Raw genomic sequence first — 66037 nt, 5'->3', positions numbered from 1 at the left:
TATAATTTTTAAAGATAAGATAAAATTAAAAAAAATTTTTAAAATTAAGATATAATCATTAAAGTTAAGATATTGCTAAAAAAATATTTTTTAAAGTTAAAAAAATATTTTTTAAAGTTAATAAAAAGTAAAAAAAATTGTTTTGTTTATCCAAAAAAAATTTAAGGTTACAATAAGAGACAAGATATATATTGTTCTTAGTTATCCTTAAACCATATCATCAGCTTTGTCCTAGTGGTTAACCCTTGTTTTACTCACCCAGCAAATACGAGATCAATTCCCATGGCCCCTCTATTTCTTCGCTCTCAATTTTAGTTCCACTTGAGGGTGAGACGTGTCACCCTCTAATTGGTGGAATATATCTATTATATTATATTTAATCCTCCAATTAGATAATAACACGTGACATCATATGATTTGAGACCTAAATTATTTTAATTTATTAAAACTATGACCAAATTAATAGAGTATATAACTATGAGTGACTAAATGTGTAATTTTATCAATTTTATTAACTGCCACATCATCACTTCCATCAAATGTTAACGACATGTTTCTTAATTGAATGCATTTAAATAGTTGAGTGACTCGATTGACAAAAATTAAAAAATAATATGAAGGGACTATAGTTAGGTAGTCACTGATATAATTTTCTATCATTTTCGTTATTGATTGGTTAATCATAGATTCATTTCCACGAATTTAATTAAATAATAATAATTTCTAAAGAAAAAATATTCTAAAGAATTAAAGCAATTTTCTTGGTGAGTCATATGTAAATTATTTAAAATTTAAAGGATTATAATAAATTTCATTATATCACATTAGATTAGAATTTTATAATTTTAAAATAATTAAATTGAAATGTCATTTTCTGTAGGGACTAAAATATAATTTTACCCAAAAATTTTATTTTTTAAGGACCAAATTTATAATTTTACCATTTTAAGGCTTAATATCAACAAAAACTTGTTTAATTTAGTATTACACCGTGGATTTGGTTGACTAGTAAGTACATTGGAATTGAGCTAGTGTTAGTAATTGTCTGCAGATATCGGACTAAAATTCGTTCCATAATTACACAGCTAGAAATTTCTAGGGTGGGCGGGGAACATTGAAGCCCCCTTTTACTTTAATAATTATTATCCTAAAAATCTCGAAATATTTAGTACTTCTTTAATATTGGCATCCAAATTAATACTATATGTTCTAATACTAAATCGTAAAATAAATAAATATTGTCACTCTCTCTTTACTAAGCCACCAATGACCGACCCATATTGAAATTCTCATGACCAAATTAATCAATAATACAATAAATAAATAATAATATTTGTATTTCAAAAATTATAAATTCGAATGTGTTTGAGGTTGTATTAATCTATAATCTAAAGGGAAAAAATAATGGTCCATACCATCCTCTCAATTTCCGTTCCCATACCGAGTTATAATAAACTCATATATATATATATATATATATATATGTCGTAACCGTCTTTCGGGTGGGTATGGAATTTGGCTTCAACTTAAATAAAATATGCTAGAGCCGTCACCGATCATTTATTATATATTTTTTTAAAAATCTAGGTTGACCGGACACCTTAATTTGCCACCTTACCTGATCTGCGTTTTATCAAAAATATGTCGGATTCGGGAGTCGATTACAGTCAAGGAATGATTAACACCCTTGCACTACCCTTTCGGTACCAATTTAATTTTCTGGTTGTCTTAATTGCGAACAATAAAAGTTTAATTAAAATTTAAAAGTGTGACCCGAACTACTTACCGTTGAAGGATTTGAAATTGACCTAAAAATATAAATCAAATCAATTTTAATTATTAAAGTAAAACAAAATTAAATTAAGAAAATATAAAGTAAAAGAAAACTTTAAATTAAAAGGGTTTAAATGCAACAAATTTAAAATTAAGGACCAGATTGAAAACATTTCGATGCTGCAAGAAGAAATAAAAAGTCAAGAGGGGTCAATTTGAGAAATATAAGAAAATTGTACAAGGATTAAATTGAATAAATTTAAAAATCATGGGAAAATTTACAATAGGTAACCAAAATGAATTACACATCAAAAGTTCAGGGAGTGCGAAAATAATTAAACTATTTGCTAATTACCATTCGGTCCTCTATAAATACCCCATAAATCCTAAAAAAATTAATTTCAACCTCATTTCTTAAATATCACTTTTCCCTTATCTACTAAACTCTTCAACCCAAGCTAACCGGCCGAATGGCCGGCCATCGTTCCTAGCCACGTACCGCTGCCGATCGTTGCTCGGCCACCATCGTCTGTGGCCGGAATCCTAAGGGCTACCCGAAAATACTCCTGTAAACATCCCGAAGCTGAACCCGAGTCCCAAATACCCTAAAAACCCCCTCAAATGACATAGATCTACGTTTAAAGTTTCGACTTTACCTTTACCGATGGTGACTTTTTGACTCTCCGGTGACTCTTCTTCTTCCGACGAGGCAACTGTGCGTTCTCGACGTTCTTTGACGAGACAAAGCCTCTAACTTTTTTTTTACTTTTGATTTCGAATGTTTTTTGCCTTTGGGTTTCTATATTTGGTACACTGTTTTTTTTTGTGTTCTTCACTTCGATGATGTTCGTGATTTTTTGGTATTTTTGTGATTTCATTCGTATGTTGCTTGGTTGTTATTGGTTGTTTGATCGGTTTTTTGCCTCGTCTTGTTGTTGTCTTCGTTGCATGGTCGGAGGCTTTTATAGCCCCGTAACCGGCCGTTGTGGTCTCAATATCTCGGGTGTTGCCGATTCTTTCGAGATGGTTCAGTCCCGTTCGGCAACGTTGGTTGTTGGTGCGGCCAGACAGCTCGGGATGGGTTAGTCCTGGGTTGTTCAGCCGGAAATCCAGTTGGTTGTTGGTGCGTGGCCTCCACGCGCGTTGATTGCTTCCACTCGTGAGGCGCCCTTGATTAACATGGAACCCTAACTCTTTGTTGGGCTTACCGGATCGGTTGGCTGGGTCAGGCCTGCCTACCCGGTTTGCTAGGCCCCTTAGACTGCTAGACCTGGACCTTGACCGAAAAAATAAAAATAAAAAATGAAATAAATAAATAAAATAAAATAATAATATGTAATAATAACAACTATATTATATTATATGTTTTCGAATTTTTTAAAACATACGTTTTGAAAATCCTTTAAAAAACCATATATTATACGTTTTCAAAACCATTTCGAAAAATATATTATATATTTTCAAAATTTTTTAAAAAATTATACTATATGTTTTCAAAATCGTTTTTAAATATATATATTATACGCTTTCAAAATTATTTTTAAAACTATATACTATATGTTTTCAAAACCGTTTTAAAAACTATATATTATACATTTTCAAAACTATTTTTTAAAAACTATACATTATATGTTTTCAAAATTATTTTAAAAACTATATACTATATGTTTTCAAAACCGTTTTAAAAACTATATATTATACGTTTTTAAAAATAAGTTTCCAAAACCTATATATTATATATTTTCAAAAACTATATTTGAAATTAATATGTATACTATGATGTATAAAAAAAATCCCGGACAAAAATAAGTATCTACAACTACCCCTCTTTGTTCATTTATCATGTAACGAAAATAGGACAAAGATAGAAAGACACATATTTTTATTCGGTAAGAAGAGGGTCCAAAAGCGAATTTGCTCTTGTGAGTCTGATATCTTTCTCTGTGATTGAAATCCAACTCAATGTCTGTTGACTCTCTTATCGAATATCTTCCATTGCGGAGTTGACTCCATGCTTGTTGAGCTGAATTACAGGTGACTCATTCGTCATGAAGTTGAGTCGATCTTGGATGTTTTGAGCATGATATCCTCCGTTGTGAAGTTGAAACCTGAACTGGAAAATGGCTTCTTGTTGCTAAATCATAGTCAACCTTGGTCTTCTTCTTGGCCCTCAGTTTGAAAATTTGACCAGAAAGTAGTTTATCGCTGCTATCATGCGTTGATACGCCCTCGAGCTGAATGGAATCGAACTCGAAAGTTTTCGTTGACAGATAGACTTTCTTGCCTTGATCTATGTTGTAAATTAGGCTAGGAGATAGTTCCTTGTTGTTGCAGATGACTCATTTGTTGTGAAGTTAAGTCGATCTATTGGGCACAATATCATTCTTCGTGAAGTTGAAATCGTGGGTGACTCATTCGTCGTGAAATTGAGTCCAGATTGAAAATATTTGCCTTGGGCCAGATGTATTTCATTGTGAAGTTGAAATCTTACTTGAATAGGCTGCATTGTTTTTAATTTTAAACTTCATTTGAATTCAGTATTCTTGAAATTAACTCTGAAAAAATCTGTAAAATTACACATATATGCGATGCTATGGATGCAATGTTCTTATGTATGCCTAAAATGCATATGCAACATATGTTATTTTAAGGTTTAGATAAAAATCTCAATCTCTTACTGTCATTTTGGATGACTATTGATTCTAGAATCTTGAATTTCTGATCCTTGATCTTCAACAGCTTTGATCTGATACACATTTTGGGAGCTTGCAAAAAGTAGGTTTACTTCTAGTCTTGATTTAAGCAATGTTTTTCAATGAACTAGAGCCCATTATCTCTAGTATGGTGCAAAAAAACCTTTATCGGCTTCCGAACACTTGTACCTTTCAGAAAACCTTTATACAATAATACGTGATTATCTTTTCAAAAGTGAATAAATCATTCCTATTTAAATTCAATCTAATATGCTTGCAAGGAATTGATATTTTTAGAGAAATGACCATATTTATTTATGAGGAAAAGGAACAAATAGTACATGTCAAATAATCTTGAAAGTCAATAAAAAAATACAAGTAGATGCCCTAGATCTCGACAATGCGGATGCCTTTGAACTGACACACCGTTACATGACTTTTGAGTACAACTTTTGTAAGGGGACTTTGAAGATGTGACAACGTTCGGGAGAGTACAAAGTTCCTCCGAATTGTTAAGTCTACGGAAGACTTGGATGTCGTGATGCTTTACTGCCTTGATCTGGGACCTTTCCATGCGAGAATCCTAGATCATTATCCAAGCTGCCCTTTCGGGTTTTCAACTTGGATCCATAATTGGTTTCAAGACACCTTTTGCGGTTTTCATCTTAGACCCACCTTATTTTTTGTTCTTGCTTTTATTTTTTTTTATTTTTAAATTTAGAGCGCCCTTTAGGGTTTTTACTCTAAATATTTTTTTTTGCTTTTTTCTTCAACTTAGGGCGTCCTTTCGAGGTTTTACCCTAAGAGGTATATTTTTTGACTGTATCAGAATTAAAGGGATTAGATAGTTCATGCCTGTCCATTTCAGTCAAGATCAACGCTCCCATAGAGAAAGCCTTTTTTACTATATAAGGCTCTTCCCAATTTGGCATCCATTTTCCTCTGAAGTCTTTTTGAATTGGCCAAATCCTCTTTAGTACAAGATCTCCTTCACATAATACTCTTTTGCGCACTTTCTTATTATGTGCTTGAAACATTCGTTTTTTGTAGAGTTGACCATAGTGAATGGTTTTCAACCTCTTTTCTTCTATTAGGTTCAGTTGATCATATCAAGTTTGCACCTATTCTGCATCATCCAGCTTAACTTTCAACAAAACCCAGAGCGATGGGATCTCCACCTCAATGGACAATACTACCTCCATCCCATATGCTAAGAAAATGGGGTTACCCCAATAGAAGTTCGTACCGAAGTTTGGTAAGCAAACAAAGCAAAAGGTAATTTTTTCGTGTCAATCCTTGTATGTCTCAGTCGTTTTCTCCACTATTTGCTTGATATATTTGTTTGCTGCTTCTATCGCTGCATTCATCTTTGGTATATAAGCAGTAGAGTTGTGATGTTTTATGTTAAATTAATCACAATAAGCATCCGTCATCTTGTTGTTCAAATTTGTTGCATTATTGGTAATGATTTTTTCGGGCAAACCATACCGATATATGATCTCATTTTTCAAGAACTTACAAATAGTAGACTGAGTGACACTAGAATATGACGTAGCTTTCACTCATTTGGTAAAATAGTCAATTGCTATAAGAATGAACCGATGATCATTTGAAGCTTTTGGGTGGATTTTTCCAATGACATCCATGCCCCAATAAAAAAGGGTCATGGTGCCGTCATCACATGAAGAGGGTGAGGCGGAAAATTTATTTTATCCCCATAAATTTGGCATTTATGGCATCTTCTAGCATAGTTGATACAGTCTCCCTTCAACGTGGACCAGAAGTATCTGCATCTCATAATTTTTCTCGACATCATATGTCCATTTGCATGAGTTCCACAAACTCTGTCATGTACCTCTTCCAAGATCATCTTTGCTTCTTCTGCATCTATACATCTTAACAAGACTTGATCATGACTTTTATTGTGTAAGACTTCCCCATCAAGAACATATGACCTCAATCTTTCTGATTGTTCTTTTATCAGTTTCGGTGGCTTCTTCTGGATAGCTTTGGTTTTTAATGTATTACAGAATGTTGTGGTACCAAGGCTTGGTGTTTTTTATCTCTTCAATTTGGTAACAATGAGTCATGTACTCATACGATTGCATGTCAATTGGCATCATGTCAGACTCCCCGCCAGCCTGGAATGTTGTTTCCAAGGTAGCTAAGGCATCGACCATTTGATTTTTTTCTATAGGCACGTAATGAAAAGTGTATTCATCAAACTCTTCTAGTAGATCCAATATGAGCTTTCTGTATTCTACCAGCTTTACATATTTTGTCTCCCATTCTCCTCAGAGCTGATAGATTACTAAGTCAAAATCTCCATATACCCGTAAGGTCTTTATATTTTGTCCAATAGCAGCTCAGATCCCTAAAACACAAGCTTCATACTCTGCCATGTTGTTAGTGCAATCAAAGTTCAATCTACTAGTGAACAAATAATGATTTCCTTTAGGTGAGACCATGATATCTTCAATGCCATGCCCTAATGCATTTGATACACCATCGAAATGTATTTTCCAGGTGTCACATCTGGAAGTGCTTATTTCTTCTAAAGGTATGACCATCAAAACTTCATTTGGAAACTCGAAGTCTAGTGGTTTATAGTTTTTAAAGGTTCTTCTTACCAAGAAGTCAGATATATCACTTCCCTTTATAGCCTTTTGGCTCACATATTCAATGTCAAATTCATATAATAACATCTGCCATCGGGCTAACCTTCCAGAGAAAGCAACACACCCATCATGTACTTTAGAGGATTTATCTTAGAAATCAACCAAGTGGTGTGGTACAATTTGTATTATCTGAGCTTTCGTGTAGCCCAGACTAAAACGCAACAAACTTTTTCAATGGGTGAATATTTAACCTCACAATCAGTGAACTCTTGTTCAGGTAGTAAATGGCTCTTTTTTTTCCCGGACTCATCATGTTGGCCTAGGACACATCCCATTGAATTCTCAAAGATGGACAAATACAAGAATAAAAGTTTGCCTGTGATTGGAGACATTAAGACAGGAGTGTGAGATAAATACTCTTTTATTTTCTCGAATGCAGTCTGGTAGTCCTCATCCCATGTTTCAGAGTTATTCTTTCGAATGAGGTGGAAAATTGAGTCACACTTGTCGGTCAGCTGAGATATGAACTACGCAATATAATTCAATCTACCCAGAAAACCTCAAACTTCTTTTTATGTTTGTGGAGGAGGTAAATTCTGGATGACTTTGACTTTATCTGGATCAATCTCGATTTATTTCCTACTAACCACGAAGCCTAACAACTTTCCAGATATTACTCCAAAGGTACACTTGTAGGGATTCAGTCTCAACTTGGACTTTCTCAACCTTTGGAAAAGTTTTCTCAGATTCTCGACATGTTCATTTTCAGTTTGTGCCTTGACAATCATGTCATCAACATAAACTTCAAACTTTTTATACATCATGTCATGAAATAAGGTCATCATAGCTATTTGGTATGTTTCACCAACATTCTTTAATCCGAAGGGCATCACATTGTAGTAGAAAGTTCCCCACATTGTGACGAATATGGGTTTTTCCATGTCATCTGGATGCATTTTAATCTGGTTGTATCCTAAGAATCCATCCATGAATGAAAAGAAAGCATTTCCTGTCGTGTTGTCCACCAGAGTATCTATGTGCGGCAAGGGGAAGTTATCTTTAGGACTTGCTTTGTTAAGGTCTCGGTAGTCGACGCACATGCACACTTTTCCATTCTTCTTTGGTACTGGCGCTATGTTAGCCATCCACTCCGGATACTTGGACACTTGAAGAAAGCTAACATCAAACTGTTTCTTAACTTCTTTTATTTTAAGGAGCATTTCAGGTCTCATCCTCCTGAGCTTTTGTTGTGCATGTTTGTATTCTGGCCTGATGGGTAGTTTGTGGACTACCATATCCATATCTAGCCCAGACATGTCTTGATAGGACCATGCAAATAATCCTTGTACTCTTGAAGTAAGTCTATCAAGTTTTCCCTTGCTTCAGATGAAAGTGTTGTGCCAACTTCAACTTTTTTCTTTTCATCTTCTGAGCCCAAATTCAAAACTACGATTTTCTCTTCATGTGGCAATATTTGTTTGTATTCTCTTTCCAATATACTTAATAATTTAGAAGGTAAGTTGCACTCTTCTTCATTTTCACATTCATCAATTTCCCAAAGACAAATGAGTTGTTCAAGATCCACCTCCGGGTTAGTGAATAAATGTTTGCAAGAAAAGAAACTGCATCTTTTATTGAATGTGAATAAAAACAATTTAGTAACCCTTACAAAAGATCACCTATTGCCCCTAGTATAGGCAAATAGGGAAAGTTTGAGTATTACTCGGAAAGAAATTTGAAAACCGTAGGTAGTTCTTCAGTTGTCCAGTTGTTAAGCACGAACCCCAGCGGTAACGGACAATTCCAGATCTATCAATGTCTTTAGTGTTGTTCATTATTATGGCATTGATGCTCAACTCTTTCAAAGCAACCTCCAAGTCTGGGAAGGTCGTTTCAAACACATAGCCACTAGATCTAAATGTATCTTGAAGATGAGGGAATATCATTGGTTCCCACTGAATTTCTTCCCCGGTCAATCTTGCCAATCTTCTTTCTTGGCACTTCCAAATTTCCTTCATTTTCTATTGTGATTGGGCTGAAAACCAAGCCTAAATTGATCTAACTTTGTGACAGGAAAAATAAAGACAATTATTCTCTATAAAAGACTTCCAAATCCTTTTCCTATCTCAACACCTTTTTCCCAGGGTTTACTTTAGCTCCATCTTGGTGCATTCTGAGAACCTATGCCTGGAAATCTTTCCACCTTAATCCACGAATATGACATTTACGAATTCCAAAGAATGGAATGAACATTCTAAAGTGTCTTCATCCACCTTAATGTATGAGGTATCAGTGGTCACACTTGCCACTATATCTCCCTCAGCGTTGATGATGATAAGGATTCCATCAATGACAAACTTCACTTTCTGGTAAAGTGTTGATGGCTCCGCCCCAACTTGGTGTATCCATGGCCTCCCTAAAAGGCAGTTATAGGAAGGCATAATGTCCATCACCATGAATTCGATGTTGTAAATGGCAGGTCTAATGGTTAATGGTATTTCATTCTTGCCGATTACCTCCCTCTTTATCCCATCAAATGCTCGAACCACACTCTGGCATGATCACATATGAGAGGTATCCATTGGTAGTCTTTTCAAGGTGACCAGAGGCATCACATTCAGAGCATATCCATTGTCGATTAATACACTTGATAAGGTTTGTCCCTTGCTGTGAGTTGTAATATGCAATACTTTAGCCCGGTCTCTTCCTCCGAATGGGATCTCATCATCAGAAAATGAGATAAGATTGTCAGCCTGAATGTTGTTGACCAGTCTGTCCAGCTTGTTGATTGATATGTCTTGTGGTAAAAAGGTATGATTCAAGACTTTCAGCAGTGCATCTCTCTGTGCCTCTGAATTCAGTAGTAGTGCCAACATTGAAATGTGTTCTGACAAACTGTGTACTTACTCCACAACACTATATTCACTATGCTTTAGGAATTTTTAAAACTCCACTACTTCCTCCTTTTTAATAGGTTTATTTACCACTGGTTTGTCTCCCTTGAATGGCTCAAGTGGTCTCTGGGGTGGATGAACTTTTTGGGAATAACATTTTCCACTTTCAGCAGCATGCCCCACTTCATGAGCACATTCTTTCATAGTGCTCACTTGGAAATCGCATTTCCAAGGCACATTCTGATCATCTTTATAGGGAAAAGGTATGGGTGCTACAATCATTACCTTTGTTGGTTCATTTTCTATCGGCTTCACCTTAGGGGTGATTATCAAAGGGTGTCTTACGCAGTATCCTTGATCATATACTTCTCCAGTTGCACATATGTCTGCTTCTGGAGTGTGCTTATTCTCTTCATAACATTCCAACTCTTTTCTGTCCATCATCAACTGGATCAAGGCTCTAAATTATGGACATTTGTGCACGTCATGCCCTCTTTGTTATGATAGCATCAATAACTGCTACATGTACTGGGATGTGATGCAAGAACTCCTACCTTCACCATTTGTCTCCACACCCAAGCTAAATGAGACTTTACTTCAGAAACACTGTTTTAACTTTTCTGTCTTTCTCTTCAGCGACTACATTAATCCCAGCCTCTTGATGATTAGGCAAAGGATTTTGTACAACATTTGGTGCTCATGAGTTGTTGAAGTGGATCTAATTCCTGTTCAAATTCTCTGCACGATCTTCTTGAATGCAAGATAGTTCTCAATAGTGTGCCCTAGAACACCGCTATGATATTTGCAATGTGTTCTCATCATACCACCTGGGGTATAGGGGCTTTATAGGTTCCACCGGATATGGTGACACTATATAAGTGTCAAAGAGTTGTTGATAAAGTTCTTTGTAAGTCATGGGAATATGATCGAAATGTGCATTTTCTCTTTCTTTCCTGGGTTCCCTTGAATCTTGTCTAGAAGTACCTGATGGTACAACTGCAGTTGATTTTTGTTTAGAGATTGTAACACCTTTGTTAGCATTATAGGTGTTGATGTTGTTGATCTCTCCATCCCTCTTCTTCATAGGAGGTTTATTTCTTGACTCCCCTCCTTCGATCTTGCCTTGTTTTATGACCATTTCTATCATCTCCCCAACCATATCCAAGTCAGAAAAATTTCCAGATGTGATTGCAACCAGGTGCCCGAAGTAAGGAGCCTTCAGTGTTTGCACAAAGAGTTTTCTGGTTTCCTTTTCATCCAAAGGTGGATAAACTTGCACAGCTAAATCCCTCAATCTCTGTGCATATTGTCTGAAACTTTCGTTATGCTTATTCTCCATACTTTGTAGCATAACTAGATCTGGTCTCATATCGTTTACATGTGTAATACCCCAAACATCAGGTCAGTGACCATAGTGAAATGATTTAAAATTTGGTGGGTTAATTTGAATAAATTGAATAGTACAAGGATTTAATTAAGAAATCTTGTTTCAGACTAATTAGTAAAAAATGGAAGAATGAAATGACAATTTAGTCTTTTAGAATGAATGAAATTAATATTATTTTAAAATGGGATATTTAATAAGTTGGTAAGGAGAAAATGGGAAAAAAAGGGGCAAAGTTCTCTTCTTCTCCTTCTTCTTCCCCGTGACCGTGCTCTCTCCATAACTAAAGGTAAGGCCTCATCTAGCTAGTTTTTCCTTTATTTTTTGGTATGGTCTTGAAACCTTGAGTGATGTGGAAGCTTAAGGAAGGGTTAAAGAGGATTAAAACTAGGAGATGAATGATTTATTTGAGATTCAAGAAAATGGGGTTTTGAATGATATATTGATATATTAGTTTTTATTGAGGTTTACAAGTATATTTGACTTGTCAAATAAGTAAATAAGAGATTAGAAGCATTGGATGTGATTAAAAACATGTATGAAAAGGTAGTATGATTCTTCGTTTGGGATGTTCTTTGGAGAACTTAGATGTTATAAGAAGCTAAATGGAGGAAAGTTAGTTGGGTTAAGTGATGATAAGTTTAAGAGTATTGTTTGAGGTAAAAGTAATAGATTTAAACGAAAATTAGGTAAAAATCGAGCTGAAAATAGAAAATTTGGGTAAGAGTATCGGTACTAGAAGAATAGTATCGATACTATAGGTTTAAATTTGAAAATTTACGATGAACAGTGTCGATACTGATGCAATTAGTGCCGATAGTGTTGTGGGTATCGATACTGTGAGGAAGGTATCGATACTATGGATTCCAAAATGCAAAAATGGTATCGATACTGAAAGGGAGTATCAGTACCATAGTATAGAAGTATCGAAACCATAATAGGGGTATCGATACTATTGAACTTGGAATTGTAAGATAGGATGAATTTTAATAGAATTTGAGAATAATAGTATTTTTAAGTATTATTAAAAGAATAAATGTTAGAATGTATACTAACATTTGGATAATATGTTTAATAATGAATGATTGTGTAGATCATAATCAAGCTCCAGAGTCAAGCAAGAAAAATGACAAAGATAAAGTTGTCGAATAGCTGAGCATATCAGGTGAGTGCATTTATTGCAGTTATATGGGATGAAGAAGACTTGTAAAAAGTCAATCTTCAATGTTTTAATTTAGTTTATGTTTTATATAATTGATATATTTTTATAATGTGTATGGAAATAATATTATGAATAAGTTTAGAGTAAGAAGTGCTCTATAATGAAAAATGGTGCATTTTTGGCAGAAAGGTATCACTAATGTAAGCTAAATGCCTAACGATGCATTTTTGGTAGAAAAGTGTCATTAATGCAAGTTAGATGAAAAATAGTGCATTTTTTGCAGAAAGGTGTCACTAATGCAAGTTAAATGCCTAATGATGCATTTTTTGCAGAAAAGTGCCCTAATGCAAGTTAGATGAAAAATTGTGTATTTTTTGGCAGAAAGGTACCACTAATGCAAGTTAAATACCTAACGGTGCATTGTTAGCAGAAAGGTGCCACTAATGCAAGTTAGATGAAAAATGATGCATTATCAGCATGAAACGATGCCACAAATGAAAAATACATAACAGTGCATTAACAACTTTTTTCCACAAATGAAAATAATAATGATCATTTCGACACTTTGGTGCAAAACATGTACCTTAAATTCTCATTTAACATACATTGAGCAAAATAAAAGGATAATTTGGGAAAAATACTAATTGATAAGTATGATGGGCATTACTGAATATCGTTTCGCAAGTTATGTGAAAGAAACTTAGTTTACCAAGCCAATATTAAGCATTAGTATGATTTATATGATTTAAATTTGTATTTTAATATTTTTATGACATGTTATATTATGGTTACACCTCATTCTTATTATTATGCCTCACTAAGTATATACTTAGCGTGTGACGATTTTCACATGTAGGAAAAAGAACATGAATTGAAGTAAAGAGTACAGAGCAACTCCAAGCATAAAAAATATACTACAATATCAGTAAGACATTCTATGATAAAAATTTTGACTCAGTGTAGTGACATGTATTTATGAAAGTCCTATTAACTCTATTTAATTATTTTGGAAACTGAATTTGTAATAGATTAAATGAATCGTTTAATGTTAAATTTTAAATATGGATAATATGAACTAGTATTACAAATTTGAGTAGACTTGTTTATTAGATATATAATTGAATAATATCTTATAAACTATATTATTAAATTGTCTTATATAAAGAAACAAAATTTTATGGGTTTTCAAATGCGAAAATGTTTTAAGAGTTTTGTGACATTATGTGACTTGTGTACGGAAAAGTATATGGGAAATGGGTGTTACAACATGTTTGTATTATTCTAAGAATGACTTAGTCAATTCCTTCCAAGTCCTGATATGAGATTAGTTCAGCTGGTTGTACCACCGGATGACTGAACCTGACAGACTCTCCTAGAAGCAGTGAATCAGGAGTTGATAATTTCCTACGTATCTTGTCATCTTTCGACAAAACGTGGTGATGTGAGCTGAAAGAAAACTGCTCCCATCAAACTTTCTCAAAATCTGAGACTTTAAATTTTGGAGGAAGAATCAAGTCTGGAACTAGGCTTAACTCCAAGGCATCAACTTCATAATAGTCGTTGTCCCCTTTAACCATCTCATCTGATATTCCAACTGCTTGATTTTTTCCTCCATTTTCTTTGCCTTGTCATTTCATAAAAATATGGTATATGGTAGTCATCCGGATTATTCTCAGGATTGGATACAACAGTCTGTACTTTTACAGTAGACAAGGCTTGTGCTTTTGCAGCGGATGAGTCCCCTTGAAGTCCCAATAGGATTCCCAGTGAGATAACCACCTGTGGGGTAGGTGGCATAGTTACTCATTCAGATGTCCATGCCCCAGGAATGCTTGCCTGATTCAATCCAGATAACTTTGCGACGATTTGATCAACCAAGGATTTTTGGATTTTAGTGATCGATTCTAGAGTATTTTGATTATTCTGACTTATTTTTTCTTCAAGCTCTCTTTGTAACATCAGTATATTCTCTTCGAGTTGAGCAATCTTAGATTCAATTTTCTTCTTCTTTGAATGAGTATTATGAGGATGAGGTGTGTCCAATGCTTGGAGTGGTATGTCTTGTGTTTGTTCTTTTTTTTTATGAGACATTTTCTGTTAGTTAATGTGAATGTAAAGAACTAAAGGAAAACATAACAAATTCAAAATATTTAAAAATGCATGATGCTTGAAATTTTTGTGGCACTGATCCAAAAATGCGTTTGTTATTATAAATAATTTTTATTGGGACAAAAGTGTTATTTCTTAAAAGACTAAAAACATCTCAAAGGTACATTTTGACTAAGTCCTTTAGACCCCGAACGACTTCTAACAGGTTAACAAGTCTTCTTCCTTCATCTGTCACCGACTGGTTACCTTGTCAGACTATTCCAACTTCTCTCGCCAAACCGTGCAAGTGATGTGCCGATTTCTATACTTACTTTAAGAATTCTCGAATGACCATATCTATGACTGTCACTCTTTGTTGAACTTTCTCCCAACGAAAACACAATCGAAATCCTCTATCAAAGGGAACTATCTGAAGCTCACTGGCTTGTTCCTTAAATTTTTCCACAATGGCCTCCAGCTCAGCTATGGTTTTGCCATCTTGTTCTTGTTATCTTTGAAGAGACCTCTCCAGATTAGCTACCTTAGTATTCAATCGTTTGTTCTGGTGTTGGCTTTCTAATAAACGTCTTTGGGAAGTCTTTAACTGTTCTTTTAGTGTCTCATTTTTATCTTGTCATTCGAACTTCTTTTTCAGACTGATGGCTTCACCTTTCCAGTATTTGAAAGATCTTTTCAGATTGGAATTGTTCTAAGCTTGCTCCTGATACCTCTTTCTTAAATCTACCAACTCAAAGAATACTTTCTTCTGTTCTTTTTCAAACATGTCTGCCCGATCCTTCTGAGTATCGACATCTAATTTCCATTGGAATCTTTCAGCCTCGAGTTCCCTTAGCCTTTGTTTCAGCTCCTCATTTTCAGCTTCGAATTCTTTCTTTGATATCTCTAATTCGAAGGGGACTGGTTTAAGATGTTCTTCCATGGTCCGATTATCTTCATGATCTGGTATGGGAATGTTGTCATTCTTCCTTAACTTCCGTTATTCCAAATAATCTGGAGTAAGTATGTCTTTAGTAGTCACGACATCCATATGGAATAACTTATTCCATGACCCAACTACATCTTTCACATTCTTCTTGTAGCTATCCTTATGGTATGCGAATTATGATCCAAATATTCCATGCATAGTTGGGACAAACTAGCATGCCCCATAATGCCGAAGTGCCAAAAGTGGAGAATATCCGACTCCTCCCCATAATCTAAGTAACATTATGATTCCTGAGTCTCCACATCGATAAAGGATGTCATTATGGGTTAACTAAGGGGCTCTCTAGACAATGTACTTATCTTGGAGGTGTGTGAATACCCTTACTCATTTTTCTTTTAGGATTCCTTATTGCCACTTTAGTGTAAGGAATTCCCCCAAAGGAGAGTAAGTAGCGCTGAACCGGCGGTAAGAAATCTCGTTAGTCTTCCAGAAGTGACTATGAATCCAGACCTGAAGAAGCTGTGTGTACCCTATAAATCTTCCTCCCTAGTATTTCTTCAATGGTTGAGTGAACGAAAAATTTCATCTAATATTACAAGTGCAGGGTTTACTCGCTTTGGTGGTTGTTTGAACAGTTCCACTACAGCCGCCTTGATATATCCCAAAGTTTTTGGGAAGATAACCAAGCCGTAGATACCTAGTACGAAAAGGTCAATCACCCTCCATTCATCTGCATGATTCTTCATTAATTGCTTGATATGGGTCCAAGCAAATCCCTCTCCTTTGCTCTTATGCTGAATCCGGTCAGTTACCCACTTTTCATCTACCCCTGCAACCTTTGCCAATCCATTCTTGAAGGCTGACTTTTGATGTGTTTGGTGTAGACCCGGTCTATTCTGATTCCTTCACAATGTAGTAAAGTAGTATACTCTTCGATTGTGGGCACCATGTCCTATTGATTGAATGTAAAACAGATGTACTCCAGATTCTAAAATTGTACTAAGGATTAAATTAGGGGCTCATCTATCTTGACATAGAGTACACGATATCACCATACCGCTGGTAGAATTTCTGTTTCTGGTCGCTTTTCCAGTTGTCCTAAATACTTCGCAATTCTTGAGCATCATTCTGTTTAAGGCTGACAGAAGCATAACCAACCAGATCTGACACATAATTACCTTCCAGACTGTCTCCCTTTTCCTTCTGAGTCTTCTCTGACCATAGTCGGACCTCTTCGTTTTTCACCTCTTGCATTACAACCCTTTGTCTATTAATGCCAATTATTTATGTTTAATGAACACTTTTTTGTGGACCAATCACCTCTTTAAAATTATGCGAATGGAAAAAAAAAAGAAAACAAAAAATGAAAGGGAAACAAGTTAGTGAGATAAAAATAACAATCAAAATAATAACGAAAATAAAAATTTCTACCCTACATGCTTTTATTTTTACCCAGACATGATTTCTATCCCGCATGTTAATTTTTGAGCAAGTCCTAACCGCATATTTTCTAGTTCGCATGCTTTGAACAGAAAAAAAAAACAGGAAATAAATCAAGCATCCTAGGTTTTGAAATGGAGTTTCAGAGTGGGCTCTAATTCCTTGTAGTCTCCCGGTTTAGGTTCTAAAAAAATGTACTTGAGTTCTCCTTGCTGGTGCCCCCTTGGGCTTGCCAGACCCTCAGTCCTAAGTCCATTACAAGCTTATGTGGACCAAGTTAAACTCGAGAGGACACATACCCTTATGTCTGTACGTAGAATAAATTCTCACGAAGACATAAGGTATATGAATCCCGAATGTTACTTGTTACGCCTGTACGAAGAATAAATTCTCATGAAGGCGTTGCTTTCACCTCCACTTACGAAAAGGTTTGGAGCTCGGGTATAGAGTCTGAGAGAAATTTTGAAAAACTGAAACCATTGAAAAATATCAGTACAAATATTTATTGGAAAAAAGATAATCAAAGATAAATAATAATGATCGAACAGATAAATTAAAATTTAAACTCATAATTTTCACTTAAGAAGATAATTGAAAATTAATTTTGGCCTGACTCACTTACCTTTCCCCAGTGGAGTCGCCAAATATCGTAACCGTCCTTCGGGTGGGCCCGAAATTAGGCTTCGACTTAAATAAAACATGCTAGAGTCGCCACCGATGATTTATTATTTTTTAGAAAAATTTAGGTTGACCGGACACCTTAATTTGCCACCTTACATGATCTACGTTTTACAAAAAATATGTCAGATTCGAGAGTCGATTACAATCAAGTAAGGATTAACACCCTTGCACTGCCCTTTCGGTACCAATTTAATTTTCCGGTTGTCTTAATTGCGAACATTAAAAGTTAAATTGAAATTTAAAAGTTTGACCCGAACTACAAACCATTGAAGGATTTGAAATTGACCTAAAAATATAAATTAAATCAGTTTTAATTATTAAAGTAAAATAAAATAAAATTAAGAAAATATAAAGTAAAAGAAAACTTTAAATTAAAAGGGTTTAAATGCAACAAATTTAAAATTAAGGAACGAATTGATAATATTTGGATGCTGTAAGAAGAAATAAAAAGTCAGGAGGGGTCAATTTGCGAAATATAAAAAAATTGTACAAGGATTAAATTGAATAAATTCAAATTCATGGGCAAATTTACAACGGGTGACCAAAATAAATTACACATCAAAAGTTCAGGGACTACAGAAATAATTAAACTATTTGCTATTTAGCCTTCGACTCCCATAAATACCCCATAAATCCTAAACAAAAATTCATTTCAACCTCATTTATTAAATACCATTATTTCATTCTCTTCTAAACTCTCTCAACCCAAGCCAACCGACCGAATGGCCGGCCACCGTTCCTAACCACGCCTTATAGATTAAATGATAGTATAAAAGAAATTTAAATAAAGAAGAAGACTATAAATCACACCATTTTATTTGGATAAAGCTTACGTTTGTTTACCAGAACTGTAATTTATACCTAAATATAATTTATTTGAATAATTGAATATAAATAAAAAAATTGTATTTAAAAATAATTTAAAATTAATATGTATAAAAATGTATTATGATAACTATTAAAAAGCACAATTAATGAGGTTTGAGAGATAATGTCTAGATCAATTATATTTAACTCTATTGATATTATTTTTAATACATTATAGAAAATATAAAATTAAATATTTAAATGTTTAGTATTATTTGATCTATGAGTGAGTAGGAGTCTTAGTAGTATTATAAGTATTGTATAAAAATTTATATTTAAAAAATAATTTTGAAAAAGGAGGGGGGTAGAATGGGCAAAATTTTTGAGATAATGTTCTCGAAAATTTTATTTAACGATATAACGTACTCCCAAGATTAATTGCTCAAATAGGGTGAATTGCACAGTGTTGGCCGTAGGTCGCCATGCCTTCCGGGCGACCTACGGCGTGGCAGCTTCCCAGCATAGGTCGCCATGCACTCCTGGCGACCTTATAGGTCGCCATGCACTCCTGGCGACCTTGTAGGTCGCCATGCACTCCTCCTGCTCCTCGCGTGATTCCTCTTGCCCTCGGATGCCCTCGCATAGCTCGCTCGAATGGCATCGGTCGGATGCCCTCGGTCGGATGCCTTCGGATGCCCAACGTGTTGGAACGTGCATGACACATGCAATCTCTCTCATAGCTCACCGGGAAGACATGGCGACCTAGTAGGTCACCCGGATGGCATGACGACCTACAACCAACACTGTAGATTTCACCCTATTTGAGCAATTAATCTGAGAAGTGCATTATCTCGTGAATTAATTTATTCGAGAACATTATCTTGAGAGTTTAGCCGGTAAAATGAGAATAATAATTAACGCGAAAATACAAGCACACGTTCTTCTCTTTCATATTCATTCATCGTTCTCTCTCCTTTTTTTCCACAAAGACTTGGCCTTTGCAAAACTCGGGAAAAAAACTAGCATAAAAACAAACAAGATGCATGCGCCACCACCACATACCAACTTTTTAATTTCACTCTTTCTACTTCTTTCACAACCTTCCTTCGTTTTTTCTTTAACAACAGACAATCCTGAAATTTCTTTTACCAGATTCTTGTTCTAATCCTTTGAAGAAACCCTGTTTTTGTCTTCTCGGTTTCTTGGCTGTCTCAACAACCACCTTTACTTTCCCTTTCTCAGGTATAAAAAAATTGATTAAAACAATGACTTTTTTTATCTGTTTTTGTTTATTTATTTTCTTCTCTGTAATGGGCTGTTTTTGCCTTTTCTGGTCACGGAGTCCTGACCATTTTTTTGGCTTTGATGTGCTTAAAGAAGGTTTTGGCTTTGTGGGTTTCCTTTTTTTCTTTTTCTTCTTTGATTTTTGTGTGTTTTGGGGGTTGGGTTTTTTGTTCTCTTGTGTTTTTCACCGCCTTCGCTTGCATGAAAGGTGGTAGGTTGGTGGGGTTGACTTGTTTTCAAGGGTGAGATAATTGAGATTTTTATTAGGCAGTCTCGTTGGGCAGCTTTGTTAGCTTCACATGATGAAAGATTTGGTTTTACTTTATGCAAATTATGATGAATTTATCTTTTTTTATAATAATAATAATAATAATAATAACTTTGGCTGAGCTTCTTGTCATCTTCCCCCCTTATCCGGAGCTTGGTTAACTTTTAGAAGTGAATACAATTTCATCTTAATAGGGGTTGAGGGTTGACTGCAAACGTATTCGTGGGATTTGCATTGATTTGTTCATATTATTATTCTCTAATTCCATTTACGAACGATCTCAGTTTTACCATCATCAAGTTTGCTGTTTTCTTCTTAGAAATCTAACCCCTTTCCTTCTCTATGCTGCATTATTAAAATCAAAATCAAGCGTACGTGTAATGAGATGGTTTTAAGCCTACCGAATAGAAGTACGTGTGGTTGATATTACTATTTGGTAACAAAAAGTTGATTAACATCTAGTTTTCACCTGGAAATTCTATTTTCCCTTGAATTTCTTGTCTAAATTTCTTAGGAGCGTCAAGTTATTTGCATTGGCTCATAGTTTTGATGGCCTTCCTTGTATCTCTTGTCCTTTTTATCATTTTGATATATAGGTAACTAGAATAGGGTGATATCTTAGTTCCTGTTTACTCATCTTATGAAGCTGTTTCCTATAACAGCCTTCTGTTTTTACCTGCCATCTTGTTCATTTTCCAACATCTTCTTTATTTTTCATCATTTTCTAATTGTTTAATCCACTTATAAATCACCCATCTTTGGTAACCTTAGGAGCACAAGCATATGTATGGATGCAAAGGAGGATCTATTTAGCCATTTTTCATTGATTAAAAGGTTGCCAACATGGTGAGCTTACGTAGACGCAGACTCCTGGGACTCTGCCCCGGTAAATTTCAGTTGATATGTTCTTTATCTTGTATAACTAATTGCTCTTATTGATATCAATGAGTGGGAACATTTTCTATATCGTGTTATATAAAGTGTGTCCTTCAAGTGTTTGCCTTTGTAATTGAGTAAACTATGGTAGAGTTAATCAAGTTCTAAATTATGATTGAATAATGTCATTCACGAAATTTGGTGACCTTTTGTAGGGAAATGTTCCTTTTTGACTCCACTTTCTAGATTTTTTGATAATGGGAATGCCCCTGAAAGTTCAAGTCAGAATGCAAAATCAGTTAGTGTGCATCCCATGCCCTCAGATTCTGCCGAACACATGCACAGGGTAAGATTGTATTAATAATTGATTGATAAGTTGTGGTATTTAATGGTTTCACTGTTAATTTTGTTTTTTGGTTGTGTCAGTATCAGTTGTTTGTATACTATTTCTTTATTTAATTAAGCAAACATCATATAATGTGTTTATCAATGATTACAGGTAGAGAATAGATTTTACCTTCATCATTGTTTTGCAATCTGTGTTTGCATTGCAGGAGGTCACAATTGTATCTTTTCATGAGATCGGTCAATATTCATGTTTGGTTTAGTATTTATTGTTATATGAACATCCAAGCCATCTATTGGTGGCATGTGTGGTTAGTGAGCTAAAAGGTGGATCTATATGAGAAAACATAGGTGTATGTGCTACTTGCCTTTTGCCTCCTTTAACAGATCTGTATGGGAATCGTTGAATAGAAAGAATTATTTCTTCACTTGTAGTCGAAAGAAAATATGCAACTGGTAATGATGGTAGTTTTCCTTGTGTTTGCAACTTTGCCACATATGTGATCCTTAGGATTCCTAGGTTCCCGGGCCACAAAACTTGTTTAATAGATCATGGTTCCTTTTCGAGCTTGAATCATATGATAAATATTCAGTTGTCAATCAAAATGATATTGAAGTGCTTACATATTTCACATACTGGCCAACTGCACACTTGATTCAGAACATGTAATAGGAAATAAGCTGTTTGCATTACAGAATCCGTTTACTGTTTGTGGATACCCTTTGCTGTTTTGGAATTTTAGCAAATATTTTGTGTTTTTTTTAGTTTATTTCATTGGCATGCCTCAAAATGGAGGTTCATAATGAATATTTTAAGCAATTATGATTTAGATTATTAAGTTCATGATAGGAAAATGCCAAGATATATGCACTGTTCAGTTCTGTCTTTTACTTCAGAATTGTAAATGAAACTGTTTAATGCTCTCTCAGGAAACCATTGCTAAGGTTAGCTGCGGGTCACCAAACATTTCTTGTTCATCAAAAGAGCATCATAATCAACCTTTTCCAGGTTTATATCTTTGGAAACACATTTTCCTTTTGTTCGTTAATATCGTCAAAACTGAAATTTTCACTTGTTTATGGCTTGGTGTTGCTTTTTCCTCCTTTCTCTATCTCCTCCTCTCATTCTTTTCTTAACTTTTTTCTCTTACATAATCAACATTTTACTGCCATACGAGTTTTGGACTGGACTTTATGTCTCCTTTTGGGCTATCGGAGAGTTCTCCTTCTGATAAAGGAATGACATAAATCTAGGAGCAATTTCAGCAGGAGTCGGTGTTTATCTTTTAGCCCTTTTTGTTAGAATAAAGATGAATGCATATATCTCAGAACTAAGTTGATGTTGAGCCGTTTCCTTATTTAAACATGTAATCATGCAGTAGCGTCAAAGTCCGATGCTATGAGCCCTTTTAATTTCTACATTTTGACTGATGCCTGTGTACAATGTATAATCTGTAGAGCAACCAATCAAACGAAGGAAGAGACACAGAAGGAAGCATATTCAAAACCAAGAACCCTGTCTAATGAGGGGTGTATACTTCAAAAACATGAAATGGCAGGCTGCAATAAAAGTTGACAAGAAACAGATTCACCTAGGCACTGTTGGTTCGCAAGAAGAAGCTGCCCGCTTATATGACAGGTAATAAGTTAGCTTTTATCTTGCTTGTATTGTGTAGTTTGATGTAATTGCAAAAAATCCTTTAAGCTTCATATATTGTTGTCTGATACGGAAAAATGGTATTCATTTATATTCATGCATAACTTTTAATGAGGTAAAGTCGTTCTTCATAGTTATTAATAAATTTCTTCGGAAGTTCTCATGCAAATTCCACAAGAATATAGGATGCTATGTACTGAAAAGCAGTGAAGGTATACGTGATCATCTTTTTATCTTAACGGACCATTAAAGAGCTGAATTTGCCTGGAACTTTTGTTCCCGTATTGTTTGCTTTCGATAGTTTTCACCGGCTTTTAGTTTATCATCGACTGTAAGTAAACAATGCTGGTCTCTATCATTTTGTAATTTGCTAAGATGGTTTCCTTGGGTTGATTTTTGGTAATAAACTGTCTTACTGAGTAACAATGTTGATAGAGAGATGTTTTTATATGTAGAGCCGCTTTCATGTGTGGAAGGGAGCCTAACTTTGAGCTTTCGGAGGAGGAAAAACAAGAGCTTAGAAAGTTCAAGTGGGATGAGTTTTTGGCATATACTCGCCATTCAATTACCAATAAAAGTAAAAACCTTGTTTGTATTGCTTGTTTTCAGCTGTGATAACTTAAAAACATTCAATGGGTTTGTTTTGAATGATGATTACAGAATACAAGCAAAGGCTCGGGGTCGGACCACAGAAAAGTACTGAACCTGCAATAGAGAACGGTCGGTGACTGGGAACAGCAAACAAGGAGTCAATAGCTTCTCATCTTCCAAAGAATGAGGCCGAGTAAAAGGCTCCCTCTTCGGGTAACAAGCAAAGATAAATCTCATTATTATCATCTACTGGTAAGCAGATATCTAGTGTTAAAACCCCAAATAAGTGGTACTAGTTTCATCATCGGCTTGCACCATTGTTATTAGACTGATGGAGGGCATGCAAAATGATAATTGCTCACAAATACTTTTATTTTAGAAGAAGCCTTAATCCTTCTTAGTCACATTAAATTATGCCAGTTGTACTCCATTTCCACCTGATATATTTTTGGGGGAGAACACAAGGGTTCCTTTGCTCAGGTGGCCCTATATTTTATCTTAATTCTATTCGGAGACGAGTAATGCATTCGAGTTACATTGATGGTAAAGTTTAGATTTGACAAGAACTCAAAACTAGTAAAAACTGCTAGAATGTACATTATATATGTAGCCTCTTCAGAAACATGGCATCACTCGTGCAGGAAATGCGCTCTTATTCTGCAAAATCTCAGAGCAAAACTATAAAACAAAACCATCAATCTTATATACTTAATAGCATATGTTATCTCACATTAGGTTCCACATATCATCGCTTGCACTTCTAATTGTACAGTACGAAAACCCTTCCAAGATTAAAAAAAAAGGAACATTCTTTACTTTCTGCAATATTTGGTAATGCACTCCCTCTGATGTTTCTGCAAACTTGAGCCTCTGCTATTTCTACGTTGCCGTCATGAGGAAGACGCGGTCTTTTCCTAGGATTCTCTATCGAATCGGATGATTTGATTGCATCTATGCAAGGCAAGTCAAAGGCTTCACTTTCAGCAGGCAAGCACTGCTGTCTGTTTTCTTGTTGGAGGTAAGCATATCATCATCATCAACAAGAATTGAATTCATGAACCCATCATACTTTCTGTTGCTAATAGATTGATCTTGAATCCAATTAGCTTTGATGAAACATGAGAAGAAGAAAAAGCTCTCTTCTTTGTATCTTTATCATAACCTGCATGAACAAATGAGTCAAGAGACTAATAAAAATAGATTTCTAACATCGGAATTAAGTTGTCATCGACAAGATATTCGAAGCCAGAAGGTATTTCCGATCCCGAAACTGCAACAACTACATTATGTTGATTGCTTCTTTCATCGGTGACAGTTTCACCAACATTAGTAAGAACTGAACTATAGGACTCATCATCTTTCTCAACAATGCTATAAAGTTTTGAGCCCCATTAACATCATTAGGTTGATCGCATTCTTTTAACATCTCTTTAAGGTGTAGAGTTTCCTGAACCAGAAATAATATCCATTTTAGATAGTCAATCGTCTAAACAGATAAATGATTATGAAATTCCACATCCGTCATCTTACTTTTATGTTTGCATCCTCAGCAATAGAATTTACCACACTAGATGATGTGTCATGGACTACACCCTCATTAACGATATCATGTTGATTGCTTGACATAGCTCTCAACACTGTCGAATCGATTATGATCATCGTAATTGATATTATGCTGATCTTATTTACTAGCATTGATCGAAACATGGACCCTTTTCTTTGGTTAACAAAGATTAAATGTTTTCCACAACAAATCAAAGGACATAAACAAAATATCAAACATTTAAAAGTTAAAAACAAGATATTCCTGCAGTGAAGCTTATGAACAAATTTAATTGAAACAAAAGGATGACTTACTTGATCAGCGTCAATTAAGTTAGGGCCAGCCTTGAGTTCATACTCGTGTATGACCCAACAAGTCTTTATTTTGTTATCATTACATTGGCCCTAGTAATAAACCTAAGTTTTCTTGGTTCCAATCCCCTTTGTGATTCAGGGTCTACAACTTTTCGAGCATTGCCCGTAGGTTTCCAATAACCTTCACCGGTTGTTCGGTTAATCGGCTTACTATTGAGGTATTTATATTTTGGTGAGTATATGAAGGACCATAATCGATCCCCGGCCTGCAATTTCGAACTCTCTGGAAAAAAAAGCACATACATATATTTCACTAAATTGGGTAAATAAAAGAAGCCATAACATTTCAACAAAGCTCTAATATTTTTTTATGATATATTTAGAATAAACTGGAGTTCATAGAAAGTATTTACCAGCTAATTGCCGAGGCTCCCACCGGCAGATGTCGGGGATTTCATCAATAATTGGACAAGGGAATCACGGTCGGAGGTTTTGATCTGTAGAAACCCGATGAGTTCTTCATCAGTTGGGTGGAATCTGAATCCCTTGACTGTATTCATTCCATTCCATTCGATTTGCTTAAAAGAAACTAGTAGTAATAAAAAAACCTGAAGAAGATGAAATGAAAGAAGAGCGCTTAGGGAACTTCGGGTCAAGATGATACTTGTATACACACTCCTTGCTCGCTAAGTGATGGTAGAAATATTCCAAGTGGATCCCACTACACGTATCACCTTTTTTATTGACTGTTATATGGATATTCCTGAATCTAAATTGATACTTCATGGGCAAGTTTGTAATTTCCAATTTTATTTTGGATTAAAAATAACTTTTTTAATAGACTTAATTATAAAATATTAGTCTAAACTATGCCATTTTTTCATAAATAGGTGCTCAAACATTTTTTTGAATGATTAATATGTTTAACGTTATAAATGTTACAATTTTAAGTGTTCGTGTCATGACTATCGTTAATTTTTTTTGTTAAGTGACACGTGTCACATTTTGGTAATTTGAATTTTAAAAAATAAAAATATTATTATATTTATAAAAAAACGTATTTTTCTTAAATTTTAAAAAAACTCAAATCGCTAAAAAACTCATCGTCGTCGCCCTTGTCGGTCATAACATCTATTGCCGACGTAGTTCTTGTCATCTTCTTATTCATACGCCACCGTAATTTTCACCGATTGGTCGTCGGGATCGCGTTGGGGCTACGATTTTCAACCTAAGATTTGCGGGGTACAAAAACATTGATTGGTCGTCGATTGATCACGATTTCATAGGGTTATTGATCTTCAGAGGAAGGTGAGGTCGGCTGTAACTTCGTTGACGGCAAATGACGATGGCCTATGTGAATTTATGTGTTGAAACAAGGTTTTTACAGTTTTGGAGTTATTTCAATTTTTTTAAAAAAAATAATTTTAATTTTTCAATTTTAAATAAATTTTAAAATTACTAGAATATTACATATGTCACTTAATAGAGAAAATTAATAGTATTTACGACCCAAACATTTAAAGTGGTAATGTTTAACGTTAAATACATGGATCATTCAAAAACAAATTGACATCTATTTGTGAAAAACGCTATAGTTTTGGTATTTATTTTATAATTAAGTCTTTTAATAATAGGGTAAACTACACAGTTGGCCACTGGTGTTTGAGCTAACTTTCATTTTCCCCATTAAGGTTTTAAAAGTTACAAATTGACCACTAACATTATCAATTAGTTACAAACTGGTCACTCAACTCTAGGCCTGTAAACGAACCGAACGCACACGAACAGAGGTATGTTCATGTTCGTTCAATTAATAAATAAACAACATAAACGAATAAAATTTTTTTGTTCATGTTCGTTCATTAAGGAATATAGCTTGTTCATGTTCGTTCATTTAAATAATAAACGAACACGAACGAACGAACATAAACGAACACAATAAACGAACAACACCAAAAAAAACTTATTCGAACACAACAAACGAATGTAAAAAAAAAGTAAACAACAAGAATAACAACTTAAAATTCATTAATATAACCTGCCACTTTAGAGTTAATTTGTTCGAATACGACAAAAATATACTTAAATCATAAATAAGCTATATGAACATAATAAAATCTAAAGTTAATTTGTTCAACAAACAATCTTCTTGAAATCCAAATAACTTCAATAATCTTCGTAACATATTCAACTTGCTCTCTATTCGAACATAAATGAACGAACATAAATGAACAAACATAAACGAACATATAATTTGTAACACCCCAACCCGTACCTGATCCAAATACGAGTCTGAGATGTCACATTGCCTTTTTAAAACATTTTTCCTTACAAAATAACAAAACATTTGAACTTATTTTAAGAAAGTACTATAATAAATTATTGAATTATGTTTATTATAAAATTTTAGGCAAAAACGTATTTGTGTACATTAAAATACGCATGAACAACAATCTGCTACAGTACCGTGAATAGTAACTCCTACAGTAACCTGCTACAGTACCGATTACACAAATTTTCCAGAATGCAAATAGGGAATCGGTACCCTGCTACAGAGAATCGATTCCCCTGCTACAATACTACTACAGTACTTCCGTAAAACGTACATAAAACTCGTAAAAATTTAACCGTTCATTACTATACATTTACATAAATGTGTTCAAAATATTAGAAAAGTCGATCAGAGCGTTAGTACTAACAACTTATTATATTTCTTACATACCAACATATTATACACAATCAAATACATACTTTAGTAATTACTTTTGATCTGATCTTCTAACAGTGTTATTGTTTTTGCCACTTCTATTTCTGCTAATCTTGGTTCTTCGTACCTATGTGTAAATCGCTTACACGCTAAGTCATAGACTTAGTGAGGCATAATAATAATAACAATGAAATATAACAATGATGCTATAAATAAATGAAACGTAACGAAAACATCTATGCAATAAATGTAAGCTACATAACAATGTACCTTACCAATAATCTTCTCAATTTAATCATCATAAATTCATATAATAAATTCCGTAAGTTCAATAGATTCAATAGCCCATGATACAATACTGAGAACCCGAGGTATGTGAGTACTGTGAGGTTGTGCACTATGCTGTCACCACAGCTCATATAAATTTGCACCGAAGTGCCACGTAGAATTTGTCCCGAAGGACCGTGTAGAGATGCACCGAAGTGCCACGTAGAATTGCACCGTAGTGCCATATATATGTCCCTAAGGACCACATAGAAATTCCTTAAGAATCATATACATATACCAAGGATCAAGTACATGTCTCAAAAGACATCATACATGCTCCAAAGAATACATATACGTCCCGAAGGACCACGTAGAATTTTGTCCCGAAAGACCGCGTAAACCCTCTACTCTTGGCATGCCAACTATACCTATAGTTCTCATCTACATAACATGGCTTTTACATTTCACGTAGTTTATATCGCGTAGACATGTAACTTCTTACCTTTATCACATAGCTCATATCATCTTTTCATGTAATCATATAACTCCATGTTGCATAATTGTTCTCACATTTTCATGTAATACATAAATCAGGTAAAACAATGCATATAACACACATAACATATGATCATAGTAATGTACACTTAGAAGTCATATTATTATTCATGTATCAAGATATAAAATCTAGACTTATCACAAGTCTAGACCTGAATGTATTTCTATAATCATGATATGCATATGCACTCACCTAAATCTCTTTGCCTTTCCCTCGATCGATCTTACTCGTCCCTTGTTCCGGAACTCGTTTAGGCTCGATATCTACATGAACATAATTTTTGAGACAATTATCAAAATCCTAAACCTTGCAATTAACCTCTAACAACTTAAACAAATTTAATGAACCAATTTCAATTTTTTCTTTAGGAGGAATCGATTCCCCCAGGGGTATCGATTCCCTCTGCAAAATCTGTAAATTTTACTGTTCAAGCACGAAATCATCAACCCTTCACTAAATTTTCTCATACAAAGTTCATTTCAGACTACCAAACTTAACTACAACTATTTTAACTAATTTCTATCATTTCAACACTTTATTATTTCCAATATTTCATTCAAATTCTTAAAACTAAGAATCATACCCAAATTCCAACATGTTATTAATCATTCTAACACTCTATATTCCATAATTAATCTCTTGACAAGTCAAAAATCTTATTCAAACTTCAAACACTCATCCATATCAAAATTTCATCTAAAACCCATTTTTCAAATCTATCTCTAAAACATTTATCTTGTTGTTTTAATGTCATATAAGCTTTCCTTTAGCTTATATAACATCCAAACTTCAATTTCCAAGCTAAAAATCAAAGAAACGACCGAAGTTCGGATTCTTACCTTGAGCTTGGGTTTCACGTTGAAGAGGAAGAATATGAAGAGAAAAGGGGATGAGTAATCTGGAACTTATCTCTTCAATTCATTCACATGGGTATTATAATACCAACAATTTATATTTTATTATTTTATTTGCTCAATGACCCTTTTACCCTTTTACTTCTTCACTTATTAATCAATCCTACACCAACATCTTTCAATTAATTCCTTACTTTTCAATTTATTTAGTTTGGTCATTGAATTAAAAATCTTACACTTAAATCACTAACCCGATATTGAGGATGTTACAAATCTCCCTCCCTTAAGAAAATTCGTCCTCGAATTTCATTGCACGAACAAATGATGATACTGATATCGCATATCTTCTTCACGCTCCCACGTTGCTTCCTCTATTTTGTGATTTCTCCATAGAACTTTGACCAAAGTAATAGTCTTATTCCTTAGTTGTTTCACTTCGTGAGCTAATATTTGAACAGGTTCTTCCTCATAAGTCAAGTCAGGTCGAACCTCAATCTTTTCTAGTGTCACGATATGAGAGGGATCAGATCTATATCTTCGAAGCATTGAAACGTGAAAGACGTCATGTATCTTTTCTATCTCATGGGGTAAAGTTAGCTGATATGCCACAGGTCCTACTCTCTTTACAATCTCATAAAGCCCAATAAATCTAGGACTCAATTTTCCTTTCTGACCGAATCGTAATACTTTCTTCCAAGGAGAAACTTTTAAGAAAACTTTTTCTCCAACTTCAAATTCAATTTCTTTTCTTTTGAGATCAGAATAGGGCTTTTGTCGATCAAATGCCACTTTGAGATTATGTTGAATTTCTCAAACTTTCTCTTCCACATCTTGAATCAAATCCGGACCAAGAACACTTCGATCTTTGAGTTCATACCAGTTTAATGGCGTACGACATCTTATTCCATATAAAGCCTCATAGGGTTCCATCTTGATACTGGACTGGTAACTATTGTTGTAAGCAAATTCGACAAGTGGCAAATATCTTTCCCACGATCCCTTGAATTCAATTACACAAGCTCTCAACATATCTTCTAGGATTTGGATCGTTCGCTCAGATTGTCCATCAGTCTGAGGATGAAAAGCTGTACTAAAGTTTAGGCGAGTTCCCAATGCTTCATGTAGGGATTTCCAGAATCTCGAAGTGAATCGAGGATCTCGATCAGAAATTATAGAAACGGGCACTCCATGCAATCTGATAATTTCTCTAATGTACATTTATGCGTACTTTTCCATAGAGAAATCTGTTCTAACCGGAAGGAAATGCGCTGACTTAGTCAGACGATCGACAATTACTCAAATTGAATCTCTTTTGTTCGGAGTCAAGGGTAACCCCGTAACAAAATCCATTGTCACATTTTCCCACTTCCATTGTGGAATAGAAAGCGGTTGCAATAATCCTGACGGAACTTGATGCTCGGCTTTGACTTGTTGACAAGTCAAACACTTAGATACAAATTATGTAATGTCTTTCTTCATTCCAGACCACCATATCAACTCTTGAGGTCCATATACATTTTGTTTCCTCCTGGGTGCATCGTTAATGGACTACAATGAGCTTCCATTAATAGATCATTCTTTAACTCATCATCATTTGGAATTATTAGCCTCCCTTGATAATATAGGTTCCCATCAGCTTTCATCTCATAATCTGTACACTCTCCATTCCTTATTTGTTGTAGCTTCTTTGAACACTTTTCATCCCTAGCTTGCAATTCTTTAATTCTATCTAGCCATGATGGCTTGAGAGTCAATTCGGCACAGATAACACCATCTTCACTTAATGATAGTCTAGCATCCATAGCTCTTAAGGCTGCAAACGTCTTTCGGCTTAAGGCATCCGCTACCACATTTGCTTTTCCCGGATGAAAATCAATCACAACATCATAATCCTTGAGAAATTCCACCCATCTTCTCTGTCTTAAATTTAACTCTTTCTGAGTCATCAAGTACTTTAGACTCTTGTGATCTGTATATAAATAACATTTTTCACCATACAAGTAGTGACGCCAAATTTTAAGAGCGAACACTACTGCAACCATCTCTAGATCGTGCGTTGGATAATTCTTTTCGTGCTGTTTTAATTGCCTCAATGCATATGCTACCACCTTGCCATCTTGCATCAACACACATCCCAACCCATTATGGGATGCGTCACTATATACCACAAATTCTTACCGGATTCAGGTTGAACCAAAACAGGAGCTTCTGTCAAAATCTTCTTTAGTCTTTCAAAACTTTCCTGACATTCTTGAGTCCAAGCAAATTTTACCTTTTTCCTCAATAACTTGGTTAGGGGTAATTCTATTATCGAAAAGTTTTTAACGAATCTTCGGTAATAACCAGCTAACCCCAAAAAACTCCAGACTTCTGATACATTCTTTGGAACTTCCCATTCTAAAATAGCTTTAATCTTTTGGGGAACCACTCGAATTCCTTCTGCATAAATCACATGTCCAAGAAAAGTCACTTCCTTCAACCAGAATTCACATTTGGAGAGTTTGGCATAAAGTTTCTTTTCTCTTAGAATTTGCAAAACGATCCTCAGATGTGTGCCATGCTCTTCTTGGGATTTCGAGTACACCAATATGTCATCAATAAAGACAACAACAAACTGATCCAAATAGGGCTGAAAAATCCTATTCATGAGGTCCATGAAAGTAGCTGGTGCATTCGTAACTCCAAATGGCATCACGATAAACTCATAGTGACCATATCTCGTTCTAAATGTTGTCTTTGGAATATCCTTATCTTGAATCTTTAATTGATGATAACCAGAACGTAAATCAATTTTCGAGAACACTGAAGCTCCCTTTAACTGATCAAATAAATCATCAATTCGGGGAAGAGGATACTTATTCTTGATGGTCACTTTATTGAGTTGCCTATAATCAATGCAAAGACGCATTGAACCATCTTTCTTTTTGACAAATAAAACCGAAGCTCCCCATAGTGAGACACTTGGTCTAATAAATCTCTTTTCTAGCAACTCTTGCAATTGCTTATTTAATTCTTGCAATTCTTTCGGAGCCATACGATAAGGTGCCATTGCAATAGGAGTTGTTCCCGGCATAACTTCAATTTGAAACTCTACCTCTCTATCTGGAGGTAATCTGGTAACTCAGCAAGGAACACATCAGGAATTCTTCGACTATCGGAACCTCATATAACCCTTTCTCTTTAACTCTTTATCTACTACATTTGCAAGAAAACCTTGACATCCTTGTAGCATCAACTTCTTTGCTGCCATTACCGATATTACATTTGTTAAAGGATTAATTCTTTCACTAATCACATTTACTTGTATCCCTTCTGGACTCTTCAGGTTTACCTTTTTCAATCTACAATCAACATTTCCATAATAACGAAACAACCAATCCATTCCCAGAATCACTTCGAATTCCTCAAAAGGTAGTTCCATCAGATTAGCAGGAAACTCAATTCCCTGAATCTTTAGAGGACACCCCTTACAAACCTTGTTTACCCGAGCACTATGCCCTAAAGGTTAGTTACTATCACCTCATTACTCGTAGCCTCTAATGGAATTCTCAATTTATTTACTAATTTACTGGTAATATAAGAATAATTGGAACCCGGATCAATCAACACCAATACTAATTTATCATACAGCTGGAAAGTACCTGCTATAATATCGGGATCATCACGGTCGTCACTTGTTTTTAAATTGTATACTCGTGCAGTGAAGCGAATTTCAGGCTGTGTAGAGGATTCAGATTGATTCCTTCCTCGTCCTCTTTGTGAGGCAGAAACATTTCTTTCAGGTGGTGCAGACTTACTAACCATTAATGGGCAATCCCGAATGAAATGTCCGGCTTCACCGCATCGAAAACAGACTCTAGAAGCCATTCGACATGTTCCAAAATGATTTTTCCCACAATGCTGACATTTGCTTGACCTGGAGTGGATCTCCCAATACCAGATCCCATTGATTGTGTCTGTCGAGCTCTCATCTGACTTGCTCCTCTAGCAGAAGATGCAATTGATTCTGATCTAGCTTGAGGTTGGAATTTTGAATCTTTTCCTCTTTTTGGTAGTGATATGCTTGAAAAAACACATATCCTCTTAGATGTTTGAACTTTTGAGTCCCCAAATCTCTCATTTTGAGCTCTTTCAAGAGCTTTAGCACGATTAATCACCTCTTGGAATGAGGACAAGTTCAGTACTATCAGCATCTCTTTCAATCTAGGGCGCAAGCCCTCCACAAACCATTCACAAGCATCTTTTTCTGTAGTCACAAGCTCTGAAGCAAACCGACTCATCTTATTAAATTCACATTCATATTCGTATACGGAGCGATAATCTCCTTCAAATTCATAAACTCCTGCTTCATTTGTCTGATGAATTGATCTCCAATATACTTGTGTTTAAACTCTTCCAAGAACAGAGACCAAGTTACTTGATCACTTGACATCCTCATGGTGACATTTGTCCACCATATTCTAGCTTGTCCTCTAAGTAAAGACACAGTTCCATCCAACTTCTCCATGTCAGAACAATGGAGACTATCTAACATGATTTTCAAATCATTCAGCCAGAGATCCGCTACAATCGGACCTTCCTCGACTTCTCCCTTAAATTCGGGAGCTCCTAATCCTCTCAACTCCTTTGCTACATTTACTCTGGGAGTTGATGGAGCAGGAGGTTGGAAACGCGTTAATACTACATCTAATGTTCTAAAGAACACATCTTGATCAGCTACAGGCACTCCAGAAGGTGTCTGTTCTTCACTATGCCTGGCCAGGGCATGTGAATTACTGCTTTCAGCGGGTCTATCATCTCCCACTTCATTCTTAGAACTACCTTGTCCGGACATCTATAAAACTACAACCATATAATTCTATTAGCAAAACAACATACTTATTATTCTATCAGATCAGAAGTTTTCACTATTTGTTGGCATGTATATATTATACGACACTCTAGACTTCGATTTATGCCAAGAATCGACTAAACCTTGGCTCTGATACCATTAAATGTAACACCCCAACCCGTACCCGATCTGAATACGAGTCCGAGATGTCACATTGCCTTTTTAAAACATTTTTCCTTACAAAATAACAAAACATTTGAACTTATTTTAAGAAAGTACTATAATAAATTATTGAATTATGTTTATTATAAAATTTTAGGCAAAAACGTATTTGTGTACATTAAAATACGCATGAACAACAATCTACTACTGTACTGTGAATAGTAACTGCTACAGTAACATGCTACAATATCGATTACACAAATTTTCCAGAATGCAAATAGGGAATCGTTACCCTACTACAGGGAATCGATTCCCCTGCTACAGTACTGCTACAGTACTTCCGTAAAACGTACATAAAACTCGTAAAAATTTAACCGTTCATTACTATACATTTACATTTACATAAATGTGTTCAAAATATTAGAAAAGTCGATCAGAGCGTTAGTACTAACAACTTATTATATTTCTTACATACCAACATATTATACACAATCAAAATACATACTTCAGTAATTACTTCTGATCTGATCTTCTAACAGTGTTGTTGTTTTTGCCACTTCTATTTCTGCTAATCTTGGTTCTTCGTACCTACGTGTAAATCGCTTACACGCTAAGTCATAGACTTAGTGAGGCATAATAATAATAACAATGAAATATAACAACGATGCTATAAATAAATGAAATGTAACGAAAACATCTATGCAATCAATGTAAGCTACATAACAATGTACCTTACCAATAATCTTCTCAATTTAATCATCATAAATTCATATAATAAATTTCGTAAGTTCAATAGATTCAATAGCCCATGATACAATACTGAAAACCCAAGGTATGTGAGTATTGTGAGGTTGTGCACTATGCTGTCACCACAGCTCATATAAATTTGCATCGAAGTGCCACGTAGAATTTGTCCCGAAGGACCGTATAAAGATGCACCGAAGTGCCACGTAGAATTGCACCGTAGTGCCATATAATATGTCCCTAAGGACCACATAGAAATTCCTTAAGAATCATATACATATGCCAATGATCAAGTACATGTCTCAAAAGACATCATACATGCTCCAAAGAATACATATACGTCCCGAAGGACCACGTAGAATTTTGTCCCGAAAGACCACGTAAACCCTCTACTCTTGGCATGCCAACTATACCTATAGTTCTCATCTACATAACATGGGCTTTTACATTTCACGTAGTTTATATCGTGTAGACATATAACTTCTTACCTTTATCACATAGCTCATATCATCTTTTCATGTAATCATATAACTCCATGTTGCATAATTGTTCTCACATTTTCATGTAATACATAAATCAGGTAAAACAATGCATATAACACACATAACATATGATCATAGTAATGTACACTTAGAAGTCATATTATTATTCATGTATCAAGATATAAAATCTAGACTTATCACAAGTCTAGACCTGAATGTATTTATATAATCATGATATGCATATGCACTCACCTAAATTTCTTTGCCTTTCCCTCGATCGGTCTTACTCGTCCCTTGTTCCGGAACTCGTTTAGGCTCGATATCTACATGAACATAATTTTCGAGACAATTATCAAAATCCTAAACCTTGCAATTAACCTCTAACAACTTAAACAAATTTAATGAACCAATTTCAATTTTTCCTTTAGGGGGAATCAATTCCCCCCAGGGGTATCGGTTCCCTATGCAAAATCTGTAAATTTTACTGTTCAAGCCCGAAAATCATCAGCCCTTCACTAAATTTTCTCATACAAAGTTCATTTCATACTACTAAACTTAACTACAACCATTTTAACTAACTTCTATCATTTCAACACTTTATTATTTCCAATATTTCATTCAAATTCTTAAAACTAAGAATCATACTCAAATTCCAAACATGTTATTAATCAATTCTAACACTCTATATTCCTTAATTAACCTCTTGACAAGTCAAAAATCTTATTTAAACTTCAAAAACTCATCCATATCAAAATTTCATCTAAAAACCCATTTTTCAAATCTATCTCTAAAACTCTAACCGACGTTAACAGGTGTGATGGATGACATAACTAGCTCGTTAATTGCTTACAATGACTGGGTTGACTTCGTTGACCGCCATGATACCGTAGGTACGCCTCCAGATGCTGACCCAGCACCCGTCGTCTGGTATATCGAAACATGGTGCCTCGACGCAAGGGCTCCACCGAGAATACTCCTCACGGGGAGAAGAAAGTAAAACTACTTGTCGCCGATCTGGAGGAGGTCTTGTGAATCGAGCTTGACGGGAGTGGTACCAGAGAGGTGGAGGATGCCTTCGACGAGATAGCCGTTTTTGCCGAGGATTTTGAGCGTGAAACGGCGTCGGGTGAAGTTGTAGAATATGCGGGCGTGGTAGCGGGAAATGTTCATACCGCCTCCGAGGCCCGATAAGTCGACGTCGACGGTGGATTTCTTGGAGTTGCGGCCGAGCATTATGGAGTAGGTTTGCATGTAGTATTCGAAGTCTTCACCTTGCAGCTTGGCAAATCCCGTCTTCATGTCGCTCCCACCCGTCGTCCCCATAGGTCAATTTATGTTTCGATTGAATTATTGATCGATCGAATGACTTGTTCACATAATGAGAAGGGTATCGGAGTTTGCACGAAGGTTTGTCCGCTCCAGTACCAGTTTACATAATTAACCACCGTGTGCTTTTTCTAATAAATCCCAAAGCTTAAAAAATCCAAAATCCAACTTTGGCGCCTTTCTGTTTAGTAAAAGCCCGGGTTTGGTTTCTTTATTCTTTTGCTTTCTTCAAAATCAAATTAGAGCCCAAAAGACCCAAGTTTCATGGTTGTGCATACCAAACCAGTTGAAAATACATCTCTCTGCCTGCTGTCTTGATTTTCTGTTCGATTTTCTTTCTTTTTTCTTCGGCTGCCGAACCAATTGACTCTTCCCCTCTTTCATCAAAGGTGCATTCCTTAACCAGTCGGTGTACTCGTTATTCTAGCTGATTTTTTAATTGATCGAGGAAACGGAAATTGTAAATTGAAACTTCCAAATGATCTTTTTAAATGGGAATCTCGCCATAGGCTTTGGGTTCCTTCGATGCAAAAGGCAAATTGTACTTTGAAAAAAAAACTTTTTATTAGCTATATGGCAGGGTTTCGATCTGTTTGGGTTGCTTTTCTTTTCTTGTGAGCGTTTATTTTCCATCATTTAAATTGGTTTTAGGTGTTTAGCTTACTAACATAGATTTGAGAGGTAGCTGATCCCAGCTGATGTTGTGGACGTTTTGAGGTAGAGCTTTGAGTTAATTTGTTTTCCTTTCCATGTCTCTGTTCCTTGATGTGAAAATTGTTTCTGGAATGGCCATGTCTAATAACATTTTTCTTCTTTTTTGTTCTCTTTAGCTTTGAAAGATGAAGCTACTAATTCTTCAATGGGACAATCAAAACTTTGTTACTACTGATTTTGTGGTTAGATTAGAGTAAACTAGATATATTAAAGATGGGTTTGCTATTGCTAACAAGTGCCCCTAAGGAACTCTTTCAAGTTAGTTTTTATGGAGTACTATTTTATAGTCATAACTCATAATCTTATATGGAATGTCTTCGTTGATAACTTGTCATTTCCAACGCATTTAGGAGCTGTATGGTAACTTTGATGAGTGTGCTTAGGGCACTTGTTAGTACAATCGGTTAAAGATTTCGGCAAGACCTTTCTTTATTTCTTAAGCATGTTATTCTACTTGTGTTGTTCGTTTTTTCTTTCCCAACTGATAATGAAGAGTAGACAAACTTATTATTGTTTCTGTTTATCTCAAGAACTTTCTTCGTGATTTTGTCTGCTTCTTTTCACAGTTTAGCTTCTCATTGCTTGTTCGGTCCGTTTTCAACTGCACAATTTTTCTGTATCTGTTTAAAGGTTCAAGTTGCTAATTTGCATTGCCACTCCAATGAAGCATGTTCTAAAAATTCTCTCTGCGCTTTGGAGCGGACTCTTGCAGGCATCCATAATACCACGAATCCATACTTGGTTGGTGAGTTTCTTTCTTTGCTTCGATGTTCTGTTTTATTTATGCCGACTTATTCTAATGCATTGCCACTTGTTACGATATTTTTTTTCCAGCTGCCTATCTATTTTATTGTATCACACTTGGATGCTATGGTTTATTAATGGTTGGAGTTGGTCTAATGCGATTCCCTACTTGCCCTCAAGAAGCGTTGCTGCTGCTGCAGCTGGTACTTTACTTCTCTACTCGTTTTATTCGCGTACTTCTTCCCCTTTCCGTTTCCTCTCCTCTCGTTTTTCCATTATGATTTTAAGTGGAGTATGGTAATATCTACTGGGGTTGGGACATTTTCTTCTAAACATCTTTTGAGAAGTCCGAATGTTGAGGTATGTTTATAGGACATAGCCGAAGCCAAGGATTTTCTGAATAAAAAGGGCGTTGATGTCGGTTCCGATTGATGGTTGCTTGGTAATATCTCTTCTGGGACCCCAAGTGAGAGAAAAGGTACAAACTGGGAACTAACTTCAAAGTTTCCATAACTTCCATGTAAGAGTTAAACTTGGTAAAAGAAACGAGTAACCGTTTTTTTTTCAGCTCTCCGAGATTGGCTACTTACAACATTTCTTTTAGTTACACATCGAGAATCTGAACAAAGCTTCGTTTCTATTTGATATGATCCCCTCTGGCCTAAATCCAAATTCGAAGTACACATACCGAACATATCCTCAAAGGATCCTCCAAATATAAGAAAATTTAGAAAGTCTAACCGTATCCGTATTAGTCGCTGTCATCCCTGACACACACAAGTTTATTTAGAAATCGAAGCACATCTCGAAACTCAAACTTTGATGGTAATCCTTTCCTCATAAGTTGCTTAACGTCTCCCATGTTAATTGCCATTGAATTATGTAAAGATCTCATGTTTCATTGGGGTAAAACTATTTTCGTGGTTTTCCCCTTAAATGAATTTGTAAAATGGATATTCAACATATTTGTTCTTTGATACAAAATTTCTTATGAACCCTTGTTGGAGAAAAGTCAAAAAAAGGGACTGTATTTTTTAGTAAAATAAGGCCACCGAAATTCTAGAAATTCGATGCAATAAATGGGCAGTTATTGTTGAAATGAAAATGGGAATATTGCAATTTTAGTCATTGCATTTTTAGGGTATTTACAAGATTAGTCTCTAAGACTCAATTATAAATACCCTAGCCCATTTAGCTTCAAAATCATCCTAAAATCTCAAATCATTTCTTTCTCCCATTACTAGAGAGCTTTTTTATGAGTAGTGAGTGTTTTGTAAACACCTGTAAATTTTTTCTCTTAATAAAAGATTTGCAACAGTCTGGAGACGTAAGTAAAATTGGTTAAATTCTGTTATCAATTTCGGGTATTATTTTTTCGCTTTTATTTCGCATTTTCACTAATCTGGTTATAGGGAAATTACTCGTACTTGGTTTATTTCTCAATAATTGGTAATCATAGCTTTTGGTTGTGAATTTTGTCAACTTTTTACGAGGTTACTATTTATTACTATTCATATGAATAGTGAATTTTATGAATAGTAAAAATTTTGTCGGCGATACGAATTTGTCTACGGAGGTGTTCTAATACACGGCGGTTCGCAGAAATTTCAGAAACGATCCAATGAAGCCAGATTCAAGTGGGAGTGATGGCTGCAGACGAAGGGAATGTGAAAATTGAGAAGTTCGATGGTGCGGACTTTGATTTTTAGAAGATGCAGATTGATGATTTTCTGTATCATAAAAATCTATATCAACCTCTCTCAGGAAAGTAACCAGAGGGCATGTAGAATGAAGACTGGGCTCTTCTCGACAGACAAGCCCTCGGAGTTATCCGACTGACGTTGTCCCGCAATGTTGCTTTCAACATAGCAAAGGAAAAGACCACAGCGGGTCTTATGGCGACTCTCTCCAGTATGTATGAGAAGCCATCGGCCTCAAACAAAGTGCACTTGATGAGGCGATTATTTAATTTGCGGATGGCGGAAGGGGCATCAGTGGCTCAACACCTAAATGAGCTCAACACAATCACAACACAGTTGAGTTATGTGGAAATTGAATTTGATAATGAAGTTCGAGCTTTAATTCTCTTATCATCTTTACTAGACAGTTGGAATGCTACTGTTATAGCAGTTAGCAGCTCGTTGGGAAATAGTAAATTGAAATTCGACGATGTTTGGGATTTGGTACTGAGCGAAGAAATTCGACGGAGAGAATCAGGTAAAGCATCAACTTCCTCAGCCTTGCACACACAGAGTCCAGAGGGAGAACTTCAGAGAGAAATTCAAATTGTGGCAGATCCAAATCCAGAAGAGGAAAATCAAGAACGGGAAAGAAAGATTTTACATGTTATAATTATGGCAAGAATGGTCACTTTAAAAGAGATTGCAGAGCACTGAAGAAAGATACCGGTGCACAGAAAGCCAACATGACAGAGGAGACAGGTGATGACATGATTTTAAGCATCAACAGTCTGATTGAATCATAGATCTTGGATTCAGGGGCATCTTTCCACTCCACCCCATGCCAAGAAATCATGGAGAACTATGTCAGTGGTGATTTTGGGAAGGTTCATCTAGCTGATGATGAAACCTTGAAGATCTTCGAAAAAGGAGACATTCGATTAAAGCTGCCAAACCAAACCACCTGGACGCTGAAAGGAGTGAGACATATTCTTGGCCTCAAAAGAAATTTGATTTCTGTAGGACAACTTGATGGAGAAGGATATAACACAACCTTTTCAGGCTGTGAATGGAAGATTACCAAATGAGCACTCGTCATTGCTCGTGGTAAGAAGACTGGTACTCTCTATGTAACCTCAAACTTAGAGAATATCATTGTTGCAGCAGATGCTGATGGAAAATCAAACCTATGGCACCAAAGGCTTGGTCATATGAGCTAAAAAGGGATGAAGACACTTTTGTCAAAAGGGAAGTTGCCGAATCTAAATAATGTAGATGTCGAACTATGCGGGGATTGTATCTTTGGCAAACAAAAGAAAGTCAGTTTTGCAAAGATTTGTAAGACATCCAAGGCTGAAAAGTTAGTGTTGGTTCATACTGATGTATGGGGGGACTATCTCCAGTTCCATCTCTTGCAGGCTCATTATATTATGTCACCTTCATCGATGATTCTACAAGGAAGGTGTGGGTTTATTTTCTGAAGAAGAAATCAGAAGTCTTTGATACATTCAGAAAATGGAAGGTCATGGTGGAAAACGAGAATGGTTTGAAAGTTAAGCGGTTGAGGTCTGATAATGGAGGATAGTACAAAAATAGTAGATTCAGAGAATTTTGCGCAAACAATGGGATCAAGATGGAGAGAACAGTTCCCATGACATCGCAACAAAATGGCATAGCAGAGCGCATGAACATAACTTTGAATGAACGTGCCAGAAGCATGAGGATACACGCCGGCTTGCCCAAATTGCTATGGGCTGAAGCTATCAACACTACAACTTACCTGATCAATCGTGGGCCCTCAGTTCCCTTGGATGGCGGAATACTAGAGGAAGTTTGGAGCAAGAAAGAAATAAAACTTTCATACTTAAGAGTGTTTGATTGTATTTCTTATGTACATATAGACTCTGCTGAAAGAAGTAAACTTGATGCTAAGTCCAACAAATGTGCCTTTGTTGGTTATGGCGGTGATGAGTTCGGTTACCGGTTTTGGGATTACGAAAATCGAATCATCAGAAGCAGAAATGTAAATTTAAATGAGATTGTGATGTACAAAGATAGGTCAATTGTAGAATCAAGTAGCTCCAATACCGAAGCTGAAACAAAGGAATTTGTTGAGTTTGAGGAGATTTCTGGAAATGATGTTCAGATCAATCCTGAAGTAGTTCAAGAAGAACCACACACACCAGAACTGAGACGCTCCTCCAGAATTCCTAAACCAACTCAACGGTATTCTCCTTCTTTGCACTACTTGTTGCTGACTGACAATGGTGAACCAGAGTGTTATGATGAAGCAATGCAAGTGGAGGATTCAATTAAGTGGAAGTCTTCCATGAAAGATGAGATAGACTCGCTTATGTCAAATCAGACATGGAAATTAGTTGAATTACCACTAGGCAAGAAAGTGCTCCACAACAAGTGGATTTACAGGATCAAAGAAGAGCACGATGGGAGCAAACGCTACAAAGCGAGATTGGTTGTCAAAGGTTTTCAGCAGAAAGAATGTATTGACTACAATGAAATTTTCTCTCCAGTCGTAAAACTGTCTACAATCAAACTGGTGTTGCAAATTGTAACTGCATAGAATTTACATCTTGAGCAGTTAGATGTAAAAACAGTTTTCCTTCATGGTGATTTGGAGGAAGAAATCTATATGAGGCATCCATAAGGCTTCATAAAGGCAAACAAGAAAAACCTAGTAGGTAGGTTGAAGAATAGCTTGTATGGTTTAAAACAAGATCCTAGACAGTGGTACAAGAAGTTCGATAGTTTCATGAGTAGCAGTGGTTTTGCCAGATGTCAAGCATATCATTGTTGCTACATCAAGAGGTTCGACAACAACTTCATTATTTTATTGTTGTACGTTGATGACATGCTCGTTGCAGGCTCAGACATGCAAGAGATTATAAACTTGAAGCAAAAATTGTCGAAGTAGTTTGCTATGAAAGATATGGGCACTGCAAAGTAGATTCTTGGGATGAGGATCAAGAGAGACACAAAGTCGGGGACTTTGATGTTATCGCAGGCTGAGTACATCAACAAAGTACTCTCCAGGTTCAACATGCAAGATGCTAAACCAGTAAGTACACCTTTAGGTGTTCATTTTAGACTCTCCAAAGAACAGTCACCAAAGACGGAGGAAGAACGTGCACACATGGTGAATGTGTCATATGCCTCAGCAATTGGAAGTCTGATATATGCCATGGTTTGTACCAGACCAGATATTGCTCATGCAGTGGGAGCTGTTAGTAGGTACATGAATAATTCAGGTAAGGTATACTGGGAAGCTGTCAAAAGGATCCTCAGATATCTGCGAGGTACTACAAACAAAGCACTTTGTTTTAAAGGTGGAGATACGATACTGACAGGCTATGTAGATGTTGACTTAGCCGTAGATGTTGACTTAGCCGGAAATGTTGACATCAGAAAGAGCACTACAGGGTATGTCTATACTCTGGGAGGTACTGTAGTGAGTTGGGTTTCTCAACTACAGAAGATAGTTGCTCTCTCCACAACTGAGGCAAAATATGTCGTTGTTACAGAAGCCAGTAAGGAGATGATTTGGCTTCAAAGTTTCTTGGAAGAGTTAGGCAAGAAACAAGAAAACAATGTCTTGTATTGCGACAGTCAAAGTGCTATCAATCTAGCAAAAAATCCGTCTTTTCATTCCAGAACGAAGCACATACAATTGCGATATTATTTTATCCGGTCTCTTCTGGAAGATGGGATTTTGAAACTTGAAAATATTAATGGAGCTCAAAATCCGGCAGACATGTTAACAAAGACGGTGACTACGAACAAACTGAAGTTGTGTTCAACTTCAGTTAGCATGCTAGAGTAACAAGACCAGAAATGTTGTTGCATTGATCGAGGTGTGAAGACAAATTAAAATCAGTCTTCAAGTAGGAGGTTGTTGGAGAAAAATCAAAGAAAGGGGCTATATTTTTCAGCAAAATAAGGCCATCGAAATCCTAGAAATTCGATGCAATAAATAGGCAACTATTGTTGAAATGGAAATGAGAATATTGCAATTTTAGTCATTGTGTTTTTAGGGTATTTACAATATTAATCCCTAAGGCTCAACTATAAATATCCTAGCCCATTTAGCTTCAAAATCTCAAATCATTTCTTTCTCCCATTACCAAAGAGCTTTCTTGTGAGTAGTGAGTGTTTTATAAACACCTGTAAATTTTCTCTCTTAGTAAAAGATCTGCAGCAGTCCGGAGACGTAAATAAAATTGGCTGAACTCCGTTATCAATTTTGGGTATTATTTTTCCGCTTTTATTTCGTATTCTTACTAATCTGATTATAGGAAAATTATTCATACTAGATTTATTGCCCAACAATCCTAACATTTTTCCGTGCAATTATTACGTATCACATGTTTTGTTCCACTGACAGCTTATTCATGTCCGAGACAAAAAAAAAATTTAAAAAGAAAAGAAAGGAAAAATCCCTTTCTTTAATACGTTCGTTCATGTGCTTAATAAAAAAGAATTAAAATCTCTTGAGAAGGTCGAGTGATTCCGTGAAGATTGTTCACTTTTTAGACAACCAATAATCATGATTGCAACTTTCACTTGTAATTTTGTACGCTTGATCTTGATGTAATTAAATTTAAAATTCCTCTACTGATTTTAAAATACTTAGTGATGTAAAATCGGGTAATCGTTTAAGTTTCAGTTGGATCCTGTCAGGTTGGGTAAAATTGGATATATGTCAAGTCAAGTCAATTTGATGCTTCGACTCAATCAAGTCGGGTCCAAGTCAAATTAGATCGAGTCATTTTCAAGTTGATTTGATATCAAATTCAGTTTGGGTTCAAGTTAGGTTACTTCAAGTTCGGATCAATGTCAGTTCAGGTCAAAACAGTTTAGGTCCGGAGCAGTTAAAGACCAGGTTAAACAAGTTCAGATAGACTTCAGGTAGATATCGTTCAGATCGGGTCACATCATCGGTAGATAAAATTCAGGTCGGATCTTTATCAGATACGAATTTAGTTCAATTTTTATTTTTGGATTAATTATTTTCGTCTTTTGTGAACATTGAATTGAAATCGGTAATTATATATGATTTAGAGTAAATTATTAATAATATAAATAATCATGAATAGATTTTATGAAAAATATAAAATTAAGGACTAAATTAAACAAATATGAAATTACAAATAAAAATTTAAATAAATTAAACAACATGCATTGATGAGGGACCAAATCGAAATAATTTTAAAATGTAAGGTTGAAATTAATATAGAAAATGACTAAATTATACCCATTTAAAAAGTTATGGGCTAATTACAAAATATAAATAAGAATGTGCCAAATTCATATGCAACTATAAATTTAATGACTAGATTGAATAAATACGAAAATGAACGAATTAAAATTTAAATAAAGTAAAGAACACAAAAGAATGAAATCAAAATAAATATAAAATGTGAAGCAAATTTAAAAAATAGAATAAATTACATTCATTTCAAAATGGAATAAACTATATAGTTTATATTTATAGTTTTATATATTGTATATAAACTATGTAGTGCATATATGAACTATATAGTTTATATATATATATATATATATAGTTTATATTAATAAACTATATAGTTTATTAGTATATATAAACTATATAGTTTATTAGTATATATAAACTATACAGTATATATAAACTATATATATATATATATAAATTATATAGTATAAACTATAGAATGTCCATACATATAATATATACTATTAATTTATATAGTATAAATTATATAAATTCAAAGTATATACTATATGTATGAATATTATATAGTTGAATACATTAATTAATAAACTATTTATATAGTATATACTAAATATATAAACTATATAGTTCACAATGAATTATATATAAAAACTATAGTTTATATATAAACTATGTACTATATTTGATATTTATATACTATATAATATATATGGTTTACATATGAACGATATATATAAATTATATAGTTGAACTATATATATTTTTTTTTGCATGCTTGAAACATGACCGGCGACAAAGGAGGAACGACAACGGTGTGGTGGCGACTCGACGAGGAAGATGATCGGACCAACACGTGTGACCCACGCGGCTGCGGCTCGCCGACGAGGTCTCCGACCAGTTGGGACGCGCCGGTAGGGAGTGCACCTCCTTTGGATGATGAAATCTTAGCCATTGGATCCAATCTTGATCCAATGGTTAAGATAGTTCTTGCTTTTTCACTTGGATGCATGATGTGGTTTAATGAGAGCCATTGGATCTAGCTTCTCATCCAAAGGCTCACATGAATTTGTGTTTCTTTCACATGGATTGGAGCAATAATGACCCTTGGATGAAGGCTACTTAAGGGTGGAGATTAGTTTGTATTTTTTTACAAGGATTAGTGATGTCATCACCTAAAAAGCTAGGCCACCATAAATGCTTCATCTTTAACTTTTCAAAGCAACAAAATTTCCCCCAAAAATTGGCTACTAAGAATCAAACAATTTAGGATTTTTGTTTTTTATATTTTTTATATATTTATTTAAGCATATATTTGTAACAATGTGGGCTATTTATTTGAGCCTTTGGAAAAACTATGTAAATGGACTATTATCTAATGAAATTGACTATTATTTTGGATTTTTATTATTTAAAATGGGCTATACTAATATGAACTATTTATTCTAACATGCAAACTATATAGTATATACTAAATATATAATATAAACTATGTAATATACTAATTATTTAATATCAAATATAATGTGCAATTATTTGATAAGAAACTATATGATATGCAATGCAACTATTATTTAATATGTACTATATAACATGCTAATTATTATTTAAAATAGAAAAAATTATACACTATATGATATGATATATCTAATATGCCAACTATACTATATGCATATATATATACACATTGCCACAAATTTATTATATTATTGTATTATAATATGAAAACCACCACATGTCACCACTCGGATAAAATGAGTGATGACATATACAAAAACTCGATGAAGAAATTTCTGGTAGTAAAGTTAGATTTTTAGCCTTATAAAACTTTTGTTATAAGATCATAGAGTTTAAAAAACAATTTATTTTTGTTCATTTTATTGTGATTTTATTGTAATAAATTGTAATAAATCAAATGTTATTTAAATTTTATATCAAATGTTATTTACATTATCAATATCAATTAAATTTATCTTTTATATTATGTTTTATATATGTTATAATTGTTAGATAAATTTTCTTCACATAAATTAAACTATATAATTTACATTTAAAATAATTTTATTAACCATGTTCAATGCCAATAAATTATTCTAACTTGTAATCATTATAATTAATTTAATTAATAATATTCAATACATAAATTACTTAATAAAATAAAATTAATGATTATATTGAAGATTTATAATATAAGAATCATAATTAATATAATAAATATATTTATTAATTTAATTATCATAATTAATATTTTATTATAACATTTAAAAATTAATCATATTAATTAGTATGATTTATTATAAAGTCAATTTTATTAAAATCTTATAATTTCATCAATGGTAATATATAATTCAGGTAAATGTCAAGTCAAGTAAATATTATATCAGATCATTAACAAGTCGGATAATTTACAGGTCATGTTGAAAACATGTTAGGTTCATAATAGGTCAGGTTGAAAACAGGTCGGGTAATACCAGTTATTTATCATATCAATCTCGGTTCGGGTTCATATAATCCAGATGTAGGTTAGTTTCGGGTGTCATATTTTCGGTTCAATTCGGGTTCAAGTCGGGTGCAGGTCGAGTTTAGATCCACAATTTTTATGTCCAACTGGGGTTCAGGTCAACACTAATTCCGACTCGAGTCGGTTTCGGATCGTCACAGCGCAAATCAAAAACAATTTTGACTCGAGTTGGTTTCAGTCAGTTTTACAGGCCGGGTTAGCTTTTTACACCCTAAAAATACTTATATATTTGTTTATTTTTCATATTGTGTCGTATTATCATTTTTAAATTTTAATATATTTCATCTATTTTTGAGACGTGGTATTTATATATTTATTATTCTTCAAAAGTTGTCATTTTGAGAAACCATGAAAATTTATAAAAATAAAATTAAACAAAAGGTTGGTTTTCCCCCTCAGCAACGTCTAAATTTAGCAAAAACACAATTTTAAGATTATACCAAGCAAACGTTTCCTTACCTAAAGGAAAAGGATAACACAAACTAGTACTAAAAAGACTTGTCTGAAAAGACTGAATGCTCCCCTAGCAAGCAGCTGCCTTCTGCTTAATTATTATTATTATTATTATGACAAACTACGCATCTATTATTTAAATTATTAATTTTTATTTGTTTTAAAATATAAATTTTTATTTTTTAAAATTATACATAATATTTAGTTTTTGATTTATTTTAGTATCACACTATTAAAAATTTAACAGTTTAATATTTAAATTACCAGTTTTGATCCGTTTTAATACATAAATTTTAAAAAATTAAAATTTAACATTAAATTTTGAATAAATATACTAAAATGAAACAAAAATTAAATTTTAGGTATGATTTTAAGAAACATTAAAAGTTTAAGTAATAAAATGAACTAAAATTAATATTTTAGGTAATGCATAATTTACTCATATCATATCATTATTATTAATTGAAAAGGGAGGCAAACATTCTTACAATTAGGGCTGTAAATGAGATGAGACAGATCGCGAGCTACTCGAGATCGACTCGATCAAGGCTCGATAAATATTCGGAACGAATGGACTCGACTCGAGCTCAAGCTCGACTCGAGCTCAAGCTCGACTCGAGTTCTTAACGAGCCGAAACGAGCTACTCGATACTCGACTCGAAAAGCTCGTGAGTAGCTCGAAAAAATGTTATATTATAATTTTAGATTTTTTAAAATTACATTATTAAAAATACACTATTGATAATTATAAAATTTTAAAAATATATTCAAATTCTATAATACAACTACCCTCAAATTTTAATTTTTTAATTAACCAGCCCAAGTCCAATTGTTACATTGTATATTACTAAAAGAAAAATAAAAGCCCATTTAATTAAGCACATATTAAATTACACGTGTTTGGTTGATTTTTTTTCTTTCTTTTTTAACTTTTTAGTGCACAAATACTTGACAACGTAGAAAAGTAAAATAAAAAATAAGAAAAAAAACAACCAAACAATAGAAAAATTGAAAATGGTTAAATTTTTTTTTAAATAAATATTATTATATTTATTTTAAATTAATAAAAAATATTTATCTAATGACAAATATTTAATATATTCTTAATGATAATATTTTTAATAACTATTTTTTTAAATTGTTTTTATATTTTGAGGTTTTGGGTTCAAATATCATAAATATAAATGGTTTGGGCATTTAATATCAAGATATTATATTGTACTTACCTCATAAATTAGTACCAAGTCGATTATTTAATGTATTTGTAATGAATCCTAAACTCTAAAACAAAAAACTTAAACCCTAATCCCTAATCTCTAAACCCTAAATATTAACCCCTGATCCATAAATACTAAACCCTAAATCTTAATCCCTAATCCCTAATCCCTAATCCCTTAATTCGATTATACGATAGGGGTTAAGTTATACACATGAATGTAAAATACAAATTATGCAAAATGATGTTATGTGACTCTAAATAAATCCTTCACATACTTATGTTTAGATAATATTAATAATTTATGTTGATTGTGTTATAAATACATTATTTTATGTTTAAAATCTTCATGATGCTTATTCATTCGTATTTTTAGAAATGAATTTCAACGTATAATTAATATTATGTAGGTTTATTTGATATAATATTAATGATTGATTAAAAATATATTATAAAAGTTTATAAATATTATGTAGGTTTAATTAATAGTACACCACTTTAAAACAACAATAGTACATAACATTGTAATAATAATAATAGTGTCAAAATATATAATTAAAGGGTTTATCACATTAAAACAACAAGAATATACAATCGTAATAATACAAAGTCTAATTCATAATTAGTTCTACAACACATCAAACCAACAATGTAGGAACAACAACAGTTCACATACTTCTTTAGAACTGGCAAACCTTGCCTTAGTCCTTGTATTTCATTTTTTCCTTTTAAAAACCGATGGTCGGAAATTGCTTCGCGTACTCCTCGACTTTTTTTCAGAGCTTAGCGATTTCAGATTGAAAGTTCATATATGATTCCAAGATTGCTACAAAATCCTTCAACTTTGTTCCTGGATTAATAGTAATTCAAGGGAAATGTGAGAGCATATATTCCATTTTTACAACATATAAAAATATTGCCCTTCAGGATATTGAATAAACAGAAAAGTATACCTTTCGTCTCCGTATTGATTTTTAAGGCTAATTTGACAGCTGCATCGAATTTGATTTAAGATGCAAGCAAGTTCCATACATCTGAAAATTCAAACCGCTCAATTGAAAATCTAACTATAAAGATATAGATTTCTCTTTTGTATGTCAAATTATGCTTAAAAGATGCAGCACATATCAAATATTCCACACAAGTTCCAGCTGTGAATCTTGAAAGGATTGTGGAAAGTAAACAAAACATTGGTCAAAAGGTGCATCCCTGGTTTTGTACAATATACAGTTACGCAAGTGTAGATACATAAAACAGAATGAAAGAGGAGCTACCTGATCATAGTCAATGTAACATGTACTCTCATCCAATCTATATGGCATTGTCTCAAAGAATATGGACACAGAAGTTATCTTCTTTATAATGCAAAGAAGAATTTAAAATTTGAATTTCAAACACAGTAGCACCAGTTGAATAGCCTTAAAGTAATGTTGCCTCCTGATACGTTAGTTCTTTAGAAAATAAATGCAGAAAAAATACAATTAGAATTAACAAGAGAAGACAAAAATGTAACCAAATTCACCAGAAAAGATTTTAGTTAATGGAAATGATAAGCACCTGATAACCATGTGAAAGATGTCCACCATGGGGTAAATCTAGTGCCATAATTCATTCATGAGGTTTCAACAATGCAGTATAAACTTGAAAGTTAGCAGGAGATTAAAAAAGTGACTGAACATTGACTACAATAATGAAACAGATACAGGATAAGCTATATACTGCCTAGAAAATAAATATCTTCCATTGCCAAGCTTTCTCGAGTTCGATTATGTTAGCAATTTCAGGATCGATTTCCTCGAGTGGAGCATTCAACTGATGTACCCACTACAAAGGCAATCACAATCACAGCAAAAAGATTTAAAATCTAAACTCCAAAATCCAAACCTTGTTTGAATAACAATAATTTTTTTTTTAAAAATGAGGCTTACGTTAGCACGAGCTTTCTCTTTCTCTGCGGCAGCTGTTGACTGAAGCAAATGAAAGCAAAGAAGAGATGGAAATTAAATAAAATATTAAAGAAGCAATGAAAGAAGATAAGAAAAAAGTTAGAGACACAGGAACCATGTAGCGGAGGGAGGTGCGACTGAAGAGAGGTCTGATCGGAGACTTGAAGCAAAAAGTTGGTTGTGAGTTGATATCCCACATCGGTAGTTCTTGGAGGAATAAGGGATAAAGTGAGTGTATAAAATGAGATAGGTTTTCAGTAAATCAACATTAACCCGTCGAGCTTGAATCGAGCTTCAAATCGAGTTTGAATTGAGCTTGAGTTCTGAGCTTCAATCGAGTTTTTGATTTTTTTTTTGAATTTGAGCCTTTTCGAGTTCGAGTCGAGTTTTAATATTATCTTTTGAGTTCGAGTTGAGTTTAAAGATTTTAGATTTACGAGTTTTCGAGTCGAGTCGAGTTTATATTTAAAGTTTTCGAGTTCGAGTCGAGCTTGACAATATTTGAGCTTGACTCGGCTTGTTTACACCCCTACTTACAATAGCTTTGTTCAACAGTAAAAAGGAGTCATGGAGGCCCCTCAACAATACAGCATGTTAGAACTCAAGTGGGACGAACGGCGGAACCCGACAGGCTGAGATAGAACTTTACGACGTTCTTCACCGCGAATGAGATTGTATTCAAATATACAAGCTTTCTTGTGGAAGCTAATTATATTCAACAATTGAGTGCGAAAATGGAAAATGATGTAATAAAATTAAAAACATATATATCATTATTGATTAAAAAGATGATTATTGTTATTTTTAATCATCTTAAATTTGAGTACATTATCTATATAGGACGATTTTTTCGATATATCACTGGTGACATGTAATATCATTGATCTAACACCAGTCAGATTATATTTCTCGATCTAACACCTTTAATAGTAAAGCGCGCGCCCTGCACCGCGTTATACGATGATTTGGCGTTAAGTGGGGTATAGCGCTCCCCCTGCACCGCGCTATACGGTGAGCTGGCGCCACGTGGGTATAGCGCGGCCCCTACAGCGCGCTATACGCCACGTAGGGGTATAGCGCGGATCAGGTACCGCGCTATATCTTTACTCCTAATAATTTTATATAGCGCGGGGCATGTATCGCGTTTTGTATAACTTTCCTCGCTATAAATACTATTCTCCGTCGATTAATTTCTCACATCTCTCCTCTCAACTTATAAATTAATACAACAATTCCGTTAACGAGTCAATAATTTTGACAATCTTCTCATATTTTATTTAGAAATTCGTGCGATTTTTCGTTATAAAGTAATTTTGTTATAATTTTATTTATTTATTGTTTATTATGATTATTTGAAAAAAATATTATACTAATTATTTTCAATTAAATTTTGTGTTTGTAAAATTGGAAAGCGGGAGCATACGTCGAAAAAGTTTTACGGTGCAGGTAATAATATTAAATTATATTATTTAATTTATTTTCGTTGATGTGTAAAAAATTTATTGTGTTATATGTTCGTTCATATATAATTTATTAAATCAGGTTTGTTTCATTTTTTTAGATATAATAGTTGCCATAACTCTTGAGGAGCTTATAACGAAGATTTCGAGGAATATTCATGTTGGAAGTAGTAGAAGACTGTCGTCGTTGCAGTATAGATTTCCAACATCATTGTTGCCATTAACTTATACAGCGTTCGAACTTTCGAATAATGATGATGTTGAAATGATGGTTGAAGCTCAAAGTAATTATTCAGACGCCGCTATTGAGATGTATGCACATTTTGTTCAAGTGTGTGTTGTTCGGGGTCAATCATTAAGCTCCCACTATGGGCTGACTGAACAAGTTGATCAAGTTGACAGCCGACGACAGTAATGTATAATGATTTTAATGCCATAATGGGGAGACATTCATCCGCAACTCCTTACGATATGTACCAAGGTAGGTCGACGAACAATCCGTATGGCAACATCGCGTCCAGTTCAAGGGGAAGACATTCATCTGCAAATCCCTTTGACCTTAATATGGAGATGCCATCGACGCAATCATCTGTGCATTTTCCATTTGACGCGATGGCTTCAAGCTCTAGGGGGAGGCATTCGACTGTGAGCTTTTTCGATCTCAATGTCGATATGCCTTCCAAATCAAGGGGAAGGCGTGCAAGTAGTATGTTCTTTGACCTAAATGTGGAGAGCATGGAGGAACCATCATCTCCACCAGAAGAACCGCTTCGTGAGCCTGGTGCGGATGGTCCTGAGACTGGACTGTTCATTGACCCAGAATCACCGCAATTCAACTCCGATGATAATGAAGTTCCAGGAAATGTGGCACAAACTGACCCTCCTGCACACATGTATAAAGTTGATTATGGTGCAATGTACGGGCAAGAATTTGCGGATATGCCTCATCTCGGTGACTATGAGTATTACTCATCAATAAATAATGGTGAGTTATCTTTAGGCATGAGTTTTCAAGCAAGAAGAAGCGATGATGGCTATCAAAAATTACAATATTCGTAATTTTGTTCAGTCAAGAGTAGACCGCTCCACGACCGAAAAATATGTATGCTACTGTGCCCAGCGCGAAAACGGATGCAATTGGATGGTTCGCGTATCGAAGAGGAAGAGGAAAAACAACAGATGGGAACTAACAGTATACAACGGTCCTCACACATGTTGTGCTGGAGGGGTCAACCAAGATCATCCCAACTTGGACTCTAAAGTAATATGCCAAGCCATCATGCCCATGGTCAAAGCAAGCTCTCATATAGCTGATGCAGTGTTGATTTCAGCTATACAATCGCAGTATGGGTACACTGTCTCCTATGAAAAAGCTTGGTTGGCAAAACAAAATGCCATTGTCAAACTTCATGGAGAATGGGATGCATTTTACAACGAACTTTCAGGTTGGTTTAGGCTGGTGCGAACGTTGAATCCTGGGACAATTGTGGACTTCGAAACCTCCTATGCATACCATAATGATCGAGTTCTTCGCGATCGATGCCAATTCTACCGGGTTTTTTGGAGTTACCCACAGTACGTTAATGCTATCAAATTCTGCAAGCCTGTGGTCGAGATCGACGAGACTTTCTTGTATGGAAAATACAAGCAAGTTTTATTATTGGCAGTTGTCCAAGATGGCAATCGCAACATTCTTCCAGTTGCTTTTGCTCTTGTCGAATGAGAAGATACAGCTTCTTGGGCTTTTTTCCTCCGAAATTTACGTGCACATGTTATCACGAGGGAAAACATCTGTGTCATTTCAGATCGCGGAGTTGGGATCAAAGCAGCAATGGAGTCTTTGGGTCCAATGTGGCAACCATCCTTTGTCCAACATAGGTATTGTCTTCGACACATTGCCGCGAACTACCATGGAAGGTACAAGAAGAATGATGAGCGTCAATTAATTGTACGCATGGGTAAGTGAAACTTAGCAAGTTTGTTATCTTTCGATCGTTTTAATTTTGCAAAGACAGCAAGTTAGTAAGTTATATATTTTTGATCAGGTTACGAACTACTTCCTCGATCGATTACATCAGCCTCATCGATAAAGAAATGTGGACGAACGCATATGATGGTGGATATCGATATGGACACATGACGACCAACTTGGCAGAGGCAATCAATTCAACCTTAAAGGGTGCACATCACTTACCTGTAGCGGCTTTGGTAAAGACTACATATTTTCGTTTGGGGGTGCTTTTTGCAAAACTCGGGGAACAAGCTCAAACCTGGATGCAAGGCGGTCATGTCTATCACCCTAGATTAGTTGCAGATCTACAGAAAAAAATTGTTGCATCAAATGAAATGTCTGTAACAATCTTCTCTAGAAGGCATGAAATGTTTCGTGTCACAGAGTTACCGCGACCTCTTCAAGGGATTGAAGCTGTGTCGTTAAGAGTAAATCTAAGGGACAGAACGTGCGACTGCGGGTTTTTTCAAGCTCTGAAGTATCCATGCTCTCATGTGATAGCAGCTTGCTCGCATACACGTTAAGACTATAACCATTTTGTGGATCCCGTATACCTACTATCTGAAGTTTTTAAGGTATATGAATTTGAGTTTCCCCCCATAGGTAATGACAAAGACCTTGATAAGGTTCAAGATTGGCTTCCGATTGTACCAAATCCGAGTTTATTGAGGGAGCGTGGTCGTCCAAAATCCAATCGAATTCATTGCGATATGGATATTAGAGAAAGATCTAGACAAGACAGAAGATGTGGCCATTGTAGAAACCCAGGACACACTAGAAAAACATGTCCACTTCTGTCCTCATCAATTAACAATTGATGAGGAAATGATGTATTTTATTATCAAATAATAATTCTTCTACTTTAATTTGCATTTACTTAAAGTTAATGTCATTTGATAATCACCGATGAAGATTAAAAAAACAAACACAATCATTAAATTTTAACAAACTAATAACAATAAGTATTAAATGGTAAATGATAATCAAATTACAATAACTGATATTAAATGGTAATAAAAAAAATGAACTGAAATACATTAAAAAACAAAATAAAGTAAGTATTAAATGAGAAATAATAAAAAAATTACAATTTAACAAAATAAAGTAAATACAAATATAATAAAAAAACAAAATCTATCGATGCCTGCGACGCGAATGTGTTCCGCAGGGCGGTGGTTGTCGGTCTCGAGGAGGATTTCTTCGTATCACTGGTTCTGACTCCTCGCTGTCATCATCATCACCATCGTCGTCGTCGTCGTCGTCGTTGTCGTCGTTTTACGCAGGTACATGAGGAGCTGATGACGATGAAGTACCTCCGTAGAATAAGGACCCTGGAGGTGTATGACTGACTATCCCACCGGCCTGCGAAAACTGGGAAAAGTCATAAAACCCAGACATCGCTGAGTGTGAAAACTGTACAGGAGGCGGTGTCTGTACTGCGGCCATGGGTGATGAGGCTGAACCCGCCAAATATCCAGTATATGAACCCCAAGTCGGGTCATAAAACCTAGTGAAGGCGGCGGTGGCATCTGGTAATGGAAAGGCGATGGCGGCATCATATATGGCTGCGGCATCATATATGGCTGCGGTGGCTGCTGGGAAGGTCCTGTTGGTGCAGCTGAGGATGAACCGGAAGCACATGCTCTCCGTCCACGAGTCGGGGGATGATGGTGCTGTGTCGGTGAACGTCTCTATCGATGTCGTGGAAAGGTCTTCCCTCGTGCATCCTCGGGAAGTAGAACGGTTTCCCGTTACTGTTGAACCACTCATAATAATCCTCAGTATACATCAAGAAGTCAGTAAAAATGGGCTCTCTACGTGGAAGGCGCCGATGTCGATCCTCCCACAACACGACCCACTCATGATGCCTCACCAGCCAATCTGTATCTGTCTTGCCGCGTCTATCTAAGCTATACAACTCATCCATATTGCGAGGTGCTTCCGGAATTGGTTGAAAACAACCAAACTGCCGGAGCACGCGATCAGTGGAGTGCCACTCGATGGTCGCATAACAGATCAGAGGGACCATCGCCATCCAAACATCTAATGGACCCCTCAACTCAGGTGGGATCACCGCCCTCACATCATCAGTAGAATATGACACCATTCAAACTAAAACAAATAATATATAATTTTTATCAAAATAATAATCTAATTATATAACTATAATCTAAAATCGATTTTTAAACATTAAAATTCATACATGTGTGCCAGCCTTCTGATCGATTAGCACCCTAATCTTTTCTAAATCATCAGGTAGCTCCTGATGATTTTTCCTATCAGTAGACCACCTATTCAAGGAAAAAAATATGTTATACGTTGTATAAAATTATTAATATACAAAATCAGTTTTATAATTACCTCAGAAGTAGTGGAAATACGAATGGGTTCTTCACAACGGGACATAAAAAGGGCAATCGATACCATGCCCAAGACTGCAGCAGCAGGAGACATCCGCCGATAGCATTATGCCTGTAGTCAGTGGCTCCACACATCTCCCTGTACAGCAAAGCCAAAACTGCCGAGCCCCAACTGAATGATCCGGCGAGACGAAAGTCGCTAAGATGTCGCAACCACATGCAGTGAACTAGGTTGCGCGTTTTGTCCGGCATCAGCAACCCTCTTATCAGCTGCAGTATGCATGCCCGTGCATACATCTTAACCTCATCCTCAGAGGCGTCTGCGCTCAACTCCCGAAAATTGGCATCTAACCAATTTAACGGTATCCTACCTCCGATAAAATTTTTCGGGACACGTCCTAGACTATCCCGACACAAACCAGTCCTAGAACCGGAAGCTATCCCCGATATCACATCTCCATCCACCGGAAGCCCCAGGTGCATAGAAACATCCTCAAGTGTGATCGTGCACTCTCCGCACGGAAGATGGAATGTGTGGGTCTCCGGCCTCCACCGCTCTAATAAGGCAGAAATCAGGTCTGGCTCTATCTCACAGTGACCCTGATATCTACCTATGTAACCGAATCCAGCCTCTACTAAATACGGCAAGATACGACTGGGTATCACTAACTTAAGATTCCTAATAAAAGGATCTAATACACGGTCCTTCTCCTAAAAAGAAATAATTACAAAAATTAATTCTTAATCTAATAATCATACATTAAATGAATCAACTAATTATTAATAATAATTTAAATTAAATTAAAACGTTAAAATGTTATCGTATTAGCAAAGTGTCGAGATATTTAATTATTAATATAATAATCATGCATTAAATAAATAACTAAATATTACTAATAATTTAAATTAAATTAAAACGTTAAAATGTTATCGTATCAGCAAAGTGTAGAGATATATGATTTCCATCCGAGCGAAGTAGACTGTCTTCCATTATATATCTGCAAAAGAATTATATTAGTAAAATATTAAATAAAGTACAAATATAATAGTAAAAATATTATAAAATATACCTTAAAAAGAGAGTATTTGAGAGAAATTTAGGGAATTTGAGAGAATTTGGTGTAATAAAATTGATTGAGAATGGGGGTATTTATAGGGAGGAGGGGTCGGTAGTTAGGGGTATAGCGCGCCTCCTGCACCGCGCTATACCCCACGTGTCAGATATACATGTATAGCGCGCTGCAGGGGCCGCGCTATACCCACGTGGCGTCACCTCACCGTATAGCGCGGTGCAGGGGGCGCGCTATACCTACGTGGCGTCAAATCATCGTATAGAGCGGTGCAGGGGGCGCGCTTTATTGCTAAGGGTGTTAGATCGGAAAATATAATCTGACCGGTGTTAGATCGGTAATATTACCGATCACCGGTGATATATCGGGAAAATCACCTCTATATAGATATCTGAATATTTATTATTAGATAACCATAAATCTTTTAAATACATATTATTTTATAATCACATTGTATTAATAAAAAATAGCATACGATTAATACATTTTCAAAGCCAGCATTCCATACACTATCAATTTTGATTAATCTTTATGGTCGTTTGATATTTATTATTTTATCTATTTTTGTAATTAAATTTATCATTTTATAAGTATGTTGTACTTATTTTTTTAATAACTCGATATTTTGTCAATTAAACTTTAAATTTTGTTAATTTTTCACTTAACTTAATATATTGATTTTTTTATCACTCGACCGTTAAATAGTTAACGACGTTAAAATGATATCGTTTTTAAAAAATAATTTTTTATCTAAACGATGTCATTTTAAATCAATATAAAAGTATATTTATAATATCATTAATGAAAAACAACTGAAAACCCGAGAAAATCAAATGTATTAAATTTATCAGAGAGATTAAAAAGATTTAAAGTATAATAAAGAGTAAAATTGAGTTATCAAATTTGTAATTTACACTTTCAATAAAGCCAGATTCCTGCTCAGAAAGACATCCCTCCATATCCCATTCGGCCATTTACTCATTTCACGATCATCTGGTTCCGGCTCAAAAAGACACCCCTCCACATCCCATACGGCCCTTTACTCATTTCACGACCATCTCGTCCCCCCCCTTTCTCCCGCTCTCTTTATTTTCCCCATTTTTGTTCTCACTGAAGCATACTTTCAAACACTTTGCATTCCAGTACTTTTTCTACACCGACACCTTGAATAGTTCAATGCCACTCTCTCCAGATCCAGCCCTTTGATAAAACAACCACCCAAACCCCATTTCTCTCGACTCGTTGAAGCATTGATAATTTAAAAGAAAGAGGGAAAAAAGAGAAACATGGGTGGTTTAAGAAAGTCATGGTGTTTCTGCAAAGGAGTGAGCAAGTCAGAAAGATTGAAGGGTACCATTTTCTCTAGTAAAGCTCCGGCAATGGCCAGAATTAACAGCGCCTCTGGTGATGGAATCCCAGTTACCGGATTCCTTATCCACCGGAATCTTCTATTAACTACCCGAGTTAACCTCCCTTCTGTAGCTGCTGCGGAGAGCTCCGAGATCCGGCTCCAAAACGAGGTTGCTGCCACTCTCGTTCCTCACAGGTAATTTCCCTCAATTGCTCTGGTTTACAATCGAAAATAGCGCGGCCCCTGCAGCGCGCTATACGCCACGTAGGGGTATAGCACGGATCAGGTACCGCGCTATACCTTTACCCTAATAATTTTATATAGCGCGGGCAGTATCTCGTTTTGTATAAACTTTCTCGCTATAAATACCATTCTCCGTCGGTTAATTTCTCACATCTCTCCTTCAACTTATAAATTAATACAACAATTCCGTTAACGAGTCAATAATTTTGACAATCTTCTCATATTTTATTTAGAAATTCTTGCGATTTTCGTTATAAAGTAATTTTGTTATAATTTTATTTATTTATTGTTTATTATGATTATTTGAAAAAATATTATACTAAATTTTCATTAAATTTGTGTTTGTAAAATTGGAAAGCGGGAGCATACGTCAAAAAGTTTTACGGTGCAGGTAATAATATTAAATTATATTATTTAATTTATTTTCGTTGATGTGTAAAAAATTTATTGTGTTATATGTTCGTTCATATAAATTTATTAAATCAGGTTTGTTTCATTTTTTTAGATAGAATAGTGCCGCACTTTTAAACTCAAATAATGACGCGACTTTCAGCTATTGTTTATTATGATGGTGAATTTCGAGAAGATGAAACCGACGTTGTTTTCGTATCAAATGAGCGTGTTAAAATATCATTCAAGAGAAACATAACTCTTGAGGAGCTTATAACGAAGATTTCGAGGAATATTCATGTTGGAAGTAGTAGAAGAGTGTCGTCGTTGCAGTATAGATTTCCCACATCATTGTTGCCATTAACTTATACAGCGTTCGAACTTCGAATAATGATGATGTTGAAATGATGGTTGAAGCAAAGTAATTATTCAGACGCCGCTATTGAGATGTATGCACTTTTGTTCAGTGTGTGTTGTTCGGGTCAATCATTAAGCTCCCACTATGGGCTGACTGAACAAGTTGATCAAGTTGACAGCCCGACAGTAATGTGTATGATTTTAATGCCATAATGGGAGACATTCATCCGCAACTCCTTACGATATGTACCAAAGTAGGTCGACGAACAATCCGTATGGCAACATTGCGTCCAGTTCAAGGGGAAGACATCATCTGCAAATCCCTTTGACCTTAATATGGAGATGCCATCGACGCAATCATCTGTGCATTTTCTATTTGACGCGATGGCTTCAAGCTCTAGGGGGAGGCATTCGACTGTGAGCTTTTTCGATCTCAATGTCGATATGCCTTCCAGATCAAGGGGAAGGCGTGCAAGTAGTAGGTTCTTTGACCTAAATGTGGAGAGCATGGAGGAACCATCATCTCCACCAGAAGAACCGCTTCGTGAGCCTGGTGCGGATGGTCCTGAGACTGGACGGTTCATTGACCAGAATCACCGCAATTCAACTCCGATGATGATAATGAAGTTCCAGGAAATGTGGCACAAACTGACCCTCCTGCACACATGTATGAAGTTGATTATGGTGCAATGTACGGGCCGAATTGCGGATATGCCTCATCTCGTGACTATGAGTATTACTCATCAATAAATAATTGAAGTGGGAAGTTCTTCTATCTCTCAACCTAACTCTTGATGCAACCCTAACACTGTAATACTTCCTTTGCAACATGCTTTCTTGCCTTTTAACCCCATGCCCCTTCATTGGAGGCAAGTTCTTCCCTTTGGAAGTCATAAAGTATAGGTGGCTATTGGTGATGACCTGGTAGTTCATTCACAGTCGCGGAGCCGGTGTAAACCCTTGATATTCGATTAGAAGTTGGAAAAATAGTCTGATCCCTGCTGTTTAATCGACTTGCTGTAGCCAGTGGATGTAGTTCAGGTTGTTCTCTAGGTTGGCCCCATTTGTGGTTTAATAGTTGCTTGATTGATGTTCCTCCTGTGATTACTGATGTTGTGCACGGGCTAAGAAGAACAGATGCAGATCTCCTGAAATATTTCTAATTTTATTAGCAACACCCCAAATTAACTCATGGTCTTCATTCTTATGCAGGTTTTTCATTACCAGCTCTGTTTTAGATCTAACAATAGTGGGCTTAGATGCCCTGGATGGAGAATCAATATCCAGGGGCACCAACCTCATTACTTTAAGACGTCTAAACCAAATTTATATCTAGGAAGTGCTGTTTACCTTCTAGGTTACACCGAGAAACAAGAAGTAACAGTAGGTGAAGGGAAGGTGGTGATGCCACAGACAATCTCATAAAACTTTCAACTTATGGAATAATTTGGAACCCTGGCTCAGCCGGATTTGATTCGCATGGGAACCTTGCATTTATGATCTGTGATCCTATGAAGCTAGCAACCTCTCCTAATACCAAGTCGTCCATGACTTCTTCATCATCATCATCGTGTAAAAGATACTCTTACGTGGTTCGGTATTCCCATTCCGTCATTTGTGATTGGTTAACCAGCATTGGGAAGATAGTCTTGATGAAGTTACCAAACCCAAGCTACCAATTATTAGGTTGATGCTTCGGAGCAGAAGAGTGAGCATACTTCTGCATCCTTCACAATGCGCCAGGTCTGTAAATCAACCAGAGATGATAATGACAAAATTCCATCTTCGTCAAATATAATCACAAAAGGTAAGGATCACCAGAACCAAGCATTCTGCTGGAGTGATCACTCATGAAGAAGAGACGCCATGTTCTGATCCACATGCTGTGCATGTACAAGGAATCCCAACTCCTGAAATATATGAATCGCCAAAGTTGATCTCGTCCTTCTTAGGAAGAAAGAGACCAGCCAAATCCAACTTTTGGATGTAAATTTCCCCAGGGTTGTGAAAACTGCTGTAGTTTCGCTGCCTGCCAACAAGAGCTTCCAAATTCAGGTGAGAATGATTTGAAGGAGTTCCTTCAGAAAGCCAACTGAGAGAAGAAGATCAAATCAAGAATAGACTACATGCAAGTCCCAGTGAGGATGCTGATGTTGGCTCAATGGCATCTGTAAACGGGGCCAAAGTGAGGTCCAATCTAGTTCATCTCCAGTAGAACATCCCGAGATGTAATGGGTACAGCAGTGAGGGGGAGATCATGTACTCTGCCGAGACTGCCGAGAGTCGAAACTACACAAGTCCGAGAGAAGGGAAATTCAGCAGGTTGGAAGGAGCCAAAGTTGTGGGGTTACACAAGATGGGAACTGCTCAAAGAAACCCGTCGGCTTGCAGGGCATTGCTAGAAAAGCAGAGGAACTTTATTCATGGAAAAAGACTTACTCACAAGGGCAACTTCTCAAAGTAACGACTACTACAGCCCTACGGCCTCCTATTCAGGACGAAACGAAACAACTCAGAGCAGCCCCAACCAAACAACGCCAAAGCATCGGTCATTCATTCCCGAGATGGATGTTTTAATGATGCTAAAAGGCCATCAACAAATATATGTATACCAAAATTTCTTTCATTATCTGCATTTACTGCAAAGTAATTTGTTGAGACACCGTGCAGACATTCAAGAAGGGGAAAAAACATTCAGCCACCATGCCATGTTGTTCTCATCATTGATCCAAGTAACCACATTGCTTATCCAATTGCATTTTCAGGCACAATTCTGGTAAGTAGCTTTGACATCTTCTATGCATAGATGAAGACTCTGCATTATCAGAGCGGTTATTGCCTAATAAACCAATTAGAAAGGGGATGGTTTATGCTGTTACATGTTTCATTGTAAACGGGCATGAAGTGTGTATATTAGGGGGATTGATATCCAGTATAGTGATTTTGCACTAAACAAATTTTCAGATTCACCAGATATCCAACTTGCATAATCGCCAGAGCAACAACCTTCAATTGTTTGATTAATCAGAGCCTAAATAAACTAATTAGGAAGTCTGATGCAATATGATAATTATAATAATATCAGGTCCTTAGTGGCACAATCAAGACATAATAACTTACCAATAGATTATAACCAGTTTGAATCACTTAAACTATATTACTTATCAAGCAAGTCAAGTGTTGATAACTTATGGTTCAAGGTAGCTTTTCATACCTGGAATAGATATTCAAAGTTCAAGTATTGGTAGCAATACCAAATATGCTACTGACTTGGGAAATCACAAAAATTTTAGCCGTGATATTTTACCCAAATGACAGTATCGATACTCAAGCATATTAAGAGAACAATACTCGTCATTTTAAAACTGTAGTATCAATGGCAACCATTTGAGTATCGATACCGTATGAAGATTCGGGCTTAGGGGAATTAAAAAAAAACTGCTTAGATAACTAATCAAATAGATTATCTGCTCAAACAGAGTTCAAAACATGTAAAATATTCCAATATTCAAAGAAGGATTTGCTTAAGCAGTGCCTATAGGCACTAGTTAGGCTTATTGAATTTTGATATTTTCTTCTTTTTGCTGTTAGGGCATGTACCAAAAGGCACTAGTAACATTTCCCTTCAAAGTTTTGTTCCATTGACATGCCAACTCCATTCAAGGGCAATTTGAATTATCCCTGAAATAAAGCAATCATCATAAGAACATCATTTAAAAGAACAAAAAATAGCATTGACAAAGCTGCCATATATCAAAAGACTACAAGGAAAATCACCAAGCTCCACGTCTTCCACAATGGAGTATCCATTGTTCAAACATAATTCACTTTATAACCTATGATTCATTCTCTTTCACTAATTGAAATTTAACTATAAATAAAGATATAGAACATTAACTTACTTACTAGTTGGGCATAGAGCTCATATTTAACTAGCTGATGGAAGGAAGACCCTGATTAGTTCCTTCACGACGACCCTTTTTCTGCAAGTTGGGCATTTGCGCCGCACAGCTAATGCAGTTTTAATGCATGCCTTGCAGAATATGTGCCCACACCTTGTTGACATCTCCTCAGTGAATGAACCCATGCAAATTGGACAGTTGAAGGTTGGTTTCTGTGGGGGTGGTTGCGGCTTTATGATTTCCTTGACCTGCCGACAGAATAGTTAATGAGAATTAAAATTTCCTTAACCCATGCATCACTGTGAGAACACAGGCATGGACAAAAATAAAAAGAGATCTCCAATCACAATGTCCTAGATAACCAGCCAAACTTGTAGATTTCCTTGAAAATATTAGATTACATCTTTCTAATAATGAACAGATGCAAGAGCTCTTACAATAGACTGTGGTGTGCTTTCCAAATTAATGTAATGATCACAATTGATAACTGTTTGGCTCGGATTAAGTCTTCTACGTTTGTTCTGATTATTAGTAGTTGACCTAGCCGGACACCCTGGAAGGAGAGAGAAGTGAGATACATCAACTTCAGAGAGTAATCTAGGGTTTGATAAATGAATGAAACAAAGAACCAGCATTCTCTAAACTGGTTGACCTGGGCAATCACATAACATAAGATTGGAATGGACCAAAATGTTGCCAAGCAATAGCATCTACCTCAGTTAAGGTCATATATTTTTTCTTATCATACTGCTTGAAATTAACAAGAAATATTTTGACCCCATGCAGATAAATAGACTGAATTTGCAAGGTGCAATGGTGCATCAAAACAAGATTTTGTTAAGCAACCAGCATAACATCATTCTTCTGCAACACAATGGAAATATTATAAACATTCTTCCCTCATAAATTGAACTACCTGAATCTATGTCAACAACGATCCTTCTGCTCCTCCTAGAATTATTTTTAGCCTGACATAAAATCCTAGGAATTAGTAACACCCATGATTGAAACGAATCCATAAAAACAGATGTCACATACAGTTAAAGAGAAGAAAAAAAAATATTGAACAAGAGAAGCAAACCTCTGCAAATTCTGTAGCA

General features: G+C 35.3%; 3 protein-coding genes, 1 long non-coding RNA gene and 2 pseudogenes across 6 annotated transcripts in view; 3 read left to right on the top strand and 3 right to left on the bottom strand.

Annotated features, from left to right (window-relative positions):
- The first annotated feature begins 19551 nt into the window (after positions 1-19551).
- LOC120200952 (ethylene-responsive transcription factor-like protein At4g13040) lies at positions 19552-23653 on the top strand. Of its 3 annotated transcripts, none has more exons than XM_039201659.1 (7): positions 19552-19728; positions 20810-20924; positions 21130-21260; positions 22190-22268; positions 22718-22898; positions 23372-23493; positions 23577-23653. In XM_039201659.1, exons 2-7 carry the CDS (start codon positions 20882-20884, stop codon positions 23642-23644), a joined length of 624 nt encoding a protein of 207 aa, XP_039057590.1. In that variant the 5' UTR covers positions 19552-19728; positions 20810-20881; the 3' UTR covers positions 23645-23653. The 3 variants fall into 3 exon arrangements, with proteins under 3 accessions (XP_039057590.1, XP_039057592.1, XP_039057591.1); XM_039201661.1 differs by lacking the exon at positions 19552-19728 and adding an exon at positions 20077-20409; XM_039201660.1 differs by lacking the exon at positions 19552-19728 and having other exon boundaries at positions 20739-20924.
- Positions 23654-24361: 708 nt separating this feature from the next.
- On the bottom strand, positions 24362-26016 carry LOC120200955. The gene is made up of 3 exons (XR_005523617.1): positions 25778-26016; positions 25365-25647; positions 24362-24669 (listed from the first exon to the last, which is right to left on the bottom strand). It is a non-coding gene; the product is annotated as an uncharacterized LOC120200955 (long non-coding RNA).
- Positions 26017-36906: 10890 nt separating this feature from the next.
- On the bottom strand, positions 36907-37375 carry LOC120200945 (transcriptional activator FHA1-like). The gene has a single exon (XM_039201654.1). The coding sequence runs from the start codon at positions 37288-37290 to the stop codon at positions 36967-36969; it is 324 nt and encodes a 107-aa protein (XP_039057585.1). The 5' UTR covers positions 37291-37375; the 3' UTR covers positions 36907-36966.
- Positions 37376-38665: 1290 nt separating this feature from the next.
- LOC120200935 lies at positions 38666-54910 on the top strand (annotated as a pseudogene).
- A 4888-nt stretch (positions 54911-59798) lies between these two features.
- LOC120200937 lies at positions 59799-63499 on the top strand (annotated as a pseudogene).
- A 981-nt stretch (positions 63500-64480) lies between these two features.
- Positions 64481-66037, bottom strand: part of LOC120200936 (E3 ubiquitin-protein ligase RNF4-like) — a 1700-nt gene continuing 143 nt past the window's right edge. Inside the window, exons 1-5 of the mRNA XM_039201651.1 lie at positions 66019-66037; positions 65854-65905; positions 65375-65490; positions 64938-65185; positions 64481-64716 (exon numbers count right to left, since the gene is read on the bottom strand). The exon at positions 66019-66037 is cut by the window's right edge and continues 143 nt beyond it. Of these exons, the coding sequence (XP_039057582.1) occupies positions 64964-65185; positions 65375-65490; positions 65854-65905; positions 66019-66037 (409 nt within the window). The 3' untranslated portion in view covers positions 64481-64716; positions 64938-64963. The remainder of the gene's footprint in view (positions 64717-64937; positions 65186-65374; positions 65491-65853; positions 65906-66018) is intronic.

The sequence above is a fragment of the Hibiscus syriacus genome, unplaced genomic scaffold (genome assembly GCF_006381635.1).
Source record: "Hibiscus syriacus cultivar Baekdansim isolate YM2019G1 unplaced genomic scaffold, ASM638163v2 tig00006666_pilon, whole genome shotgun sequence".
NCBI lineage: Eukaryota > Viridiplantae > Streptophyta > Magnoliopsida > Malvales > Malvaceae > Hibiscus > Hibiscus syriacus.
Note: the sequence above shows the minus strand (reverse complement) of the source record. Positions and strands in the feature narration are given on the sequence as shown.

Bases quoted from the DNA above. Each gene is read 5' to 3' on its own strand.
- LOC120200952 (XM_039201659.1), top strand. From the start codon at position 20,882: ATGGTGAGCTTACGTAGACGCAGACTCCTGGGACTCTGCCCCG. The intron at 20,925-21,129 runs GTAAATTTCAGT...GACCTTTTGTAG, and splicing joins ACTCCTGGGACTCTGCCCCG to GGAAATGTTCCTTTTTGACT. The intron at 23,494-23,576 runs GTAAAAACCTTG...TGATGATTACAG, and splicing joins CCATTCAATTACCAATAAAA to AATACAAGCAAAGGCTCGGG.
- LOC120200945 (XM_039201654.1), bottom strand. From the start codon at position 37,290: ATGGGGACGACGGGTGGGAGCGACATGAAGACGGGATTTGCCAAGCTG.